Genomic DNA, 56,855 nt, shown 5'->3' with positions numbered 1-56,855 from the left:
GTAGCAGCCGTGTTAGTCTGTATTCGCAAAAAGAAAAGAAGTACTTGTGGCACCTTAGAGACTAACAAATTGAGTAGCTTACAAAAGCTTATGCTTAAATAAATTTGTTAGTCTCTAAGGTGCCACATGTACTCCTTTTCTTTATGATAGAGAGTGCACTACAGTACTTATATTAGGTGAATTGAAAATACTGTTGCTTTTGTTTTTTACAGTGCAAATATTTGTAATCAAAAATAAATATAAAGTGAGCACTGTACACTTTGTATTCTGTGTTGTAATTGAAATCAATATATTTGAAAATGTAAAAAACATTCAAAAATATTTAAATAAATGGTATTCTATTGTTTAACAGCACGATTAATCGTGATTAATTTTTGTAATTGTTTGACAGCCCTACAAATAATATTAATTAGAAAGCCAATTATAATTTTTTATTTTTACTTGAGTGAAGTTTATAGTAGTAAACTCTTGTCCTATGGGTTCCAAAAGTGGCCAGTGAGATATAATACTTAAAACTGAGTCCCTCTGGACATTTTCATCAGTCCAAGGAGCAACAGTTTATATCTCAAATAGAATTGTCCTTTTTAACAGCTAATATTTATGGTACCTTGAAATATAGAATCATAGAAATGTAGTGCTGGAAAGTGCCTAGATATGTTGCCAATATCTTTGGTTTTTAATGAGCTGTAGCTATTGTACTGTGGTTGATACTTAATCTGTTCTGTTTTACCACATGGCATTAATGTTGGCTAGAGTGAGATTGTGTTTTGTTTGTGAATAGTATTGAAAGGCAGGATGAAGAGGCTGTGTTTCAGTGAAATTTTTGATGAATTATTTTAATTTTGTTTTGATTAATCAGTTGTAACTTCTCCCCCATGGTATTTGGCCTTTTGGCCACATATTGGTATTATATTTTAAAGTTTTGAGACTCCTTTTGGCAAAATGTTGGCATAACTGATATAACCTAAAGAATATTAATTTATCCCCTTACTAATATTATCCCTTGCCAATAATAGTTATAGAACTCTTATATTTTTGGTATAAGTTTTTTGGCCACCCTTAGAACTTAAATATAATTAAACTTTTTACGGTCAGCAAAAATTTGCTTTAATACTTAAGAATTTTAAAAAGCATGTCAGGCACTGTGAAGCTTGGCAATCATAGACAATAATGTCTCTGAAAAATTTATTGTACATGTGGACAAATACACTTTGAATAACTCATGTAAAATTGTGACTCAACTGAAGTCATTGTCGAAGCTCCCATTGACTTCAATGAGGCCGGGATTTTACCTGGTTTCTCTAAGCCATATCACTGCTGGAGATGATGAGTGGGATAGAAAGGAGACTTGAATCTACTTCATTAAAAGTGTCTGGGTCACCTGATTTTATGGTCTAACTAAAAGATACCAGCCCTGTCACTGATGCTTTTGTCTCCCTTTGCACTTTCACACCCCATCTTGGTTTTCTTGTACTCTTTCCTCCCCCCAGCTCAAAATATTCAAGCAGTATTGTGCACAAAAATGAGATTACGTTACTTGTCAAAAGTGCAGAATAAATGGTGTATTTTCAGTCTTCAGTGTATTGGAGACCGCAGAACAGAGAGATGTTTACAATCCCACCAGTGAGTTAATTTATAAACAGTTAAAACTGCTGACTTTCTGGTTTGCCGTATTCCAAGAAACATGCAGAGGCAATGGTGCAAAGGAATGCTTTCATGTGATTATTCTACATGTTACGAACTGGTACATCCAATCTTCACTGCAAAGGGCACAGTCAGCTATAAAATTAAGGTTTGAAGAGCAATACATGTTTTTAGTAATTCTTTAGTTTAATGCTCACAACTAGAGCTGGTCAAAATTTTTCCAATGGAACAGTTTACCATCGGAAAATGCTGATTTGACTAAATCTGTGTTTTGAGGGGGATGTATCCATTTTGTCAGAATTTTTTAAACATTTTGTTTTTATAAGTTTGAAATGTTGCACTTCAATTTCATCATTTTGATTTATATATTATATTTATAATGTAAAAGCCAAAACATTTTGACCTTATCAAAATGAAGTAGTATATGTAAAAATCAGAGATTTGACTTTTCATCCCAATTCAGGATGAAACCAAATTTTGAAATCTCAGAATTTCCCTCAACTCTAACTTACCTTTTGCATTCCATTCAAGTGAGCTAATGACAATAGATTAGTCAGTTTAACTTTTTGTTGTGTACCATTAGCAGAGTGCTGGAACTTTTCGGTTGCAAACGCTGCAGAAGCATGATTTTAAATGTAAAAAAAATGTTTCGTTGACATTTTATTACTGTCAATATATCACTTAACCTGTTTTTTCCACTAAAACAGAAATTTGAGCCTATATCAGTTTGATAGCATCACATTAAAATTAGCTTTACAATTCAGTTAGATCATGACCAAGTGCCTAGAAAACTGAGACAGCAGTGCCTATCTAAGGCTGTAAAGATTTACTTGTGTGTGTAACTTGAAGCACAGGAGGCATCCCATTGCATTAACTGGGACTCTTCACATTCTTAAAGTTAAGTATATGCTTAAGCACTTTGCTGAATTGGGTTCGGTGGTTCACAAACTATCACTAGGTCACTAGTGGTCTGCAGAGAGCAGGCAGGCTAGATGTTTTGGGATTGTCATCTACAGATGTTAAACTGCATCAAAAATAGCTAAAGCAATATTCTTTATTAATATGGCTTTTCAGTCTAATTAATTGCTAGAGCTGCCACTGGGAGGTTATTCAGTGGGGAGGGAGGAGGTGGCCCTGCTATCATGTCTATGAGGGGAGATAGAGCATGAGACATTTATCACACAGAAGAAACTTAATAAAATTCCATTTCTCTGAATTCTATGTGATGCTTTAAGTAATCAAAAACCAAATATGTCTAGAAAGGAACGTGCTGGTAAATCTAAGAGTGCTATGTTAAACACACGCAACAGAATTTACATGCACACAAATCACAGATCAGGCAGTAATTGATGGTCCACTGTATCTGTGGAAAAATGTTGACTAATGAACAATGGCACACTTCAAGTTTTAAATATTAGAAATCCACCCATGGTTGTTCCAGGTGGGCTACGTTTCACTATAGAGCCCTGCAGCAGTTCAAACCACACTCTCTCCTCCTTCTTCAGCTCTGCCATAGCAAAAGTGGTCTCAGAGCTTCCAGTTGACTCCTGAGTACTTGACAGAGTCATTCTGTTCCCATGGCTAAAAACCAGCTGGCCTAGTGCAGGTCCTGCACTAAACTTCACATTGATGACAAACATGTAGACACCATTTTGAGGTGCTTTGAAGTAGCCCTGTTCGGGGAAATAGCTGTTACCATAATTAAGGTATGTTTCATTAAATCTCAATGCTTTTATTTCATCCCATTCTTCAGAGAATCCAACGTAGAATGCCACTGATGAATCTAGAACAACACAGGGAGAGGAACAGTTTTAACAATACAGCAACTCTTTCTGTGCTTGCTCCCCATAGGTAGGTAGTGGAATAAAGCTTGTAATTATGATTGCCACATATATATTTGTGTTAACTTACCTTATTAAATGTAAATATTTAAAATAAGATTGTGCTCACAATGGGAATCAAAATGGCTCAACAGTATTATATCTATATCTGCTTCCTTTGGGTCTTAGGAATCATCTCCGTTTGATTTAATGAGGCACCATGTTCTAGTGGGTAGGGCACTGGACTAGTGGGTCACAAGACCTAGGTTCTATTCTTGGGTCTGCTGTGAAACTTTTGGCAAGTCACTTTACCTCTCTGCATCTCTGCTTCCACTCCTACTCTTTGTCTCTGTTTCAACTGTGTGCTCATTGTGTGTTTATACAATGCCTGGCACAGTAAGGCCCCAATCTTGGTTGAGGCTTCTAGATGTTACTGTAAAACAAATAACTAGTTTTTTGCTACCATCAGCATTGCTGAGCCGATCTAGCTACAAGAGCAAGAGAAATGCTGGTCTCCCCCATGAAATCTGTTAATCTGTATGGTATAGAGTAGAAGTACATAAAAAGACCAGAGTTCATGGGGGAGACCAGGAACAGTCAGCATGGATTCACCAAGGGCAAGTCATGCCTGACTAACCTGATTGCCTTCTATAATGAGATAACTGACTCTGTGGACATGGGGAAAGCGGTGGACATAATATATCTTGACTTTAGCAAAGCTTTTGATACAGTCTCCCACAGTATTCTTGCCAGCAAGTTTAAAAAGTATGGATTGGATGAATGGACTATAAGGTGGATAGAAAGCTGGCTAGATCATCAGGTAGTGATCAACGGCTTGATGTCTAGTTGGCACCCAGCATCAAGCGGAGTGCCCCAGGGGTTGGTCCTGGGGCTGGTTTTGTTCAACATTTTCATTAATGATCTGGATGATGGGATGGATGTCATCCACGAACTTGCGGAGAGTGCAACTAAGCTTGGGTGAGAGGTAGATATGCTGGAGGGTAGGGATAGGGTCCAGAGTGACCTAGAGAAATTGGAGGATTGGGCTAAAAGAAATCTGATGAGGTTCAACAAGGACAAGTGCAGAGTCCTGCACTTAAGATGGAAGAATCCCATGTGTTGCTACAGGCTGGGGACCAACTGGCTAAGTGGCAGTTCTGAAGAAAAGGACCTGGGGATTACAGTGGACGAGAAGCTGGATATGTGCCCTTGTTGCCAAGAAAGCTAACAGCGTATTGGGTTGCATTAGTAGAGCATTGCCAGCAGATCGACGGAAGTGATTATTCCCCTCTATTTGGCACTGGTGAGGCCACATCTGGAGTATTGTGTCCAGTTTTGGACCCCCCCACTGCAGAAAGGATGTGGACAAATTGGAGAGTCCAGCAGAGGGCAATGAAAATGATTGGGGACTGGGGCACATGACTTATGAGGAGCGGCTGAGGGAACTCGACTTATTTAATCTGCAGAAGGGAAGAGTGGGGGGGATTTGATAGCAGCCTTCAACTACCTGAAGGGGGGTTCCAAAGAGGATGGAGCTAGGCTGTTCAGTGGTGGCAGATGACAAAACAAGAAGCAATGGTCTCAAGTCGCAGTGGGGGAGGCCTAGATTGGATATGAGGAAAAGCTATTTCACTAGGAGGGTGGTGAAGCACTGGAATGCGTTACCTAGGGAGGTGGTGGAATCTCCGTCCTTAGAGGTTTTTAAGGCCCGGCTTGACAAAGCCCTGGCTGAGATGATTTAGTTGGGATTGGCCCTGCTTTGAGCAGGGGGTTGGACTAGATGACTTCCTGAGGTCTCTTCCAACCCTAATCTTCTGTGATTCTATATACATGCAATAGGTGTTTCCATAATTCTAGATAAAATAATGCCAAACCATATATCTTAAAGCAGTGCCTTATTTTAAGTCTTTTCTTGTAAAAGATTATCAAATTAAAGCAGGGAGTTTGTATTACCTTTGTATATGGCAGTGGTGAGACCATTTCTGGAATACAGTCTCCAGTTCTGGTGTCCACACGTTAAAAAGGATGTTTTAAAAAATTGAAAAATATTCAGAAAAGACACAAGAATAATCTGAGGTCTGGAAAACGTGCTTTGCGGTAAAAGACTTCAGAAGCACAATCTCTGTAGTTTATCAAAAAGAAGTTTAAGAAATGACTTGAAGATGGTCTGACTACATAAACAGGGAAAAGATTTCTGATGGTGATCTTTAGTTTAGCAGATAAAGGAATAACAAGATTAAATAGATGGAAGCCGAATTCAGACTGGAAATAAGGTACACATTTTTAACAGTGAGGGTAATTAATCATTAGAATAATTTACCTAGGGATCTGACGGACTCTCCATCAAGATTTGGATGTCTTTTTAAAAGATATACTCTAGCTCAATCAAAAGTTTCTAGTCTTGATTCAGGCACTACTGGGCAAAATTCTATGGTCTATGCTATGCAAAAGGTTAGACTAAATTATCAGAAATGGTCCCTTCTGGGCTCAGTCTATGAATCTTTAAAGAAATTCTTCTTACCAGCAGAGGGCACTGCAGTGAGGCATGATAGAAAGGAACTTACAGAATCAGTGCCAAAAGCAGTCAGTAAACAACACATTTTAAGTGACAAGAATCTTAGGTCCCATTCAGAGCTTGTCTACATGGGGAGAAACAGGGAAGTTTTGGTGAATCAACTAGAGGTATGAAATTAAAACACATAAAGTACAGCATATTAAACATATGCTTCCTTTGGACCCAAGCTTTTCCACTTTGCTTACTCAAGTTACCCAATTAAGTTAATGTGCCTGTTCCTGTTAGCAAGATGAACAGGATTTGGCCCTTTCTGTTCCTCCCAAACTCAAATAATGATGGAGACTGAGCCAATGCTTGGAGACCCAGCAGCCTCATCCTGACTCAGAACAAAAAAAAAATTAAGTAATCATCAGCAATTGCAAGCAAAACATGGAGCTTTTAAAATGTTAAGGGCCAGTTACCCAGCTATTGTAAATCTGTAACTCCACTGACTTTATACCAGCCACTTCATACCAGCCACTGACTTTATACCAGCCAAGGAGCCAAATGCAATGTCAAATCTTGGATTGTACTGAGTCACTGACCAGCTCCCACACTATATATACCATGCACCTGAAGTGTGCTGTGAGGCTCAGAAACAAGCTACAGCATGGGGAGGGGGAGAACGTACCTTTTTCCAAAAGCTCAGCCACTAGTTTATTTCTTCCATTTATAGTTTGCATGTGTTCTCTGTTCTCAGCAGTCTGTTTCTTGTCTCTCCCTTTTTGCTTCTCATGACCTTTTTGCTGCCTCCTCATCTTTTTGGTCATCATTGACTGAATCTTTGTAATGTCCAGACTTATGTTTGAGGCAACTAATTCTTCACTCCTTCCAAATAGTTTTTGAAAAATCTGTAGATGGTCCTCAAAACTCTGTTTGGTGATTGCTAAATCTGCCCTCAGAATCTTCACTGAAATGCTGAGTGGTTCCACTAGATTTACTACAGTATGATTGCAGCAGTTATTGTTATCGTCCCTCCATGACTGATGCCTCTTAATGTCCATACTTAGATGTTTGATCTCTTTTTTTAGAGTCATGATATCATTATATGCTGGATTATTCACACTGTCATCCCTGGAAGCCTCATGGTTAGGCTCCATATGTTCTACATTGCTGTGTGGGCTCCTGACTTCCTCCAGAGTGTGTTTTGTTTGCTTTTTATGTTCGGGATGTTCAGGGACATTCTGAATATCATGGTTACTCTCACGACCCATCTCCAGGAAATTAAATCTTTTTGTAAGGTATTCTAAAGTCACATTTTGCTCTTTGAGTTTATCTGAGGTGTGTCTGAGAGCTTCTTGCAGTTGAGCTACTGATGATATTAAGGTGTTAGGGTTTTCTTCAGACAAGACCTCCATAATTTCTGCTCCCAACAAGGCCTCTAGTGCTGTTTCATGCCGCATTGCATCTTCCAAAAGAGAATTGAAAGAGCTATTGAGATACTTGATGTGGCCGTGAATTTCCTCATCTTTCTTCTTCAGGAAGCCAATATCTTCTGACAAAATCTTAATCTGTGATTTAAGATGAGACATGCTGTCCATCAGTTGTCTGCTTTGGTCTTGTTGATAACCAAGAGACTGATGGATAGAATGAATAGCCGTGGACAGCTCTTCAATTTCACTCCTCAAGAGATCCTTGGAAGACGTCTCAAGGTGTTGCACTTCCTTTAAGTTTAGCTGGATATTCTCTAGGGAATGGGTGATATTCTTTTGATCTTCTTCCAGTATGTCAATGTCAGAAGATATTTTCTCACAATTGCACTCTCTCATGTACTTCAATAGATCCCAGTGGCTTTCTTGAAGATTTGAGAGGGTATAGTTCAGCTCCAATATCTGTCTTTGCAGAGATTCTTTGTTCTCTTCAATAATAAGTGATTTCTCCATTAAGGCTACTCTAAACTCCTCTGATTCATGCTTTGACTTGGCTTTTAAATCCTTAACCCATTTATCTAAAACAGTAATATCCTCAAAGGCCACATCTGACTCCATGTACAGTTCTTTAAGCTGCTTTGCATGCCCTATCAAGGTCTCATTGAGTTGCCTGATGGATAGCCAGGTAGCTTCATCTTTGTTGCCACAATATAAAGAGAGTCCTGTTAAGTTTCTGTTCAAAGTCTCAAGTTCATCTTCAAGGTTTTCTTTTTCTTGTTTCATGTCTGTCATGCTACTATTCAAAGCTAATAAATGGGACTGCTGTATCTTATGATACCTCTTAAGCTTCATATCAGTATCTGCCTTGATCATGGTGAGATTATAGTGAATGATAGTCTGCTGCATGTGTAGATGATTGCCTATTTCGCTTTTCAGCTGGTCCACTCTCACTACATTTTCTTGAATTTTTGATTCAAACTTAGTTCCTAGCTCCTGGAATTCCTTCTTGGGCACGGTGCTTTCTTGGAATTTCTCTATGCTTTTTTGGTTGGCCTCCACATCCTTGGACAAGTTTCTTACCATGCTGGAGAGGTTCTGTAAGCTTTTATTGAAGCTTGCCCACATTGGGTTAAAATGTTCCCTCAGGAAACTCTCCACATGGGGAAACAACATTTGCTGAAGGAGCCTTTCAGGCAGTTCTGTAACACAGAATTAAATTGTACAACACACAATCTAAGAAAAATATTCCTATAAAACTAAAAGGGAATATTTAAATGACATTTTGGGAAAATAAACCTTTCCAGGCTGGGACCAGATTTGGACAAGTACCTCCAGGTCACTGGCTAAGTGTTTTTCTGTGGTGACTGCCACAATATCCCCCCAAAATCTAAACTTTCCTTTAAAAGAGAATTAAGCTTGTAATACTTATGTCTAAAGCTGTGAGTCTGTCACAGAGGTCAAGGATTCTGTGACTTTCTCAGACTTCCACGACTTTTGCAGTGGCTAGTGCAGCTGACTGGAAGCAGCTCAGGCAGCCCCATGGCCAGCTGCACTGACCACTGCAGGGGCAGTCTTGGGCCACTGTGTCCCCCCCTTCCCCCCGCAGCAGCAGGATTTTGGGAGTAGGATGGGGCTCAGGGCTGGGGCAGGAGCTTGGGGTGAGAGATGGGGTGAGGGTTATGCACGGCACTTATGTCGGGGGGCTCCCTGAAAGTGGCACCATGTCTGGTGGGGGCAGTGTGCGGATCCCCCTGGCTGTGCCTCCACCTAGGAGTCGAGGGACATGTCAGTGCTTCCGGGGAACCATGTGGACCTGGGTAGGGAGCTTGCTTGCCCTACCAATCCTGACCCTCAGTACCAAGTGAGAGTCCCTGACCACCCTCCCCCTCAGAGCATTCGCAGCACCCCTGGCTAACCCCTACCCGAGAGCACCCTAGTTTTAGTTAGGGGTATATAGTACAAGTCATGAACAGGTCACGGACTGTGAATTTTTGTTTACTGCCCATGACTTTTACTAAAAATACCCGTGACTAAAACATAGCCTTACTTATGGTTGGAAAAATAATCTTCTCATTTAAACTGAGCATAAGTCAATACAGTGTTGTCTTTCTGAGCCTGCAGCCACTTTGAAACAATAGCTCTGAGAAGTGTGAAGTGCCCCTGTTCATCTAAGAAGCATGTTAACTCTGAATTTATGATGATAATTTCTCAACTGGCCATTTTAGCAATGCCCCCACAAGTTACTATGTGTATCCCACAATTCCATAATGCCTTCCCCTCTGATACTTACCATGCAACTATATCAAATACAAAATTATACAACACACTGAAATCTGAAAATTTAGGGACAGAATAACCTAAAATGACTTTAATAACAAACACAAAGGGATACTCAAACTTAAATATTACACTGGGCCTAGGCAGCATCTGCAAAGTTACCTATAACGGTATGTGATATCTTCTCTGTACTTGATGGTAACCAACTCAAACACTGATCCTTTCTCATTAAGGAACCAGGTTCTCAGAACCCATGGTTCACTAGTAGGCCAAATTCAGCAGTGAAAAGTATGTATGGAGTACAGGCTGGTTTGGAGAATTCAGACACTCACTCTTATGTAACTTCCACCAATCTTGAATTCAGTATAATGTGTGTGCAATGGCTGTGCAAAAACTTACACAATAAAGGGAGGAAGGTGAAGGGCACAACGGGAAAAGAAATTAACAAGTAAATGTAAGGAGCCTGCTTTCTCTTACACAGTGAATTGCTTTTCCTGATACTCATTCTTCAGCCATTGTGGCATGTAAATTATATTAAGTTATGCCAAATAAATTCAATTTAAACTATGCTATGGTTTACACCCACTTTACACCCCAATTTGTCACAGGGTAATTTGACTCAGCGACTTCCAGGGGAATTGCTCTCATTTACCCCATATCTGGATTTGGCTCACTCTAAGCAAGTCCATTTTTTAATCAGAGGTGTGATTGCAGCATATGTAGATATACCTTTATATATAGATATATAGTATACCTTTTTAGTGACCTTTGATCTAACTAGCACAAGTACCATTAGCAATGAAACTGTGGACAAACCTGCCCGGGACATTGGGTCTGTACTCAAGCATCTAGTCTGTGCCGCCAAAACTTCACTGCTATAGTTTGAGATAGTTCAATCAAAGCTAACACAAGTATGTCTCCACATGCTGCAATCATATCTCTGGAGTGCAGATACATCCTAAAAATTGAAGTAAAGCCCTACAGAATACCAGGTTCTAGTTTCTAGATTTTCTTTCTGGTATATATGAATCTACAATGCCAGCTTGAACACTGATGTATCTGTGCCAATCCTCTCACCAGATTTACTCAGGTTCAGTTTTAACGTCATGGTGGTAATGTTGTTTTCAAGTAGATTCTGTAAATCTCCGGCTGACTGATGAATATCATTCTGAAGATCTTCCAGAAGTCCCTTATGATGCTGAATAGTTTTCATAATTTCTTTTGCCTGCAGTGATGTCAACACTAATTGCAAAATGAAAGAAAGTGATCAGCCACACAATATCCAGCAATCAACAGTGTGAAAAGTGCACCCCAACCGGGTGCAGGCTCTGTACCAACTCCTGTATTCCTTACTCACCGAGTAAAGATTTAATTCATCCTTGAGTCTTCCAGTGACTCTATAAACAAAAGGCTTTTGGGGACATGACATATAAGCTCACGTAAACGTGTAGTCCCAGTTATTTCAATGGGTGTATTATAATGACAGCCCTCTGCCACACCATAAGCATCTCTTGCAGAATAAGAGCTTTCAAGTCAGTTGCCTAAGGTTACAGCTACACTGCAACTGGACGATGTGATTCCCAGCTCAGGAAGATGTATATGGTCAAGCTAGCACACTAAAATAACAGTATGGCCACAGCTTCACAGGCAGCAGCTCAATCTAGGTGCCCATGCTATCACAGCCATGCTGCTATTTTAACATACTAGTTCAAGCAGGGATAGTGTATGTATGTCTATCCAAGCTGGGAATCACACCACCTAACTGCAGTGCCAGATGTACCCTAAAAGGAAAGCAAAGTTGGTCTACCTACAAATCACACATAATTGGAGAGCTGGTTGGGAATTTTTTGACAAAAAACAGTTTTTAATTGGGAATGTTTCTCAGGTCCAAGATAGAATTTCTGGTCAAAACTGGAGGGCGGGGGGAAGAGAATAGAAGAGCTGCTTGGCCAGGATTTGAACCTGGGTCTTCCACATCCTAGCTTAGAACCCTAACCATCAGGCTACTGGCTATTCAAGGATGGGGGTGGGGAGGTTTTTTCCCAAAAAATATCAAAAGGTCTTTGTTTCATCCCACTGCAGAACAGGAACTTTTTTTAAATCGTGAAAATTTTCATGGGAGAGGAGAAAATATTTTCAATCCAGCTCTATTTGACTTCACCTTCATTAAAAATATTTTATACTCTCAACTCTCCTTGCAGCAGCTATTTATGCAAGCTGAGCTCAGTGTCGGAGAGAGGACAGTGCCTTCCAAGGCTGTAACATTGCCCTAAAGCTAGCTGTTAGGAGATATTTAATAGCACTTAAAAACTGCACCATTTCCCAGAGGCACAAGGAACCAGTACATGTGGTCAGACTGACAGGACAGAGTACTGAGGTAGGGCTCTACAGCACTAAGTCCATAGTAATGCCAACAGAGCCTTGGGCAGGTCTATTTTATTAATGACTAAAATACCATTTTGATGGGTTGTTTTTCTGATAAGTATTCTGAGCGATAGGTTTCCACTTCTTGACAATGGTAGAATTCACCTTGGAGGATGAGCAATTTCATGTTAAAATCCCCAAAACAGTGAAAGAATTAACTGTTTGTATTAGTTGGTAATCTCATCTCATTTGATACAAAGTTGTAGCATGGTTACTTTAATTTCCCTGGGTATTCTTGTATTACAAGTCAGTCTAGGGCAGCCAGAGACCAAAAAGACAGTTAGCACTTCAGGACAGGTATGTAGGAGGGATAGCTCAGTGGTTTGAGCATTGGCCTGCTAAACCCAGGGTTGTGAGTTCAATCCTTGAGGGGGCCATTTGGGATCTGGGGCAAAAATTGGGGATTGGTCCTGCTTTGAGCAGGGGTTGGACTAGATGACCTCCTGAGGTCCCTTCCAACCCTGATATTCTATGATTTGTACAGCGCCAAAGTCTATGGGAGCTGCCTGGTGTTCAGTACATTTTAAAAAAGCAGGCTACTTATTTAGGTGCCTACCTATTGGCAAAGGAGTCTAACGGGGTACCCAATTTTGAAAATCTGGGTCACTTTGTCTCAAGCTTGGCAGGATCCTGTGTCAAACTTACAGGCTCACAAAAGGGGATTCCCTTACACTGAAGGGTCGGGGAGCATCTTATACTGAACAAACGATCTCTTCTTCCATGATCATTTGTAGAAATGTTATACAGGGTTAACACAAACAAGATGTATACACTTAAAGAATTCTCACCAACTGAAGGGGAAAGGCTTTCCCAAAGCAAGCAAATTCACTATATAGACAGCTATTGTCCACACAGAGCATGTATACAGCTGCTGAAAAGTCCTTCCTCTCATTGTATACATCTGTTTTTATGAGATTAAAGAGATGAAGTGAAGCAGTGAGTTAAGTTCAGGAACATACTTTTGCTTGAGAATGCTTCTCCATCTTCCAGTCCTTCTGTATGATTAGCTGGCAGTGGAACAAAATTGGGATCTGCAATTGAGATTTGATAAATTGCATATTAATGGCACAGCCTGTTTTCCCCCTTCTGTAAGTTGTTTCACACAAGTCAACTACTCAAAACAGAAAGGATCTCTTTTCATTTTATACATATAGAAGCTGACCTTCAGCTGGTGTAATTATGACAGCACTGTTAAAGGCAATGAAGCTATGTCAATTTACATGTTAAGGATCTGCCCCTTGTTTTCTGTGTTAATTAAATTCCACCTCTACCATGAAGCATTCCAGATATTAAACTATTCTGTCTACCCACTTGCCCAGTTACTGCACTCATCTTTGTAATATCACACGTCAGTCTGTATTGCTTTTTAATTGCTTGTACATTTAAATCCCATCCCAACCACACCCATATGAATAAAGACTCCAAGGTCAGACCTTTGGATTACAAGTTCCTCAGGGCAGTGAATCTTTTCCTGGACTGGAACAGTTACCTATTTTACAGTGCCACAAGCTTATAGCATTGCTTAAATAATAATAAAACCTCAGTGGATCTATTCTATTCATGATTTATTGACCTTTAAGAAATGAGCTAGGAAGGACTGTACACGGTTAACATTTAGTTCAAAAGCTTAGGTTGAAAATTGGACCTGCCTTATACATTTTAACAGTTTTGGAGGGAATGTCTGTGTGTTCTACATATATTTAAAATTTTTAAATCCCTACAAATTACTAGTATTTTTGTGGCTTCCACCAAATCTCTGCAAATTCCTTTTTATGACTACAGTTAACTAAAAATCCCTGCACAGTGTTGCTATCAGCTGTGACAGACCCAGACCAGTGGGGTACAGGAGTCTGGTAAAAGGCAAATATACTGGCTACTGATGAAAAGTTTTCTGTTGCCTGAGTGACCAGAGCAGGGGTTCCCCTAGAGGAACCAGGAACCTGCTAGAACCAATTAAGACAGGCAAGCTAATTAAGACACCTGAAGCCAATTAAGAACTTACTAGAATCAATTATGCCAGGCAGGCTAATCAGGAAACCTGGTTTAAAAAGGACCTCCTATCAGTTAGTTGGGGAAGGGGACATGCAAGGAGCAGGGAGTGAGAAGGCATGCTGCTGGAGGACTGAGGAGTACAAGTGTGATCAGGCTTCAAGAGGAAGATCCTGCAGTGAGGATAAAGAAGGTGCTGGGGGGAAGGCAATGGGGAAGTAGCCCAGGGAGTTGTAGCTGTCATGCAGCTGATACAGGAGACATTGTAGACAGCTGCTATCCACAGGGCCCTGAGCTGGAACCCGGTGTAGAGGGCGGACCCGGGTTCCCCCCACCCTCGCAACTCCTGATCAGACACAGGAGGAGTTGACCTGGTCTGTGAGAAACACCAGAAGGGAAGGTCTAATTTGGAAAGGGATCTGGCCTGTCCCCAACCCACTAGGTGGGACACAGAGACTGCAGGGATTGTTTTCCGTTTCCCCCATGCTGGCCAGTGATGAGGTTAGCTGAGTGAACGGCAGGTTTGAGCCTCTAGCAGAAATGGCCAAACTGAGAGCTGCCGTGAATCTCTGAGGCAAGCAAATCTGCCAAAAAAAAAAAAGCAGGATCCACCAAGGCAGAGGAGGAACTTTGTCACACTGGTGCCAGGAGTGGGATCTGGTGCACCACGTGGCGGAAGAAGGAGGGTGTTTAGGAAAAAAAAAAAAAAAAAAAGGCATCTGCAGCTGTCTGAAAAGACCTACCCCAAGAAAAGAAACCCTTCAAACAGGTGAGGGCGTCTCCCGCTTTAACGCCAGACCAGACGAATGAGGTGTCTGAGATGATCTTCTGGAACCAAGATGTGTTCTCGACAAAACTGGGTCGAACAACTGAGACATATCACCACATCGTCACGAACCCTGGGGCCAGAATAACAATAAGGCCCTACCAGGTGCCAGCAGCCAAAAGAGAGGAAATAAAAGCAGAAGTAAAAAAAATGCTGGAGTTGGGGATCAGTGAAGAATCCCACAGTCAGTGGTCCAGCCCAATCATGTTAGTGCCCAAACCTGATGGCACCACAAGGTTTTGCAATGACTTCCAGCAACTAAACGAAGTATCCCAGTTCAATGCGTACCCCATACCTTGCATAGATAAACTAGTAGACTGTATGGGCAATGCCCGGTACTTGACTACCCTAGACTTGACAAAGGGGTACTGGCAGATTCCCCTTGCTGAAGAAGCAAAAGAAAAGACTGCGTTCTCTACACCAGAAAGTCTTTTCCAATATACTGTCCTTCCTTTTTGGACTACATGGGGCCCCAGCTACCTTCCAGCACCTCGAGGACAAGCTATTACGCCCCCAGAATCATTATGCTGCTGCCTACCTGGATGATGTGTTTCAGAGTAACAGCCGTGTTAGTCTGTATTCACAAAAAGAAAAGGAGTACTTGTGGAACCTTAGAGACTAACCAATTTATTTGAGCATAAGCTTTCGTGAGCTACAGCTCACTTCATCGGATGCATACTGTGGAAATATGCATCCGATGAAGTGAGCTGTAGCTCACAAAAGCTTATGCTCAAATAAATTGGTTAGTCTCTAAGGTGCCACTGGATGATGTGGTCATTCATACCCCAGACTGGGAAACCCACCTAGAGAAGGTGGAAGCAGTCCTCGATACCTTCAGGAGAGCTGGCCTTACAGCAAACCCTGCCAAGCGTGCCGTAGGGTTTACAGGGGCCAAATATTTTGGCTACATTGTGGGAAAAGGTCTGGTAAAACCCAGCTGAATAAGTTAGAGGCCATCCAAAATTGGTCCCGACCAAGTCGCAAGAAACAAGTCCGGGCATTCCTAGGTGTGGTGGAGTATTACCGACTATTTATCCCACACTTTCCCACAAGGGCAAGCCCTCTGACAGACCTAGTGAAGGCCTGTGGACCTGATCTGGTGAGATGGTCTGACGCAGCAGAGAGAGCATTCACAGACCTACAGACTGCCCTCTGCAGTAACCCCATACTGATAGCCCCAGATTTCACCAAGGAATTTATCCTGCAGATGGATGCATCAGAAGTAGGGTTGCGGGCTGTCCTACCACAGATGGTCAGGGAGGAGGAACACTCAATTCTCTACCTCAGTAGGAAACTCCTTCCAAGGGAACAAAAATATGCAGTGGTGGAGAGAGTGTGCCTTGCTGTAAAATGGGCCATGGAAACGTTGCGCTACTACCTACTTGGGGGCAGATTTGTCCTCGTGACCGACCATGCCCCTCTTCAATGGATGCAGCGGAATAAGGAGAAGCACGCAAGGGTGACCAGGTGGTTCTTATCCCTCCAACCTTTCCAGTTCCATGTGCAACACGGAGCAGGGAGCCATCACAGCAACGCTGATGGCTTGTCACATGTGCACTGTCTGGCATCCCAAGCTTCCCAACCCCTTGGTGTTGAGCAGTGGGGAGGGATATCTGACAGACCCAGACCAGTGGGATACAGGAGTCTGGTAGAAGGCAAATATACTGGCCACTGGATGAATAGTTTTCTGTTCCCTGAGTGACTAGAGCAGGGGCTGCCCTAGAGGAGTCAAGAACCTGCTAGAACCAATTAAGACAGACAAGCTAATTAAGACACCTGGAGCCAATTAAGAACTTACTAGAATCAATTATGCCAGGCAGGCTAATCAGGACACCTGGTTTAAAAAGGACCTCCCATCAGTTAGTGGTAGGGGTGCGCAAGGAGCAGGGAGTGAGAAGGCGTGCTGCTGGAGGAGTGAAGAGTTCAAGCGTGACCAGGCTTCAGGAGGAAGATCCTGCAGTGAGGGTAAAGAAGGTGCTGGGGGAAGGCCATGGGGAAGTAGCCCAGGGAGTTGTAGCTGTCATGCAGCTGATACAGGAGACATTGTAGACAGCTGCTATCCACAGGGCCCTGGGCTGGAACCCGGTGTAGAGGGTGGGCCCGGGTTCCCCCCACCCCCACAACTCCTGATCGGACACAGGAGGAGTTGACCTGGTCTGTGAGAAGCACCAGAAGGGAAGGTCTAATTTGGAAAGGGATCTGGCCTGTCCCCAACCCACTAGGTGGGACACAGAGACTGCAGGGATTGTTCTCTGTTTCCCCCATGCTGGCCAGTGATGCGGTTAGCTGAGTAAATGGCAGGTTTGAGCCTCTAGCAGAAGTGGCCAGACTGAGGGCTGCCATGAACCTCTGAGGCAAGCATATCCGCCAAAAAAAAAAACAAAAAATGCAGGACCCACCAAGGCAGAGGAGGAACTTTGTCACATAGCCATAATACTGTTGTGCAAATGGGAAATTAAAGAGAGGGTAGCCGTGTTTAATCTCTTCTCTGTAATGCTCATTTACCAAACAAAATGCACTACATTTGATGGTATTTCTTCTAACAGTATAAATGAAAGAATGGCCAGTAGTATTATATGTTTCAAAATCTGCAGTGCTTTACAGAGGGCTAGATCTGCCCTCCAAAAAAAAAAAAAAAAAAAATGCCAACTCCACAAAGGGAAAAAGAAACTCCATTTTAAATTACAAAATAGATGGACAAGTGAGTGAGATAAGGATTCACCTTCCTTGACTTGTTCTTACTGTGGCCTCCTTAATTACAAAGAGAAGTTGTCTAATAATAATAATAATTAATAATATTGTAGTTTGGGCTTCTTGCTCCTTTTCTGAGCATGATCAACAAGCATTTTTGTATGCAGTGTTGTTGTAGCCATCTTGGTCCCAGGATATTAGCGACTAGGTGGGTGAGGTAATATTACCTAATCCACCATGCATTACTGTGTCAACCAGGCAGCTGTCAGTTTCCCCTATTCTGTGGAGGGCAGCGAGTATAGGATCCACTAATTTTGTTTGGAATTGAATACATCATGATCTCTCTAGTAACTGATCTGCTGCTGTAAACTGACCTAGTCACCAGCCTTCACTTGGAATTTAGTCCTGGCAGGGTAGACTGCTGTAGGCTCAACTGAGGTAGAAATGTGGCAAACAGACCTTTCATCATGTGTGATGAGCATGACAGCAGGCTTCTAGATGACTGTTTGCAGCCATTTGGCTACTAATAATGTCAAACTAGCAGCAGATTAGGGGAATAGAAGTCCTGAGAAGATGAGCCATGTTAGTGGCCTCACATCTTAGATGTGTAACAGTCTTTTAAAAAAAAATATAGAAATCTAAAACGGAATGAAAGCCTTAACAGAAGGTCTAATGCAGAAAATAAAGTCCTGTTGCTCAGCTTAGATCTCTTGTTCCTAAGGGTATGTCTACACTATGATATTAGGTCGATTTTATAGAAGTCGATTTTTAGAAACCAATTTTATACAGTCGATTGTGTATGTCCACACTAAGCGCATAAGGTCTGCAGAGTGCGTCCTCACTACCGTGGCTAGCATCGACTTACAGAGGGGTGCACTGTGGGTAGCTATCCCACAGTTCCCGCAGTCTCCGCTGCCCATTGGAATTCTGGGTTAAGTTCCCAATGCCTGGTGGGGCAAAAACATTGTCGCAGGTGGTTTTGGGTAAATGTCGTCAGGCCCCCCTCCCTCCCTCCGTGAAAGCAATGGCAGACAATCGTTTCACACCTTTTTTCCTTGGTTACCTATGCAGACGCCATACCACAGCAAGCACGGAGCCCGCTCAGCTCACCGTCACCGTACATCTCCTGGGTGCTGCTGGCAGACGTGGTACTGCATTGCTTCACAGCAGCAGCTCTTTCCCTTCGCAGCAGACAGTGCAGTAGGACTGATAGCCGTCGTATGTCTCCTGGGTGCTCCTGGCAGACCTCGATGAGGTTGATCAGGGGTGCCTGGACAAACATCGCTATTCTATGTGCACCAAATGGGAGTCAGAGACTCCAGGTCATTCTCTTCTTTAAGTTTCATCTCATGGAGATTCAGTCCTGCCTGCAATATCATGCACACTGGAGGCTTCTGCCTCAGGCTGCTCTCGCAGCCAGCAGCACTGCGTGGTCGCACCTACCCCAGCCTACCCTTGCTCCCATGGCTCATGAAGCCTGGACAGTAGTAAGCGGGAGACATTTATGGCGGGGTGGGAGGTTAAGGCAAATAGCCTGGCATCCGATTTTGAGCACCCAGACACCAGGGCGATTAGAAGAGCACAGCAAGGTGCATTGCATATCAGAGAGGCTTTGAAAACCAGTTTCATGACTGGCCAGGCTTCGGTGTGACAGTTGTGTGTGTTTCTCCTTGATGCAAACCCGCCCCCTTTGTTGATTTTAATTCCCTGTAAGCCAACCACCCTCCCCCCTTTGAAATAAAGTAACTATTGTTTTGAAACCATGCATTCTTTCTTTATTAATTTAAAAAAGAGAGATAATGGACAAAGTAGCCCGGGTGGGGTGGGAGAGGAGGGAAGGACAAGGCCACATTGCTTATTGTAGCCACACTAAAAATCAAACTGTTTGAATGACAGCCTTCTATTGCTTGGGCCATCCTCTGTAGTAGAGTAGCTGGGTGCTCGGAGCCTCCCCTCCGCATTCTTGGGCGTCTGGGTGAGGAGGCTATGGAACATGGGGAGGAGGGTAGGCAGTTATACAGTCGATGCAGCGGGGGTCTGTGCTCTTGTTGGCTTTCCTGAAGCTCCAACAGATGCTTCATGTCCGTTTGCTCCCCCATTAGCCTCAGCATCGCGTCCTGCCTCCACTCTTTGCGCTCACTTAATTCTTTCCTGGCCTCTGCCACTGAATGCCTCCATGCATCAAGCTGTGCCCTGTCAGTGTGGGAGGACTGCATGAGCTCGGAAAACATGTCATCGCAAGTGCGTTTTTTTCACTTTCTAATCTGTGATAACCTGAGGAACAGAGATGATACGGGGAGCATAGAAACATTCTACGCTCTACCATTCTGAGGGGACTGCATGGTCATCTGTGCTGCTGAGTGCTGGTGAGTTCGCCACGCTGACCAAACAGGAAATGAAATTCAAAAGTTTCTGGGGTTTTCCTGCGTACCTGGCTAGTGCATCAGAGTTCAAAGTGCTGTCCAGAGCTGTCACAATGGAGCACTCTGGGATAACTCCTGGAGGCCAATACCATCAATTTGTGTCTGAACTACCCCAAATTCGACCCAGCAAGGTCGATTTTAGCGCTACTCCCCTTGTTGGGGAGCACAGAAGTCGATTTTAAGAGCCCTTCAGGTCGGCAGAACAGGGTTGGTTGCGTGGACACAGTCATTTTTAAATCGGCCTAACATGGCTAAATTCGACCTAACCTCATAGTGTAGACCAGGTCTTATTATTTAAAAAAGAGAAGTTCTCCCTGCCTCTCCAAAACCCACCATGATTGGTGTCTAGTCTTAATTCTCACATTCACTTTTGAACTTTCCTTACCACGGTGTTCACAGTTCTCGCCAATATAACCAGGGCAGCATTTCCAGTGCAAAGAGTTTAAAACCTTCTGCTTCACACGATATACTGGCTTCAAAGTTGCCCTATACCTGGAAAATGAAAAACATGACACTAGGGACCTGATCCTCAACTGGTATAAATCTCCACCAGCTGAGAATATGGTCCTATATTGTACTAGATGGCTAGTACAAAAAATTAAGAAATCAAATAACAACAACATGCATCCATGCTGCTCAACAGAGCATTCTGACAGTAGTGAGAGTGCTCTTTTCCACCTCCATGAACTGTGATTTGATTTTCATATTTTTTTTTAAGTAAACCCCTCGCCACAGGCCTCTTGCAAAAAAGAAGTATCATTGTGATAGTTATAAAGGAGTCCAGTGTTAGCAACTGAATGTTAGTTTCCGTAGTGTCTTGCAAATGTAAAGCCAGTCACACTCAGAGGTGGAGATTACCATTTGTTAATTCGCAGAGCTCCAACAACTTGTTCCACTCTGTACAGTAGAACCTCAGAGTTAGGAATAGGGTGACCAGACAGCAAGTGTGAAAAATCGGGACAGGAGGTGGGGGAGAATAGGAGCCTATATAAGAAAAAGACCCAAAAATTGGGACTGTCCCATAAAATAGGGACATCTGGTCACCCTAGTTAGGAACACCTCAGGAATGAAGGTTGTTCATAACTCTCAAATGTTCGTAACTGTGAACAAAACATTATGGCTGTTCTTTCAAAAGTTTACAACTGAACATTGATTTAATACAGCTTTGAAACTTTACTATGCAGAAGAAAAATGCTGCTTTCCCTTAATTTTTTTTAGTAGTTTACATTTAACACAATACTATATTTGCCTTTCTTCCTCCCCCCCCCCCCCCCCCATCTCTGCTACTGCCTGATTGTGTACTACAAATGAGGTGTGTGGTTGACTGGTCAGTTTGTAACTCTGGTGTTTGTAACTCTGAAGTTCTACTGTAATTGCTTCCACAAGTGTTGGAGTTAGACTAAATTCCAGAAGTGTTGTGGTCTCCTATATGGTGGCCTTAACGGGACCCACAATTGCAGTTTTTGTTGTTGGTGTATCGATCAGAAACACCACTGAAGGGTTATACGTTCAGGTCCAAATTTCACTCAAAATCAAAATGCCAACTGGAATAGCTTGTGACTTTTAAAAACAAATTATAATAGAAACTAATTTAAACAGACATTCTACTGCCGTTTGCAGCACAACGCTAGTACCAGAGAAAATTTAAAACTGGCTTGAAACAGGCTATAAACAAACACAAAATTGGACAGTCTACTTTCATTGTTCAGAGCAATGGACAAATTAATGCATGAATAACTTATAAATAAGATTTTTTTTAAAATGTAATAAATTAATAACATGGGTGAGAATGTGTGGGTGGATATTAAGTGTATTATTTTTAACCAGAAAGTCTCTCTTTCAGCCAGTGTTTCCCCAAACACTGTCAAATGTACCAGTATTGGTACCTCAAGCTCTTGCCACTGTTCCTTGCACAGACATCATCTTCTCAGGAAATAGTACCCAATGCAATCTTAGGATCTAAACCTGCAGACACTTACACTGTGCTTAATTTTATGCATTGTGAGTAGTCTTATTGAAGGCAATGGAGACATATTGCATAGAAATACGCATGTGTAAGAGTTTGCCATTAAGGATCAGGGTCTTAATGATCTCTGACTTCAGCCTTTCTTATCTGTGACTTCAGCCTTTCTTTGAATGTGTTTAAGCACAGATCAGTTCAGAATGCCTCAGTTCAGTTAGTGACTCCCTTAGTAGAGGACTCTTCCCTCAATTAATGATGCCTAAGCTATATTCAGATTACACACAAGCACATATGATTTAGGAGTACAAGTCCCAATTGGGTTTGAATGGGACTTGTGCTTCTACGGGTATGTCTTCTCTGCAAAACAAAGTACATTCTTAACCTGTGTTAGCTAACACAAGTTGAAATAGTAGTGAACACAAGGCAACTTGGCTTTTAATTTCAGTTAACAGCTTGTGTGAAAGCCTATAGAGGAGCCTGCGGTTGAATTTGAGCTGCTAGCCTGAGTTAAATGCTGAGTTGCCAAGTCTTCACTGTTACTTTAACACACATTGGCAAACCCAAGTTAAGAACACACTTTCTTTTGCAGTGAATACGTACGCTAAGTCACTTAAGAACTTTTGAAAATCTCACCCTGAATACGTAAAAGAAGAAGGTTTAGCTGCCTCCACTGGTCTTACTGAAGCCAACAAAGAAGCAGATAATGGGAACATTAAAAAAATATTCCTTGGGTTCTCTAATTTTGAGGTATATAAAAAGGCAGGATGTTGGGGCTGCTTGTTTTATTTTACTGTAACACATTCTCCTAACCCATCACGTTGACCCTTTCACCCTTCTCTTTGATCCTTCCACTGGCTTCCAACCCTTTGCTATCACATCAAACAAACTGCTTTTTTCATTTTCAAGACCCTTCATGGTCAAACCCCACCCTACCTATCAACTGTTGATGCTCACTGCCAGTTGGCCTATGATGCAAGCCCCCACTGCCAACTTTTTCAATTTTCAAACAAACACCTTCATGCTTTCTCCTGTGCAGCCCCTCATGCTTGGGAGGCACTCTCTGTAAACACTGGCAAAGCTACCTCATTGCCCTCCATTCAAACCCCTCCTCAAAAATCTCATTTCTGTGACTAGTACAAAAAACTTGACAATGAGGAGGCTTCTGGTGTGCAGAGACTGGCCAATATTGCGTCACTGTTTACTTGAGCTCTGCCATCTGTCTATACCCAACTGTTGCCTCTTGGCTGATACTTGTAAGTTCCTTGGGACAGGCCCATCTCTTTGTTTTGTGTTTGTACAGTGCCTAACGCAGCATGGTCCTGGGCACTACCATAATACAAATAATAATACCACTAAGGATACTTACATGATTTTCTGGCAGTCTGGGGCTCCATTTGAACAAGGCTGCTGTGATTTAATCACATATTTCTCTTTCTTGCAGGCAGCTGTGTATGTCACCAGCTGGGACTTCATGAAGGAACACCAATGCCTGGGAGAGGAAAGCACAGGGAAGGAACTTGAAAGGAAAGATTTAAAAAATCCCTGTTGATAACAGCAATGCAAAGGAAGTGTGCCATTCAGAGGGGCCTCCTTTTCAAGCTGAAAGATGACAAGGGCCGGCTCTAGGCATCAGCAGAACAAGCAGGTGCTTGGGGCGGCACATTTCTAGGGGTGACATTCCGGCGCCGGCCCTGCCGCCCCTAGAAATGTGTCCCCGCCGCCCCAGCTCTGCCTCTGCCTGCTCGCCTGAGCGCCCCGCAGCCGCCCCTCTGCTTCTCCCCCCTCCCTCCCAGGCTTGCTGCGCACGAAACAGCTGTTTGGCGCGGCAAGCCTGAGGCTGGAGGGAGGAGAAGCCGGGCGGTGGCGCACGCCGGGGAGGGAGCGGAGGTGAGCTGGGGTGGGGAGCGGTTCCTCTACCCCCTCCCCTCCGCTTGCTCCCCTGAACGCGCTGCCTCTCCCTCGCCTGAGAGAGAGGGAGGGGGAAGAAGCGGAGCAGGCGGAGCGGAGGTGAGCTACTGCGAGGGGGAGCCGCAGGAAGCAGTGGGGGAAATGCTGCACGCCTGGGGGAGGGACAAAAAAAAAAAAGCTGCTTGGCCAAAATTTTTTTTGCTTGGGGCTGCAAAAATCCTAGAGCCGGCCCTGCCAGGGAAAATGGAAATTTCTGCCAAAGCTTTTCTTTGTACTTAATTTGCTTTGGTCTGGGATGGTAATGTGTATTAGTGTTCAATACAAAGAAGGAGTCTCTGAATTTTGGGACATTATCATGACCTTGAGCCATGTTTCCAACCCTCTCAATTTTGGTTTCAGTTTGCAGGCTCAAAGCTTTACCTGCAAGTATTTTATTGGCTGACTGAGGTCATTTAGACCTCAAATAACTTGACTGGCATGTTGAATCAGGTCGTTAGGCATCTAAATGGTATCAATTTTGGATATACAAGGGGAGACTGCTTCTGAAAATCTAAGGCCCTAGATAACTATAAACTCCACTAATAGACTGTTCCTAGACCATTATTTTGTTTAATGTTTGTCTTGTTTGATATTAATTACAGCAGCCTTGAAAAAATCCTCTCCCCAAGGGAAAATCATCTTAGAAAAGTGAGTACAGTATCATTTATTTTTTCAGTCTCATGGTCATTCTAAGGGTGGGCAAGTAGATTATGTTTCTGGACATCTACATTCTTATGATAATTTTACACAGCATGTCTCTATTTCCAAGGCTTTATAATCCACCCTGGACAGTTGCTCTGAACTGAAAATTTCATAGGTGAGGCCAATAACTAAATGTAACAACAAAAATGGAGAGGGCAGGGAAAAGGTCAAAGTGGGAAGGAAGAGGAATCAGTTTACACATGAACTTGAATAAGAAATTGAACTAACAACATCATCCTGGGAAAATCAGCTTGTAATTAGTGTTAAAATGGAAGCATGTTCAACATCCTAGTTCAGATAGCATTTATGCAAGAAGGTTCAGCAATTATTCAAACGGTAAGGGAACCAAGCAACAACACCACCAATTCAGTAATGAACAGAAATGGCACCATGTCAGTTTAGCGCTTGTAAAAAGGAGCAAGAGAGATAAGTGGGTCCCAAATGGCAAGGAAACTGGGCTCCCTGCCTAGCATTCTAGCTGTAATAATTTCCAGAGGAAGAGTCTATTGAACCAGCCGTAACATTTTACAGACCATATTTCTATAGACAGTCTAGTGCCTTTTGTTTAATTAACACAGGTCTCCATCAATGTGGCTATTTCACATATCCAATGCCAGTTTTTCACCAAAAATAACACAAGAATATTACATGCAGTGTTAACTCCACAAGAACTGACTCACAAAGGCTAGGCTCTCTAAGCGTCCATTAACCAAACAGGCTGGAAAGTTGACGAACTAAGAGGCTACTGTCTCAACAACCTAATGAACAGTGTCCCCCTAGGGAAGTATTTAAATCTGACTTTTCAATCTAAGATACAGTGTTTTGCAGATGCATTGTGGTACTCTGTCTCATGAAACTCGGCATTTATGACACAGGAATCACTTGGCGAAATTCTATGGGCCTGTGTTACCCAGGAGTTCTACATGATCCCAATGGTCCCATCTGGTCTTAAGATCTATGAAGTAACCTGTCTCCCAGTGGGCAGGTTACTTGAATTCTGCCTTTTGAACCATAAGAGTTGCAAATGAAACTTGACATGCTCAGGGGCAGAACTGTAACAATTCCTTTGAAACAGAGCCTCATCCATTGTTATTCACAGCATCACCTTCTGGAGATTAAGGTTGTTAGAAGATCAGTTTCAAACAGATTTGTGGTTTTCATCATTTCCTAGTGGATGAGTATTCCCATTAGAAAAAAACACCTCTACAAGTGACATTAATTAGCAATCTTGGGCCAAGTACCAAATGAGCCATGGAGCCTGAATTACCCTGTATTTTTAGAAGTGACTACTGTCATGCTGTCTGGAGTGACTCATAAGCAAGAATACCAACCTCAGGACAGACTGTTAAGAAGCAGGGCACAAACTCTAAACTGATTGTGAGTTGTATACTTAGATTTCACCAATCAAGTAACAAGTGTAAACTGCTAAGCCACTATACAGCCTCAACATGGATTCACGGACAGTCTCCTGGGCATTCCAATCTTCCTTGCCACCTAGGCAAGCTTGACTCTGTGAAAGATGGTCACTTTACACCAAAGATCACAAAATATTCAGGTTACTTTCAGTCCCAAAGGACCAATAACTTACCCAGGTCAATTTGCACTCTAGAACTCACACCAAAGAGAACACTTGTAGCTAATCCTATAGTAAACTAAGGATTAGCTCTGAAAAAGAAATAAGAGTATTTACCAGGTTAAAGCAGGTAACATACATACAAATGAGTTACAATATTCGGTTCCAAAAAATAACAGAAACTTCTATAATAAGCAAACTTTGTGTCCTTTAGGGCTAACCCAAGCTAAACTGTTAGAGACTCCTCACCCCTCAGAGTCCAGGCAGCAAAGGAATCATAATTTCTCTTTTAACAAGCCTTTTTATTCCCTTCCCCCAGAATTCAAACCGATGGGATAAGTGCCTCTGCACTTAACCTCTTCATGGGTGGATGGAGGGGAGCAATCAACAAAGTCTTTGTTCTACAATGGCCCATTTGGATTCAATAGTCTTTCCTGATGAGCAGGAGATAACACCTTCTGTAGGAATTCCCCATTTTGCATTAGGTGAAGTTTGGTTTTTTTTCCTTTTTGGTGAGTTACATAGGCCATGTCTGCACTACAGAGTTTGTTGACAAAAGTTATGCCACTTTAATTAAAGCACTTTAATTAACATGCTGTTGCATGTCCACACTATGCTCCTTGTGTCGGCAGCGCACATGCACACTAGCAGCTCTTGCATTGACAAAGAGAGCAGTGCACTGTGGGTAGATACCTCACTGTGCAACTGGCTGCAGGGTGCTTTGGGAAGGGTTTTCTATGCCTCAGGGGGCAGGTACAGCATCACATGATGCAGGTTTCTCAATCCCATTGTTCCATGGGCATCCTACTAGATTGCCAGCTGCTTTTCTATTGAAGTATGGGGGAGGGGAGAGGTGGAGAGTGTGTGTGTGGAGAGTGAGAAACAAAGTGTGTGTTGGGAAGTGTGTGAGAGACTGTGTGGGGAGAGTGTGTATATGTGAGAGAGACAGTGTGTGTTGGGGAAGTGTGTGGTGTGTGTTGGGGGACAGTGTGTTGGCATGCTGTCTCTCTAAGTTCAGACAGCAGCCTGAGCATCCAATCCTGCAGGGGGGGGGCAACAACCCCCCCAACCCCTGGCTCTGCACAGCAGAGCAGTCTCTCCCCTCCCTGCCCCTGCAGCAGCAGCTTGCTCTGCCTGCCTGCCAATTCCATATTAATGGTTCTATGATTCCGAGTTCTCCCATAGCTGCTCAGCTGCCAGGAGCAGCATCCTCAGCAGCTCTGTGAGCATTCCAGGCTGAGGAATGTCAAATCTTCCTGGAGCTTTGAAAGGGGAGGGGTGCATGGCTGCAGGGCAATTGAGTTCAAAACAGTGAGCAGAGTGGTCACGGTGGGTACTGTGGAATATTGAAGGAGGCCAGTTATGGTGACATAGCAAACAGCAACGTCTCCACTGACGCTTTGTCACTTTAACTTTGCTGCAAAAAGCTTTATGCCTCTCATCGAGGCAGTTTTATTTTTTCAGCAAAATACCAGAGTTTTGCCACCAAAAGTAGCTTTGTAGTGTGTGCACCTCCACTATTTTGTCAGCAAAAAATGCCTTTTGCCGACAAAACCGTGTAGTGTAGACAAGACCATAGTTTCAGAACAAACATTTTACAGCTATAGAGCAATTTTTTAAAAGGGCTCCAGAGGTGATCCCAGCAATTACAGGCCAGTAAGCCTGACTTCAGTACCAGGCAAACTGGTTGAAACTATAGTAAAGAACAAAATTGTCAAGACACATAGATGAACGTAATTTGTTGGGGAAGAGTCAACACGGTTTTTTTAAAGGGAAATCATGCCTCACCAATCTACTAGAATTCTTTGAGGGGGTCAACAAGCATGTGGACAAGGGGGATCCAGTGGATACAGTGCACTTAGATTTTCGAAAGCCTTTGACAAGGTCCCTCACCAAAGGCTCTTAAGCAAAGTAAGCTGTCATGGGATAAGAGGGAAAGTCCTCTCATGGATCAGTAACTGATTAAAAGATAGGAAACAAAGGGTAGAAATAAATGGTCAGTTTTCAGAATGGAGAGAGGTAAATAATGGTGTCCCCCAGGGGTCTGTACTGGGACCAGTCCTATTCAATATATTCATAAATGATCTGGAAAAGAGTGAGGTGGCAAAATTTGCAGATGATACAAAACTACTCAAGAAGTTAAGTCCCAAGCAGACTGCAAAGAGCTACAACAGGATCTCACAAAACTGGGTGGGCAACAAAATGGCAGATGAAATTCAATGCTGATAAATGCAAAGGTAATGCACATTGGAAAACATAATCCCAACTATACATTTAAAATGATGGGGTCTAAATTAGCTGTTACCACTCAAGAAAGAGATCGTGGAATCATTATAGGTAGTTCGCTGAAAACATCCACACAATGTGCAACAGCAGTCAAAAAAGCGAACAGAATGTTGGGAATCATTAAGAAGGGGACAGATAATAAGACAGAAAATATCATATTTTGTCTATATAAATCCATGGTACACCCACATCTTGAATACTGTATGCAGATGTGGTCGCCCCATCTCAAAAAAGATATATTGGTATTGGAAAAGGTTTAGAAAAGGGCAACAAAAATTATTAGGGGTGTGGAATGGCTTCCATATGAGGAGCAATTAATAAGAGTGGGACTTTTCAGCTTGTAAAAGAAACAACTAAGGGGGGATAGGATGAGGACTATAAAATCATGACTGGTGAGAAGAAAGTAAATAAGGAAGTGTTATGTACTCCTCATAACACAAGAACTAGGGATCACCAAATGAAATTAGTAGGCAGCAGGTTTAAAACAAACAACAGGAAGTATTTTTTCACACAGCGCACAGTGAACCTGCAGAAATCCTTGCCAGAGGATGTTGTGAAGGCCAAGACTATAACAGGGTTCAAAAAAGAACTAGATAAATTCATGGAGGATAGGTCCATCAATGGCTATTATCCAGGATGGGCAGGGATGATGTCTCTAGCCTCTGTTTGCCAGAAGCTGGGAATGGGCGACGGGATGGATCACTCAATGATTACCTGTTCTGTTCATTCCCTCTGGGGCAGCTGGCATTGGCCACTGTTGGAAGACAGGATACTGGGCTAGATGAACCTTTGGTCTGACCCAGTATGGCTGAACAGACAAAGGGAGCAGGTCTGCCCTTTTTATAGAGTCACATTTTTTATCTTAATCTGCAGTTTAACCCTGTTTTACAATCTTCTGGGATTTGGTGTTTAATTTATTATCTTGCGGCATCTGATATGCCACAAAGTAGCACTGTTCACTGCCATATTATATGCCTGTCAAGGTTCCTTCCCCACTCTGAACTCTAGGGTACAGATGTGGGGACCTGCATGAAAACCCCCAAGCTTACTTTTACCAGCTTAGATTAAAACTTCCCCAAGGTACAAACTATTTTACCTTTTGCCCTTGGACTTTATTGCTGCCACCACCAAGTGTCTAACAAATATATAACAGGGAAAGAGCCCACTTGGAAATGTCTTTCCCCCCAAAATCCTCCCCAAACCCTACACCCCCTTTCCTGGGGAAGGCTTGATAAAAATCCTCACCAATTTGCATTGGTGAATACAGACCCAAACCCTTGGATCTTAAGAACAATGAAAAAAGCAATCGGGTTCTTAAAAGAAGAATTTTAATTGAAGAAAAAGTAAAAGAATCACCTCTGTAAAATCAGGATGGTAAATACCTTACAGGGTAATCAGACTCAAAACATAGAGAATCCCTCTAGGCAAAACCTTAAGTTACAAAAAGACACAAAAACAGGAATATACATTCCATTCAGCACAGCTTATTTTATCAGCCATTTCAACAAAACAGAATCTAACGCATATCTAACTAGATTACTTACTAAGTTCTAAGACTCCATTCCTTTTCTGTTCCCGGCAAAAGCATCACACAGACAAAGAACCTTTTTTTCTCCCCCCCTCCAGCTTTGAAAGTATCTTGTCTCCTCATTGGTCATTTTGGTCAGGTGCCAGCAAGGTTATCCTAGCTTCTTAACCCTTTACAGGTGAAAGGGTTTTTCCTCTGGCCAGGAGGGATTTTAAAGGTGTTTACCTTTCCCTTTATATTTATGACAATGCCTGATCCTGCAAACAGTTTTAATAGAGTAATAGAATCCAAGGCCTGAAGGGGCCATTGTGATCATGTAGTCTGACCTCCAGTATAACACAGGTCATAGAACTTCCCCAAAATAATTCCTAGAACAGATATTTAAGAAGAATATCCAATCTTGATTTAAAAATTGTCCATGATGGAGAATCCACCATGACCCTAGTAAATTGTTCCAATGGTTAATTACTCTCTCAGTTAAAAATATATGCCTTATTTCCAGTCTGAATTTGTCTAGCTTCAACTTCCAGCCATTGGATCATGTTATACCTTTGTCTGAAGAACCCATTACAAATATTTGTTCTCCATATAGGTACTTAGGCTGTAATCAAGTCATTCCTTACCATTGTCTCTGTTAAGCTAAATAGATTGAGCTCTTTGAGTGTATCTCTATAAGGCATTTTTTCTAATCCTTTAATCAATGTTGTGGCTCTTTTCTGAGCTCTATCCAATTTATCAACATTATTCTTGAACTGTGGACACTAGAAATGGACACTGTATTCCAGCAGCAGTCGCAACAGTACCAAATACAGAGAACAGAAGTAATACAGCCTCTCTACTCCTACTTGAGGTTCCACTGTTCATGCATCCAAGGCTCACATTAGCCTTTTTGGCCACAGCATTGCAGTGGGAGCTCATGTTCTGCTGACTATCCACTAGGACCCCCAAATCTTTTTCAGAGTCATTGCTTTCCAGGATAGAGTCCCCTACTGTGTAAGTATGATCAACCTTTTTGTTCCTAGGCATATACATTTATGTTTAGCCGTATTAAAACATATTGTTTGCTTGCACCCAACTAACCAAGCTATCCAGATCACTCTGTAGCAGTGATTTGTCCCCTTCATTATTTACCACTCCCCCAATTTTTTGTGTCGTCTGCAAACGTTATCGGTGATGATTTTGTTCTCTTCAGATCATTAATAATTTGTTTTAAATTAGTAAAAATTAGCATAGGGCAGGAACTGATCCCTTCGGGACCCATCTAGAAACATACCTGTTTGATAATGATTCCTCATTTACAATTACTTTTTGAGACCAGGTTTTAATCCATTTAATGTGTGCCATGTTAATTTTATATCATTCTAGTTTGTTAATCAAAATGTCATGCAATACCAAGTCAAATGCCTTACAGAAGTCTAACTGTATTACATCAACACTATTACTTTTATCAACCAAACTTTTAATGTAATAAAAAAATCAAGTTAGTTTGAGAGGATCTATTTTCCATAAACCCATGTTGATTAGCTTTAATTACATTAGCCTCCTTTAATTCTTTGTTAATCGAGTCCCATATTAGGTGCTCCATTATCTTGCCCAGGATTGATGTCAGACTGATAGGTCTATAATTACTCACATCAGTCCGTTGACCTTTTTCAAATATTGGCACAACATTAGCTTTCTTCCCATCTTCTGGAACTTCCCTGGTGTTCCAGTACTTATTGAAAGTCAACATTAATGGTTCAGCAAGCTCCTCACCCAGCTTTTTAAAAACTTTTGGATGCAAGTTATCCAGACCCGCTGATTTTAAAATGTCTGACTTTAGGAGCTGCTGTTTAACATCCTCCTGAGATACTAGTGGAATGATATGACTACATTATCTGTCTTTTTCCCATATACAGAACAGAAAAATTTATTGAATATTTCTGCATTAGGTACTGATAATTCTACCATTACCAATGCCATTGTTAGGATTCTTTTTGTTCCTAATATACTTTTAAAAAGTTGTTCTTGTTGTCCTTAACTCTGCTGGCTGGAGTTTTCTCCTTGTGTCCCTTTGCTTCCCTTATCAATTTTCTATAATTCTAAGCTTCTGATTTATATTTATTACTATCAACTTCCCCTTTGTTCCATCTGTTATATATTTTGTTCCATCTGTTATATATTAATTTTTTATTTTTTATAGCTGCCTTTACTTCCCCTCTAAACTTGGTCAGTTTTTTAACCAATATGGCCTTTCTTGATGATGGGATTGCAGCTTTTAAGGCATCTAGTAAATAGTTCTTAAACAATTCTCAGTTATCATTCACATTTTTCAAATTAAATTCTTCCTCCTAGCTGATCTTGCTCATAATTGTTTTCAGCTTTGTGAAATTGGCCCTTTTAATGCACCAAGTATATATATCACTGGTCCTGACTTTATTCTGTTCAAACTTTATAAATGTGATCAAGTCATGATCACTTGTATCTAAGTTACCATTATTTTTTAGTTTTGTGATGAGTTCTTCTTTATATGTTAAGACAAGGACTAACAGAGAATTCCCGTGTTGGATGCAACATTTCGCTCATGTGAGTAAGTGTGTATAGGATAGAGCCATGTAACTATGGCACTATAGCTTATCTTAAGCCCGGAAAGGTGCTACTGTTCCCTTCATACAATGTGGTGTTTTGATATAAAACTACTTTCCCATAAGAAACCAGCTAGTTACTAAAAACAAAAATAAAATAAAGCCCTGTACAATGCGGTAAATGTCAGATGTGTTGTTTGGAAAGGTCAGGAGACTCTTACACTCCATTATTTCAATGGGGCTTGCATTAAATGAGTACATTGTTTGTCTAGGGAATACGGCTGTGTCTGATAAAGAACAGCAGAACTAAAAAGAAGTATATTTTTTAATGGGAACACAGGAACTAAAGCTTTGATTAGTGTCATACATGGGAAAAGTTTGCCTCAGAGACTCAACTGCAGAAACAATGGGGAACCATGTCAAGCACTAAAGCAAAGACTGACGTCACCTGCCAGGAGAGCAGCTTAGCAATTAGTAGGAGGGAAGGAAGCCAGCACAGGAGTGGAAATGGTATGGGGAACACAGCTGAATGAAAAAGATTTAGACTTCACTGTTAGGAAGGTTCACCAAACCACACTCTTTGGGTTTGTCAGGGTATGCAGAGTATTTTTTGTTCCCTGAGTTTGACACTCTTAGAAAGAAATGTGATTGCTTTTGAGACTTCCGCTATCCCTGACGCTAAACAAAATTATTTTCTTGGAAATCAACATATTCCAGTGGCCCCTGGAATTTGAGGAATCCGGCAGTACTCTGAAAGCTGAGTGGAGATTCAGGGTATGTCTACATAGCAAAAAAAAAAAAACCCACGGCTGGCCCATGCCAGCTGACTTGGGCTCGCGGGGATTGGGTTGCGGGGCTGTTTCACAGTATTGCCAACCTCAACCGTTCAAAAATCATGAGACTCAAAAAAAAAAAAAAAAAAAAAAAATCATGATTGGTCTAACAATCACGAGGTTCTTATAAAAGAAATCATGATTTTTGTATTCGACCTTCTGATTTTTGATCTCCCCCTGTCTATTCCCTGTGTATGTGCGATTAACACAGTACTGTTTACTCTTGCGTATTTATGGAAAGGAAGAGGATTTTGGCTCCTGCAGGAGCTCTCTCAATAATGCAAAGAGCTCTTATTTTTATGCAATTGTGGAGCAGGGCCTGCAGGTATCGCCAGTATCTCTTGCCCTCCCAGACCATGGCAGTCACTTGTTTCCATCGCTGCCAAAGTTTGTGCAGCTCCATGCAGGACATTTTTCACCAATGTGAAAAAGTCACTAGTCTCCCCTAAATGGTCCCCTGCCACTGTTTGGGGCAGAGGGGGAGACAACCACATGAGGAACATTAAAGATTTGCTCGCTGATGAGGAACGTCACGCATAGAGCTGCACAAAACTTTACTTCCCCCCAAAAGTCAATGAATGCCCCATATTTTTTGTGGCCCAGCTATTGCCTCATATCCTGCTGCCCTCCTGCAGGAAGCCCTCACTCAGGATTGGGGGATGCACAGGAAGATGATGGAATCTTAACTCTACCTTACTCCTGGTCAGAAGCAGCAGCAGTGGGAAATGAGAAGGAGGTGCTAGTGGAAGCTGAGCCATTTGGGCAGCACTGCTCCAAGCAGCTGATGAGAGAGGCAATACACAATCATGGCAGAGGAGGTGTATTGAAGTGGCTCCCCAAAACAATGTGCATCCCGTGGCAGTGGGAAGAGGTGGGTCCTGGGGCTGACAAAGATTTTTAACTAAAATTAAGCCTCACTCATCTTGGTAAAAAATCCTGACATTTGAGTGTTCTATCGCAAGATCATGAGTGAGGCTTAATTTTAGTTAAAAATTTCATCTCTCATGATCAATTCATGAGAGTTGGCATGTCTGGTTTCATTGCTGTGTAGATTCAGCTGGAGCCCATGCTCTAGGGCCCTGTGTGGTGGGAGGGAGACTTAGAGGACCTAGGACTTGTCTACAGCTTCACCTCTGTAGCACTTCAGAGAAGATACTACGTTTTCCAACAAGAGGGCTTCTCTTGTCAGCCCTGAGAGACAGTAGCTAGGTCAATGGGAGAATTCTCCTGTCAACCTAGCGCTCTCAGTCAGTTTAACTGCATCACTCAGGGTGTGGACTTTCAGATCCCTAAGTGACACAAGCTATACTGATACAATTTGAAAGTGTAGACCATGCCATAGAAATGTCTGCTTTTCACTGGACTACACCGTAGGCCAAATCCTGAAGTCTTTATCCTGTCCTTACTCACTGAAGGCCAGATTCTCAGCTGGCATCAATCAGGGTAGTTCAGCTGAAGTCAACAGAGCGACGCCAATTTACTCCAGCTGAGGATCATCATTTGGCTCAAATAGCTTTGACTGATAAAGGATGATATAAAAACTGAAAGAGGCTTGAAATCAGTGGGAACTGGGCACCTAAATACCTTTGAGGATTTGGACCTTACTGCTGAAATCAGAGCTGAAAGCCTGGGCTGGGTCCTGTGTGCTTTGCAAGTCAGAATTGGGAGAGGCTTTCCCGCTCAGAGACTCACTACATTCTTCTGAGCTAACAATGCAACTTTGCTCAACTGCCAACTCTAACTAGTATTGGATCCATTCTGTGTGAAGTCTGCCAGGTTCAGGCAGGGATGTGCAATCATGTGGAAACCTGCATTTAAAATAGGACTCTTTTGCTCTAGTGCTTTTGTTCTTTCCCAGTGAAAACAATCCACACCCCATGAGTCATCATCATCTGTGCTGATTTGTTTACCCCTCCCAGATACTGCTCCAAAACAACAAGTTCCTTATGAGTTGTTAATCTAAAACAATGCATGCACGGGGTGGCGTGAGGGGAGTAACTGACTGCACATATATTTATTCAAAAGTGTCCAGATTCAGTAGGTATTCCAGTTATCAGCCTGAAACCCTCATAAACAGATCACAAAACAGACCTGGTGAGCAGACAGTTCCAAATCACCTGCGCTGCAGACTCTGCAGTGGTCCTCTATGAGCTATTAGACCAGCACAGAAGAGCCAGAGCTCAGTGCACTACTGCCTTGACTCCTGCTGGTTGCTCCCCTCCTTCAGCAAGGCCAAAACCACCCCCTTTACCAGGGGCTGGGAGAAGGCCTATATGGGTAGATATGTAGCAGCAGTGAACACCCCACTATACCAGAGGTATGTTTAAACCCACTTTAAACTGTTCAAGTGAAGTAAAGGAGAATTGGGGTCAGTAATAGGTAAGGCCTGCTGCTTATTTTGAACAGTTACCAGCATTAAAGCTGGATGAATAGGGATTAAAATACTTGCAAATAGTTTGACAGCTGCTAAATAGAATTTCTCTTTGACGGCATTCACACCCTTCTGTTCACTTCTCCATTCTTTGGAGTTAACCTTGATTTAGGCATTTCCTGACTTTCGAGCGCTTACCAGTGGAACCTGAAGGTTGCATGAGTGTCACATTTTGTATTTAATCACCATATCTTTTCTTGTTGTCCTGTTCCATAAAGTTTACAACTCATCTTTCAACAGAGGGTCATTTTTCAAGTTGGTATTGAAGTGCAGTATAGGCAGATGAGCAAGCAGTTTAGCCTTTTATTGCAATTATTTTGCCTAGCTCTTTTCAACAGTTTCCTTTCAGGGTATGGTTTGTATTAAGAAAAATCCCCAGGTTTCATTAGGATCAAGGATAAAAGTTTATTTCTGATATTAAAGGAGCAACTTAGAGGTCTATAAGGGCCTGAGCCAAAACTCACAGAAGACGATGGGAGTCTTTCCATTGACTTCACTGGCTATGGATTAGGCCCTAAATGTTCCCAGAATAGCTCTCAAAGTGAGCCAAATTGTTTCCTTATTCAGCTTGTTTATGGGATCACAAAAACTTTGTGTTCTACGTCTACATTTTTTTTTCTGGGCTTCCTGTGAAACTGTGTCTAGGTTTATTCATTGGATAGACTAATTTTATGGCTGGTCTAACGCCATCTGCTTTTCATTCCCTCCTGAACAGTTTCACTTTGATTCAAGTCACTGCCTGACAAATGGGCAGGAATAAGACAGACTTTCTGTTGATGGAATAAGTGGGAAAGGCTTCTCTGCAGCGTGGTGGAAAGCAATGTTTGGTTCACATCTGCAGGCGAAGGCATTGCCTTCTGCACTCACCAGCAACCCAGTGCCACAAATAGTTGGATATTTTAGTTGTTTTTCATGTTTTGCAGTCTGTGCTGAACCCAAGCATTGGGCCAAATTAATGCCTGGTGTAACTTTACTGACAGAGTTACACCACGAATAAATGTGACCCATTATCTGTTATTACTCCATTAGATACCGCTTCTCAGTTACTTTCTCAGTTCTGCTTGTTGAATGTATTCTCAAAACATATGTGCCCATCTTTTAGTTTACTTTAATCCAAGTGTCCTGCCTTTTCCACATAACCATTAGTCTCTTACTTCAGCAGCAAATCTAGGTGTCTCTCGGGCTCCGCATCCTGCAAACATTTAGGTTTGTCTTTATTAGGAAAAAAAGTGTATTCTTCACTCATGTGAACTCACTTGAGCTAAAACTCTAGTGAAGACAAGGTGGTTTGTAGTTTTGACACAAGTTAACAGATCAAGGTAAACACTTGGTTCCCCTGTAGTCTTTAATTTGACCTGCTAACACATGTGAAAAATGGAGGTTACTTATCTGTGACTGGAATTTCTTTGAGATGCGGTCTCCATCCGTGGGAATGCATGTGAGCCATGCGCCCAAGATTAGAAATTCTAACAAGCATTGTCTGTTGGCCTACACGTGCTCAGTAGTTCTTCTTGTTCTAGGCTGAGGGCTTAAGAAGCAGCATGGGCCGACACTTCTCCAGTTCCTCTTCTTACCGCGAATCCAGTAAGATGCAAACTGAGGGGAAGGAGGGCAGGTAGTGGGTTACAAATAGGGACCACACATCTCAAAGGACTTCCAGTTATAGGTAAATAACCTCCATTTCTTCTTCACACGCCGATTCCTACGTGTATTCCACATGTGGGTAACTGACGAGCAGTATTCAGAGTGGAGAGGGGTGTGAGGATGCTGGCAGCAAAGATTCGTCTGCAGCAGAGGCCTGAATGGACGGATATGCACTAATTGGCAGAATGTGATGATGCACCCAGAAATCCGTTTAGAGATTCTCTCACAGGATAATGCTTGTCTTCGCTACTCTTCTGCTATGGCAAGAAATAGCCCTGGTGATGTTCTGATAGGTGTGGTCCTTTACAGGTAGAACAAGGTGTGACTCAGGGTGCAAGGGGTAGTCCTCACTGGACATGCCAAGGTCTGGCTGCAAAAGGGAAAGCAGATACTCCCAAGACTGGTGGGTAACACTGAAGTTAAACTTTCCAACCAGTCATAAACTGTGCTTCTGATCCCCCCCCCACACTAGTTATCAAGAAACAACAACAACAAAAAAAAAAAGAAAGAAATCACACAGCTCCCTTTATTGCATTCCAGTTCTCTGACTCCCAGTCAGCACATAGGTCCAGTACAGTGAAAAGTTATTTTAAAACTCTGCTCACATATGTTCTTCTGATCCCAAAGGGCCACCCACATTACCAGGTCGATATAAGTTTGAATCTTACCCAAAATACCACATTGCCAGCCAATCCTTTAGTATCTAAAACTAAAGGTTTATTATAAAGAATGAAGAAAGAACAAGAAGAGAGTTGTTAAATGATAAAGCAATCACATACATATAAAGATTCAAAGTCTATGTATCAGGTTCTTAGCAGTATTGGTGAGTTTGCTAACTTGAAAGTCCCTCTGGAATACATCCACAGCTTGGATGGGTCATTCAGTCCTTTTTTCAGAGTTTCAGTTTGTAGCAAAGTTCCCCCAGAGGTAAGAGGCAGGACTGAAGACAAAATGAAGATGATGCAGTTGCCTTTTATATTCCTTTTGCCATGTGGCTTGTACTTCCTTTGTTCCAAACACAAGCTGTCCAGCACATGGCATGGAAAAACCTTACAGTTCTGTCCATAGGCATGCCCCTACATGGCTTGCTGGCTCAAAAGTATCCTTGTTCCTTTTATTGGGTTCATTGTACAGTTGATGTCCCTTGATGGGCCATCAGGCAGGCCTAATGCTGATGCCAATCTGTCTGGGACTGTCACCCAGAAACACAGCACAAGTTTGGAAATAGTTATACCCTACATATATGTAACTCATAATACAAAGGTGATACAAACATATGAATAAGATTATCATACTTGCCAAATTATAACATTTTTTGCAGCTATCTTACACGGCATATTAGGCACAGCTCATTTCAATTTTACAATATTCATAATATCCTAAAGTGTCCCCCAGATTCCATACAGCATCACACAAGGCATATCTGACATTGAGGGAATGAATGCTTTTCTTTTTGGCAGAAACATGGGGTTTTGTGAAGAAAGCTTATGTGGATCATTTGGTTGATATGTAATTAATTCAGAAATAACCTTGGGGAGGGACTGAGGATGGAGTCAAAGAGAGAACTTTTCCTTGTGAAATATAGTATATGGTGGGTCTGCTATGAGGGCGGCCATCTTGCTTACTCTTGTGGAGGAAGTAATAGCTATTAATAATACAACTTTAATGGATACGTGGGACATGGAACATGTTGCTAATGATGCAAATGATGGTCTGGTGAGTACTGATAGGACAAGATTGAGATCCCTTTGAGGTATAGATTTGTCCACTGCAGAAAAGTCCTAAGTCTTTCATGAATCTCACTGTTGTGGGGTGAGTGAAAATGGAATGTCTGTCTACCTGGAGGAAGGAAGGCATTGATGGCTGCGAGATGGACCTGCAGTGAGCTAATGGAAAGACCCAAGTTTTTTAATGACGACAGGAAATAATCTAAAACACTGGGATATCTGGAGAAGGCTGATTATGCTGAGCGCAGGAACAGGAATGTCGCCACTAAGCTAAGTAGCAGGTCCTATTTGAGTCTTTCCTACTTTAAGTAACAATAGTTTGAACAGGGGGCCAAACAAGCATTCTGGTTCTGATGCCCATCCAAACACCAGGCCATGAGGTGGAATGAGTGTGGGTTGGGATGTCTGATTTTGCCCCCTTCCTACGTTAGGAGATCGGGGAATGGGGAGATCCTGACAGGAAGATGGACTGACATTCTCAGAAGCTCCGGGAACAAAAACTGGGCCGGTTAGGTGCTAAGAGAATGACTTAGATCTGCCACGACAGGGCCATTCTCAAGACTTGTAGTACTAGAGGAATGGGAGGAAAGGCATAACTGAATTGGTTTGTCCATGACAACAGGAGAGCATCATCCCGAGAGATGGGACCCATAGCTCATCCGGACCAATACAGAGGAAGTTTTCTGTTGTTTGGAACACAGAGATCCCATTGAGGAGTTCCCCACTGAGCAAATATATTGCTCAGGACAGAGCTTTGCACCACCCACTACTACAGTCTGTAGACTGGTGTCTGATGACTAAACATTTAGTTGCGTGCTAAAGAGTTTTGAGCACCTGAAAGGTATGCAGCTTGGATAGTGATGCAGTTTCTGATGCACCAGTTCCAAAGCCTGACTGTTTCCAGAGAAGGGAGAAGAGATCTTGCTCCACCCTGATTGTTTATGTAAATCAATATGTACGGTGATAGTGTCTGACATTACTTGCATATGGAGTGAGTGTATAAGTGGAAGAAAAGCCCTGCATGCCATCAGGACTGCACTCAGTTTCAATAGATTGATGTGCAGTGTGGCTTCCTATGGGTACCTTCTATGGCATGGTAGTTCAGGTCAGCACCCCAACCCAAAAGGAGTCTATTATGATGGTGGCACTGGGTGTGGGAATGTTGAAGGGGATGCCCACTCTCACTTGTTCCAGATTCCATCAGCAGATTAGAGAGGTAATGACTCTGGTGGGAATGGTCGCTCTCGTGTTGATATGATCCTTGTCTGCTGAGTAGACCAACCGGAGCCAGACCTGTAGGCGTCCTAGATCAAGGCTGGCAAATGTTGTCACATAAGTGCACGTGATCTAGAAAAGAAAGGCACATCTTCATTGTAGTCTTTGGTCTGTGAGTAATCTGTAATATCAGATTGCTCATTACCTGAATTCTTTACTTGGGGAGGAAAGCTCTTGCTGAAATGGAGTCCAGTGTCACTCCAATAAAGGTTATAGTCTGTGTGCGTGTTAAAACTAACTGACTTTGTTAACACAGACACCCAGCACTGCTAGAAGATGGAACAGGAACAAAATCACTGACCTGACTTCTTGGCTGGAGCGACCTACTAGGAGCCAGTCGTCGACAGACAGGGAAACGGTAGAATCCTGACATCTCATTTAGGCTGCCACAACACAGGAAACGTTTGTGAATACTTTGAGAGCTGCTGCTACTCCACAGGAAAGGACTGTGAACTGGAAGTGTTCTTGATCCACTAGAAACAGAAGGAACTTTCTGTGGGAAAGATATTCTGAGCATCCTTCGTGTCATGAAACACATCCCCTCCTGTGTGAAGGGGATTATCTGTGCTAATGTAACCATCCTGAATTTTGATTTTCAAATAAAGTTGTGAAAAAGTCCAGAACAGGTCTCCACCCTCTGTTTTTTGGGAGGACTAAGAAATAAGGGGAATAGAACCCTCTCCCTTGATGCTGAGGTGACACTTATTCTGTTGCCTCTCACTGGAGGAGGGAGCCTCCCTTCTGTTAAAAATCACCTCGTGAGAGTGGTCCCTGAAGGGGCACCGGGAAGGGGATTTGTTGGACAGAGGGAGAGAAACTCTATGGAGTATCCTTGATGGATAATTTCTAAGACCTAACTGTCTGTTGTGACAGAGTCTCAATTGTGGGTGAAAAATGAGAGACTGGCCACAAAGAAAATGGGGGTTGAGATGGGTGGCATCAATAGCAGTGGGTGTATCCTGACCAAGACATCAAAAGTGGCCCTTAGTGGCTGGCTGGAAATGGTTAGAAGTTGTGGTAGCAGAAGGTGCTGAAAATTGAAGCCTCTGAACCATCTGATGTTTACATGGAGGCGTGACTGGATACTGGTGGTAGAACATCTGTGTAGGGGGTGGACTTGGCTTATACTCCTGCCTTTAGTGCTTCCTCCTCAGGGTCAGAGTATACAGTCCCAGGGTGTGTACAGTCAACCTCAGGTCTTTCAACGAGTGTAGGGTTTCATCTGTTTTCTTGTTATATAAATTCAACTTGTTGAAAGGTAGGTCCTGTATGGTGTTCTGAACCAACTTGGTTCAGAGTGAAGTCCAGACACCCCTCATAACTATGTCAGTGACCAAGACTTGGGATGCCATGTCTGCTGCAACTCTTGCAGCTGGAAGGGATGTCTTTGACATTAACTATGAAAGACTGAAATTGGTCTCTGTCCTCAGAGGGAAGCTTGTCTTTAAAGTCAGCCAGCCTGGAATAATTGTTAAAATCATATTTCACTAACAAGGCCTGATAGTTAGCAATAAAGAATTGCAGGCTTGTAAAGGAAAAGACCTTTCTTCCCAAGAGGTCCAACCTCTTCGAGCTTCTGTCAGCCAGGGCGGTCTTGGGATGTTGTGATCTTGCTCTCTCCGTGGCTGTCTGTACCACCAGCAAATCAGGCAGTGGGTGGGAGAAAAGAAATTCAGTCCTTTTGGCGGGGATGAAATAGCATCCCTCCGTCCTCTTAGGTGTGGGGGTGAGTAAGGCTGGGGTGTGCCAGTCCACTCTGACTGGCTCCATGATGGCCTGATTAAGCAGGAGTGCCACCTTGCTTGGACCTCTAAGCTGCAGAATATCCAAGTGCCAATATTGAGTCCTGGACCTTCTCCATTGGTATGTAGAGATCACTGGCCATTTTCTGCAGTAGCTTCTGGTACTGCCTATGGTCATCCAGCAGAGGTGGTGAGGATGGAGTGATGGCTTTTTCCAGAGATGAGGACGAGGTTCCCATTGGTACCTATGGATCCAGAACAATATCCTCTTCTTCATACTCTGATGGATCCAGTGGCTGCCAAGTAAGAGAGTGTGGTATGACTCAGGGATGGATTTGGGGGGGTCTATCATGGGGCTTCCACAGGCTCCATTAAGGCCATAAGAAGGGATCAACCAGTTGGGAGGGGGAAATCTACTGGTTGGGGGTGGCAGGGCATCAGGTATCAGTAGTCACCGGGGAAGTCATATCTGGGTGGATGGCATCCGGATCTCCTCTGTCTGTCAGGGCTCAGCTCCCTACCAGGAGATAACTGAACAGCTGGTGTGCCTAACTCCTTCAAGCCCAAGAACTGCTCTGTTTCTATTGGGGGCCAACAGTACTAGAGGGTGGAGAGGGGACGGTTCCTGTATCACCTAAGCAGTTTCATACTCCAGCATGGCAATGTCCTTTAGGAAGACTGGCTTGGAAAGGAGAAGAGACTGAGGGTAAGGGAAGAAGATATGTGTGTGTGTCTGTATGTCTCAGTATTCGGGGCATTTTGACGGTTGGGAACATTGGTTCCCATGTGTCCTGAGAGGCTGTAGTTGGGTGGTCCTCTGAAAGATGGGCCAGCCCCAGCAAAGAATCAGGTCCAGCACTCCAGGATGTAGTCGGCGGTTGTCAATCCTTGTGCTTCAGAGCCGGTACCACTGACTGAAGCAATGTATCCTATTTTTTTGCAAAAAGAAAAGGAATACTTGTGGCACCTTAGAGACTAACCAATTTATTTGAGCATGAGCTTTCGTGAGCTACAGCTCACTTCATCGGATGCATACCGTGGAAACTGCAGCAGACTTTATATACACACAGAGAATATGAAACAATACCTCCTCCCACCCCACTGTCCTGCTGGTAATAGCTTATCTAAAGTGATCATCAAGTTGGGCCATTTCCAGCACAAATCCAGGTTTTCTCACCCTCCACTCCCCCACACACAAATTCACTCTCCTGCTGGTAATAGCCCATCCAAAGTGACAACTCTCTACACAATGTGCATGATAATCAAGTTGGGCCATTTCCTGCACAAATCCAGGTTCTCTCACCCCCTCAGCCCCCTCCAAAAAACACACACACAAACTCACTATCCTGCTGGTAATAGCTCATCCAAAGTGACCACTCTCCCTACAATGTGCATGATAATCAAAGTGGGCCATTTCCAGCACAAAAAACCTGAATTTGTGCTGGAAATGGCCCACTTCACCCTCCAGCTTAGAGGTTTTCAGCAATCCTGATCTCTTAGGATCTGTACGTGAAGGCTCACCTGACATGGGGGAGCAATTGCATCTTTTATGGACAGATTTGGACAGGGATCAGTCCTTGTGACCATGAGAGTGCACCTTACTTTAATAGAAGCCCTGGAAGAAGAGTCCTTGAGCTTAGCAGCTAAAGACTTTGTAAGTTCATACTTGCAGGGGTGCTGTTTGTCTGTTGGGGCCAATGTACAGGGAGGTCTCCCTGGCACACATAAGAGTGAGGTCTCATAGCCTTGTTCATAAGGTGTTTCCTTAATCAAAGCTCACAAGCTTTGCATGTTTGCAATGGAAATGAGCGACAGATGCCTCACTTTGCAGAAATATGCAACTCACCCAAACAGTAGAGACAACATTGGTGATCATTGCTCTCGGAGAAGGAGCAAGGGCAGAAGACACAGTTCTTGAACCCTGGGACTCTGGGCATAGGCCTAGACTGTGGGGAGAGAGTTCCAGTAGGGGGAAAAAAACAAGCTATATGGACTATACTATAAAACTCTAACTATATTAATATACATCTATAAAATTATTTACAATACTACTTACAGGCTACCAAAAGAGAAAAGCTGGAGAAATCTGTTGACTCAGTGATTTCAATTGAAGCCATGCAGTGGTAAGAAGGAACTGGTGGGGCGTTGGCCTGCACTGCCTCTGATGCCCTTGGTCTGGAGCACGAGGAGAACTACTGCCCATGTGTGACCAGCGAATGCTGCCTGTTCGAATTTTCGGACTCAGACACATGGCTCACACCCACGTGTGGAATATACCTAGGGAAGACCAGCACTGGAAGAACTACAAACTACATGAGGATTTTATCTCTGATTAGTTACTATGAGTTAGCTAACATGAGTTCAGACCATTTTTTTTTCTACTGGAGAGACACAATTTGGTTATGTCTTCATGACCAAAAAAGGTAGGTTTTTTTATAGCATTAGCAATCCTGCAGTGCAATCCTAGTGCAGACAGCACAGGCCGTTTTTACTGCAGTATAGCTAGGCAAAGACACCACTCTATACCACGCCCCTGTTTGACCTTGTCCAGCTACACTGCAGTAAAAACTATAGACTTCTCTCCACCAGAACTTTACTGTACAGCAGTGAATGTACATTTGTTATGACACTGTAAAAACACATTTTCTTATGGCAGTGGAAACATAGCCTTACACACCCAGGCAACATGTAGGCCCCAATCCTGCAATGCTGCTGAGTTCAGTGAGATTACTCGCATGTGTAAAATTACCAAAGCATAAGTGATTGCAGGATTGGGGGGTCTTAGACTCATTACCACAGAGTCTGATATCCTTTCTCAAGAAAAATTCCCATTTAAGTCAGTGAGAGTTTTGCCTGAACAAAGCCTGCAGAACTGAACTCTGAATTGCCTTTTCCATTCATTTTATTACCCCTCTGTGTGCACAGGTTTTAGCTGAGTTGCCCATTCACACCTGTTTCTTAATGAATATAGTCTCACCAGAGTCCATTTCTTTAATTATTTTGCAAATTCCAGTGTTCTCTACCTGAGCAGAATAGGGAATTTGTCAGACTCTTAACATTTTTCTTTTCCCACAAGAGCACAAAAGAAGGCAGCCGCATAATTGTTGCCGCTATCGGTGTTCATGTGAAAAATAGGGGTTTGCTTCCTGCCTGGATCTCCACCGACTTAAATGGAGTTACTCCTGGTTTACACCAGTGTGAAAGGGGAATCAAACCTAATACCAAAAAAAAAAAAAAAAATTCATGTAGTATTCTGTCTTTGGTCTCCGTGCAAAACCACATTGACATGAATTAGATATCTGTGAGCAGAATACAGGTAGAATATTGCATTAAATTAATCCAAGCAAGGAGAAATCATGTCAGTTTATGTAACCCATATTTTTTTCATCTCCCAGCGTTGCAGAAAGTAGAGTGCTGTGAATGTCTAAAGATGATGCACAGTGTCTTAGTGGGAACAGGGCTTGCCATGATAAACACTGATTTTTCTTATAAGCAGTAATTAGCATGCAAATACCGTGTGCTCTTTTACCATATTAATTAATCTTCCTGCCCTTTGGGCATGTAACTGAAAGGTTAGCAGAAGGACAGAATGCTCATTGAAGGAGGTAAGTAATGATGTATGAATCATGATGTTAGTGACTATGTCCTATGGAATGTCTTAACCACTAATCTGTAGTTAGAGCTGTTTGTGAACCAGCCCCATTTGAAAGGTTTGGCCAATTGAATAATTGAATTTAGAAGCTTTACTGTAAACAGGGTTCAGGAGAGAAGGCAAATTAGGCTACATTTTATTTTGAGAAGAACCCGTCTTTTATTGCAACAGTGTTCTACATGAGATTTTTCTCTTTTCACAAAGTGTCCACAATCATCATTTCCCAATTCACATTATCCTCACTGCGAAGCAAGTGATCCAGCCACTTCAAAGGCTAAATAATTTGGATTTTATCTTTAGAAGTAATGGTACAAATTCATCTCTGGAGTAACGCCACTGCTTGAGTCTCAGGGCTTGTCTGTATTTCACAACAGCAATCGGTGGCTGGCAATCAGCGTAGCTGCACGGATGCTGAAGTGCAGATGAGGGCAAGCTGGGGTTTGCATTGATCGAGCAATCAAGGCTCTCTAGCACACCTCATGCACACTGAAGCTTGCCTGTGTCTGCATTTTGGAGTGAGCACCAGTGCAGCTACACTGATTGTTAGAGCCCTACCAAATTCATGGTCCATTCTGGTCAATTTCACAGTCGTAGGATTTTAAAAGTTGTAAATTTCATGATTTCAGCTATTTAAATCTGAAATTTCAGTGTGGTGTTATTGTAGGAGTCCTACCCTGAAAAGGAGTTGGTGGGGCTTGCAAGGTTATTGGAGGGGGGGCTGCGGTATTGCTACCCTTACTTCTGTGCTGCTGCTGGCAGCGGCGCTGCCTTCAGAGCTGGGCACCTGGAGAGCAGCAACTGCTGGCCAGGATCCCAGCTCTGAAGGCAGAGCCGCTGCCAGCAGCAGTGCAGGAGTAAGGATGGCATAGTATAGTATTACCACCCTTACTTCTGTGCTGCTACCTGCAGAGCTGAGCCCTCAGCCAGCAGCCACCACTCTCCGACCACCCAGCTCTGAAGGCAGCAGTACAGAAGTAAGGATGACATGGTATGGTGTTTAGAGTAGCAGCCGTGTTAGTCTGTATTGGCAAAAAGAAAAGGAGGACTTGTGGCACCTTAGAGACTAACCAATTTATTTGAGCATAAGCTTTCGTGAGCTACAGCTCACTTCATCGGATGGTTTGCCTCCCATGCCTTGTGGTAGGCATTCCGCAGCTCCTTCACATTAACCCTGCACTGCAGTGTGTCCCGGTCGTGGCCCCTTTCTGTCGTGCATCGTGAAATCTGTCCATAGGTATCATAACTCCTACGGCTGGAGCACAGCTGGGACTGGACAGCTTCCTCTCCCCAAATGCTGATGAGGTCCAGCAGCTCGGCATTGCTCCAAGCAGGGGATCGCCAGGTGCATGGGCCACCTGGAAAGATGCGCTGAGACCACTGCACACGTCACTGAGCAAACAGGAAGGGGACTTTCAAAATTCCAAAGGAATCTACGGGGTGGGGATACTGTTGGTCACCTGAGGGCAGGGCAGTGGAGATCAAACCGATGACCAGAGAGGCGAGAACAGGCATTGTGGGACACCTCCCGGAGGCCAATCGCAGCGCTGTAATCAATCACTGTCTACTCTGACACCACAGCGCTGTATGCCTCTTGTCGGGGTGGTTTTTTTTTACAGTGCTACAACTGCACAGTTTCTGCTCACTCAGTGGCTTGGCACTGTGTACACCTCGGGAGTTACAGCCACAGAAAGCTGCTTTACTGTGCAGAAACTTGCCAGTGTAGACAGGGCCTAAGCTATTGCTAAGCAGACGTGGCTGCTCCATTTGTTTGCGCAATCACTGCACTGCCGGCATCTGAGCACTTGAGCATCATATAATACCTAATTGTATTTCATCCAAGCTAATTTTATTTCAAGCAGATGTTGTCTATGTTCAATGTGAACTCTCCACATATGAGAAGCTGGGAGTTTTCAATGATCAGCCAATTCCTTAAAAAGTCCCTGTTTTACTTTTATAGCAATAAACTAGTCAACATGAAACAGGGCTTGATTAAATTGATGGGTGTTTTCCTGTAAAAGAAGACAAGGCAAATAAACTATTGAGCTAGAGCATTGTTCTGACTTCCCCTTGAAAAAGAATGATGGGGATTTTGTTTTGTTTTTATCTCCATCTCCTTCCAACACTTTGGAGAGTCGCTGCACCCTTATTTTGTCACTCAAACAGAATTATCAGAATGTGGAGCTGCTGGCTTTTGACCTTCCCACAGCAGACTTAGGAGCAGTGTTAAAGGAAGGATAGGGTGTGTGCTATTGTGAGATAATGACACACCTGGAGTGATTTTGGGAAGGCTTCATATAATCAAGAAAAACTTATATCTAGGCCCTGATGTGTGTTACTGTAATTATCAAATAATGGGGGGGGGAGAGGTTTTTTTTCCAAGTTTTTGCTTTTGCTATATTTTAAGAATTGCTGTTTTTATTTTAGTGAACCCATTTTCACAATATAGAAAACTGCAACAGATTAAGATTCTCTGTGTGTGAGCTATAAGGCCAAACCATTCTCCTGTGCCTGGCTGAAGATTCGATAATTCCAGCACAGCAGCCAGATCCTACCTCTAATCACACCATTTATAACTTCTATAGCTGGCTCATAGAACATTAACTTAAATGCTTGGTTTGTTTTTGAATCAAAATGAGAACAGATCACTCACTAAGACTAAATGGAATCTGAGTGGGCAGGTTTACTTCTCTGAGTTTTAGCCCCATGAAGACCAATGGAACTTAAGCTATAATTCTGCTCAATCGTTTGAACATTCAGGCATTGGATGTATAGGCTAGCGATTTTAAACCATGACTGATTTGAGGAATAATCTCTTAGTAAGCATTGCATGGTAGCTCTACCCAGTGAAAATATGCTGAAGCTACATGCTATGTGGATGTTCATTATAAAGGCACAGCATTTGCTCTTCAGCTGGATCTTTGAAAGTAAGAGAAGTTCTCGGCAAGGATCTAGAAATCCTACTGGGGCAAAGAAATCCACTTTTCTTTTCAAATGCTGCATCACAGTGTCCCTGGCCTTGTATAGATGTGGGGTGAAGAGCATAATAATAATGTTTTCCCTGCCTGTTTGGATGGTCCCACTTAAAGGACAGTGCAAGCACCCCTATTCCTCCTGCACTCCACTGCTCATCACACAGCACAATCCTTTCCTGAGCTCTCCAAGGAATGATGCAACTCGGCACCATGCCCTGTATAGGGCTGTGACTATACGCTGCAATCTAGCTCTTTATTGGACACTGCTCCAAATTAGGCAAAGACTCTTCCAAGGTGGCTTGTTTGTTTAAGCTGAACTTTAATAGTCCAGTCCTGTAGTGGTTAATAATGTGAAAGCACTGCTATCCTATTTGCTAGATGTGTTGGCCTTTTCATTAGGCACTAATCTGAGACTGCCAATTGGCTACAAACAAGAGTAGTTAACACCTGGGTGCTGACATACCGCAACTTTAAAAGCCCCTCTTTGACTTTGGCTCCAATGCTGGGCTACTTCTGGAGCTTCCTTGTACCTCGTCACACCCTCAGGCTGCCCTCTAAGAGACCATCTCCAGAAGCAAGAAGGCTGATTAAAATAGCAGACTCTTCCTCATCAGCCCTATATTAGGCCATCTGCTGTACAGTTAGAGTGAGTAGTACAAACATTCCTATGATCTATTATGGGAAAATAACCAATGATGGGGTTTTTTGTTGTTAGATATATGTGCAATCTACAATGTGTTTTTTCTATCCTCCTCTCAAAGTCACATCTAACTTGGTGAAGGCTGGGGAGGAGAGACTCAATAGACTGCTCAATTTAACTCTCTTACGCCCCTGACCTCTCCCTTTATCCTGCTGGGAAAATGGGCAAGTATGATCCACTGAAGTCAGCTATCTAGGAGATATTGGGTCTCACGACCAAGAAGGGCTCTCTGTGGTTGACCAGTTCATAGAGAGCAGAGCTGCTCAAAATATTTCAATATAAATGATTTTCTTGAAAAAATGGCCTTTTTTTTTTTTGGCTTGTTCAAATGTTTTTGTGGAAACACTGCTTACCTTGAATTTTTTTTTAAATATTTTATACAATATTTTTCATGTTTTCCTTTTCATTTTTTCCTGACCTCTTTTTTTTCTCCTGTTTCCTTGTTTTCCTCTTCCCCTTCCCAGTAATTTTGGAAAACTAATTTACTTTTTCACAATGACTGGGAGGAGAGAAGGAAAGAAAAAAATTTAAATATATATATATATATATATAGTTTTTAAAATAAAAAAAAGGAAAACAATTAAAATCTATTAAAATGGGTTCAAAATGAAAATAACTTTAGAATATTGACATTTTTCATAAAATAGTTGACCATCTCACAGAGATAGCATTCCTGGCCATAGGCAACACCTACAGCAGGGGGTTCTCAAACTGGGGGTCATGACGTTTCAGGGGGTCAAATGTTATTACTTGGGGGTTGCAAGCTGTCAGCCTCCACCTCAAATCCTGCTTCACCTCCAGCATTTATAAGAGGGTGAAATATAAAAAAAGATGTGTTTTTAATTTATAAGTGGGGGGGTCACACTCAGAAGCTTGTTGTGTGAAAGGGGCACCAATACAAAAGTCTGAGAATCACAGATGTACAGAATTGTTCAATCATTTTTTTGTGTTCATAAGGTCACTAATCCTACATCACAAGTTACTTGCACATAGAAAATGACTTATAGGCCAAGAGGATAAAAACTGCAGGCTTTCCAAAGTGCATTGATGAATTATATGTGCACCCATTGAAATGATAACCTATTACCATCCACTTCTTACTATTCTGCAGCTTTGTTTACCCATTGGTTATCCACAAAAGAGTCTGGTCACAAGCACCTGATCTAAATGCTGAGCACTAACTTTTATGACTTCTATTCTTCTTGAACTCTTTCTGTTAGAATAGTCTTGTTATTTTGAGGGCATTTCAATGCTGAGGTGACACATCCATGCATCTGATGAGCTGTAATGAAACACCTCATCTTAGGTGTGGAGCCATCACCAGGCATCTGTTCTCTCTGTCTGGTTATCTTAGGCTTTTTTAACATACCAGTCACTGTGATATCTCGTTAAATTCAAACAGATGCTGTGAACAAAATAATGCTCTATTTGTTTTAAGGGGACTTCTGGCTTATTTTACAATGCTTGCTGCCTGTTAAACATGCATGGAAAATAGCAGGGTGTGGGAAATAATCATCATTTTTTGTAGGATTGAGAGGATATAATAGGTAGAGATACTACAGAGTTATCTTCTGTTTCTTTAGCAGGATTCTGAAATGGCGGTGTGCTCTCATTTCAAGGGTAAACCTAAGTCTGATGGACAAGAGCTTGGTAGTGAGCCATGTTTTACCTCACTCACTGTAGCTACTTGTGTGGTGTTTTATCTCCATCTTACCACTTATTCACCTCCAATGCTTCATCCTATTCATATTCTGGTGGATGTAGAAGCCCAACTTTTCAAAGTCAAATATGGTCAACGGGTCACAGACATTTACAAATGCTTAACTTGTTGCCTGCAATTTGTGAGCAAGCTTAACTGGATACCTGAGCAAAATTTCTATGAGCACTTCGGCTATCTGCACGTGTATGGTACATGTATGCCTGTGCAGAGTCCTTACTTTGATAATCTGGACCAGAATCTACAACTTGGAGTGTGAACCTCATGAACGGAGAACAGCATAAACAACTACTGTCTCCCTCCACTGCCTGCTTTGGAAATGGTCTTCTCCAAGCAAAGCATAAATCTCTTCATGTATCTGAGGTGTCTCCTTCCCCGGAGTCCATGTATTAGAGATGCCATCAGCCTATAAACATCACTGCACTCCCTGTATTCTGTTGGAGAGCAGGACTGGCAATATGACTCAACTCACCCTAAAACCTCATTCTTCAAGGTCCCCTGAGAAGGAAGTGTTGTACTTCCCAAAATGAAGCTGGAAATGAGGAATGGATGGTGCTACACAAGTGGTTACACAGGTAGAAAAGGAAGAATCCCATTATGCCAATAATTTTATAGTGGCAGATCTTTCTGGCTGTAAAGCTCCTGTTAAACGTCAGTCCTTATCAAGAAGCCTGAAGTGTTTTTGAAATACGATTTCACTACTGTCCAGCTTTATGGTCCAGTGAGTAGTGCCTTGCAGTATCACATGAAAAAAAAAGGGTAACCTTTTTGGCTTGCTTCCCTATGCTAGAATGGGTCTGTGAGTGTTTTAAAGGCATTATGCTTAATATTTAGGATAGGGTGTCTCATTATTCAACAGTACCTCTTCTGGACAATAAAGGACTGACACCAACAGGCTCAAAAGAAAGACTGAAAAATAATGACTGTGACAGACAGTGGAGAGGACTTAACTATGCATCTAGGTAAGGCTTTGAAACAAGTCAATCTCCGATTTTGTTTGTTTGTGTCAGAGGGAAGCATAGTATTAACAAGGTTTTATTTTTGTTTGCTTGGTGTGTAGATTGATTTTTGCTATTTTCCTTTCCACAAAGGCATTCAAAGAAATTAATAAAAAAACTTGTCAGTACATCCTAAAGCATGAAGCTGTGAATAGCACTCACTGTGCTGCTGACCCAGATTGGGCTCTGCAGTATCAGTCAGTGATTCAAAAACAGAAGTCTAGGTAGGAGATTGAATGAATCTTTTATCGCAGAGACCTACTTACATGTCCTCGAAAATTTTGAAAAATATTCTGCTTGAACACAGTTCTGCCAGAACACACACTTCTCACACACAGATTGGCTTTCTTTCCCCTGTATATGATCACAAACAATATTTACCTATGGATCGTTGTTGTTTTTGGTTCATGTCCTCTTGATACTTATTTATTATCCAATGTCCTAATTCTCTCTTTCTGGTGACATCCCAATCATTCTGCTCCCCTCTGTCCATTCTCAAGGCCATAAATTATAGCCCCTCATTGATAACTTGGGACGGGATCATACCTGATCATATACTGCAGAACCGTTCATTCAGATTCTGAAACAGTACTTGGTTTCATCACATTCACAGCGCTTATTATTCAGCCTGGCCCTGATTCAGCAAGATACTTACATACATTCTTAAAGCTGAGGCATGTGCTTATGTACCTTACTAAATGGGGGCCTATCCACAAACATTTATGTGGACATATTTTTGTTCACACCAATGCCTGGAGAATGGCTGTTTGTACCAATACATGTATCCACATGTGAACAGAAATAGACATTGTTCATTATTCTCTATTCATTCATTATTATTTGCTGTCCTCTTCTTAAAATGTGTTGCCCAGTCAGGGAGTAGAAACAATACCATGTGATTCTTGTGACCAATCACATGCCACAGACAATGAACAGTGCATAATCAAAATGAACATTTTTCACCCACATTCTAGACTGAAATCTGTCTGTACACACTATTCAGTCAGTACTTCCATACAACAAGTAAATGCACATGCATAAATCAGGATTGGATTGAGAAGAGAAAAAATGGATACATTAATGAGTTTATTTAATTCAGTCAACTCTACCTCACTACTATTGCTTGTCTGTATTACAGTAGCAGCTTGAGGCCCAAACCAATATTGGGACATCATTGTGCTAAGTGCTCTATATGCACATGATAAGCACACTCAGCCTTCCTATTCTGGAATGAGGAACAGAGCCTAAGTCTTCCATGGTTTCATCCTCTACAGACTACTTATTTTGCTTTTCATTTGGCAGCTGTAACATCTAAACCCCACCTGTTCAGACATGGTATAAACCTGAGATTCTGATCCATCCTTTATAGGAGACTCTCTCTTTCAAGCAGGAGCCCAGGGCCATTATAGGCAGGAGAAAATATCCTACTTACCCATTTCTGGACTGTGGGGTTCCAGCTTCTGAATCATCTCTCTCTTCTTGATGTGATGGTATGGTGCTTGAAAGATGGTCTGGGGTCTCCTCCTTGAGCTTCTCCATCTCCCAATCCTCCTGTGACCGTTGAAGATATGTAGATTTCCCATAAACTGATGGCTTTGAGCTGTGGAAAGAGCCATCTTCGTATCCATTTCTTGAATGTGTGACCAGCTCCACCAGTTCTACTGAGACACAGAGGAGCAAAAGCTTCACTATCATTATGGCTTTTCCTAACCAGCCACACCTGCCTCTCATTCTCCTCCCTGAAGCTCAGACTGAATTCCTTCTGGAATGCCCTTGTAATATTTTTAAGTTAAAACTTGGAAGAGGGAAAAAAAGGTCTTGTAACAAAGAGCGGAAAAAGCTTTCAACCCTCCCAGTGACTGTGGAAATGTCAGAGGCCATCAAACAATGTGAGGCTGGGTTCCTGTGTGGAACTCAAAAGACTGAGAGAGGGGAGAAAAGAAGTGGGGGAAGGGTCATAGTTTATTCAAGGAACTTCTGATTTTGGCTGCCTTCTAATCTTGTCTGTGAACAGGAATTTAGTCTTTATCAGCTGCCTTCTCTCTGGGGCACAGGAAAAGGATGTTAGCTTTAAAGGAAAGGAAAAGAAAGAAATGAAAATATTGAGCGATGTAGCAGATTTCCAGTGTGGTGTTCCCAAGCCCAAGAATATGTCACAAACCAACCTGCTATAGCATCTGCTCACATATTACGGCTATGATTTAAAGGATGGAAGGCACTGGTTATAATTTTTAGCATAGTTATAGTACATATTACAAGCTATTACTGTGCCCACCTCTGGGTTGGATGGTATTCTCAGAATGCAATGATAGGAGAGCCTGGGTAAATAGATATTAAGGGATTTGTAGAGATTTCTTTCCATAGTTTGGATGGGATTTTCAAAAATATTCACTGTTAGTCTATCCCTCCCCCCCCCCCTTGAAGTCCACAGGCATTTTACATCAGAGTTATGCCAATGTTAAACACTTCTGAAAATCCCAGTTTGGGTACCCTCTCTTTCTACTTCCTTTGTGTGTGGAACCTATATGATGAGTTGCCATTAGTAAAGTATCAGTATTTGCCAACAGCTACCACACAGTAGAAACTGAGATCCTGACACATTTCACCCTACTTAGAAAAGGAAACATCTGTGGCATCTTGAATATCACTGTATCGTAACTATTGGCAAATGTTGATTTTAATGGTAATCACTGTGCGGTTTCTATTGTTACTCTATAGGATGCCTCTCTTGCCTCACTGTCTTGCAGTATGTAACACTCTCATGTGTTTGAGGATAGCGTTTTTAGGAAAGACTCTTCATAAATTAAGAGACTGGTGCTCTGGTGTATATTTGGATGCATAATTGTTAGGTCATGCACTGAATTCATACGCAGTGTGAATGGAGGATACACATGCAAGAATGCTGCATGTCCTTCAGACTGTGGAATGTGAACGTGTTCAAACTATTCCAAAGCACCTTAAAGGTAGGGAGCGTAGAGTCCTAATTCTACCCCCAGCCTTTCTGATGGCATTAGAAGGTTTCACCATTGAAATTAGTGGAGCTGCACACCCTTAGGGCTGAATTTGGGCCTCTCTCTCTTTTTGACTTCCTGCCTTTCTATTTGACAACAGTAACCAGATGAAGGAGGAAATACCAGTTTCTGCCTAATGTCAGAGTCTACAGTAGACCTGAGCGCTGTCCAGCCAACAGCAACTGAGCAACCAAGAGGTAAGGGGTGCAAAACAGACTTGAGAAAATATATCTCCAGGGAGAGAATGTGTGCCCGTTATAGTCACCTCTCCAGAGACATGAAACCACAAGATAAGGCTCTGGCTCTGCAAATCTAAAAGTAATGAGCATCTTCCTTCTGTTTCCTTCCTGTCTTTCTGTTGTATTTCATGTTTGAGTGCATCCCATTATGATACACCTTACTCTCAATGTGTGACTATTTAATGAGAGATGATCCAGATACAAATGTACTTGTATTACAAGTAACTGTCAGTGTTCAAATTACTTTGTACACCTTTAACCTGTTCAATATGTTTGTGTGTCAGCTGAATCCTTTCACTGACAAAAAACTGAACCAAACATGAAGAGTCTTAAAAACAAAGCTGCTATAATAACATGGGTTCTAAAGGAGAAATTTTGGGCTACAGATAATAATTACTGTTCCAATCAATACCTACTTCCAAACCCCATTAAGCTCATCTTTCATCACATATCTTTCCATTCAGTCTTGTCTCATCTATTCAGTCCTTATCCTCAATCAGATTAGACATATCACATGTAGAGTATATGGCAGTATTTCTGTGTCCTATGACTGTTTTTGGAGTGTCTAGGCCTCACCTCTCTTTTGGGTATTAGAATTTATTTTATGCAGCTTTTAAGATATGCTGCTTAGAAATGAAGCAGCCAAAATATACAGATTACACATCCATTTGCACATTAATAATGAAACACATTTTTTTAATATGACTGAAAAGTGCTAAAATATTGACTATCCTGGAGACTGCATCTTCTATCTATGGGCCTAGTACAGCAAGAACAGCTGCAATGTATAAAGGGTATGTATAAATTATTAAAAGGTGCACCCTTACTAAACAAAACTTAATACTAACCCTGTCTTAGTACTGACTGTCCTGATTTTTGGGCCTCTAGATAACATACTCACCTGCTACTCTCTATTTCCAGCAACTAACCCATTGGTTAACTGGGCTGTCAATTCTATTTTCTCCCTACTCTAGAGGAGCAGGTAAGAGCCCCCATTTTGGAACATCATACTTGCAAACTTTGCCTACACTGACATTTCAGAAGCAGCCCAGTGGAACCATGTATAGGGGCTGAAGAGTAGTTCAGTCTCCATACCTATTCATTCCTTGGGTTTGCTGATCAGTCTGCCACAAGGACAGCCATTGTGAAGGTGGCTTTTATGATAAGAACACCTGTCCACCAAGGGCTGGACTGATACCAACTAATTTCACAAAGGCCATCTAACATCCATTGAATGGCTCTTGGTCACTACCCAACTGAGCCAGACTGAACTGTCATCCTACCTGAAATGTTAGCTTTAACCACATTTATAGAATGTGTGTATCACTGGTGG

General features: G+C 42.4%; 1 protein-coding gene across 1 annotated transcript; it reads right to left on the bottom strand.

The window, feature by feature from the left end:
* Positions 1 to 3,044: 3,044 nt before the first annotated feature.
* Positions 3,045 to 54,003, bottom strand: MMRN2 (multimerin 2). The gene is made up of 7 exons (XM_077823292.1): positions 53,705 to 54,003; positions 23,348 to 23,470; positions 20,404 to 20,510; positions 13,049 to 13,120; positions 10,743 to 10,907; positions 6,650 to 8,587; positions 3,045 to 3,427 (listed from the first exon to the last, which is right to left on the bottom strand). Exons 1-7 carry the CDS (start codon positions 54,001 to 54,003, stop codon positions 3,045 to 3,047), a joined length of 3,087 nt encoding a protein of 1,028 aa, XP_077679418.1.
* Positions 54,004 to 56,855: the final 2,852 nt, after the last annotated feature.

Source organism: Eretmochelys imbricata, chromosome 7, assembly GCF_965152235.1.
Source record: "Eretmochelys imbricata isolate rEreImb1 chromosome 7, rEreImb1.hap1, whole genome shotgun sequence".
Taxonomy (NCBI): domain Eukaryota; kingdom Metazoa; phylum Chordata; order Testudines; family Cheloniidae; genus Eretmochelys; species Eretmochelys imbricata.
The sequence above is the reverse complement of the archived record's forward strand: the minus strand, read 5'-3'. Positions and strand labels throughout refer to the sequence as shown.

Bases quoted from the DNA above. Each gene is read 5' to 3' on its own strand.
- MMRN2 (XM_077823292.1), bottom strand. From the start codon at position 54,003: ATGAGAGGCAGGTGTGGCTGGTTAGGAAAAGCCATAATGATAGTGAAG. The intron at 20,511-23,347 runs GTAAGTATCCTT...TTCATTTTCCAG, and splicing joins CCAGACTGCCAGAAAATCAT to GTATAGGGCAACTTTGAAGC. The intron at 8,588-10,742 runs GTGAGAGGATTG...TCTGTGTTACAG, and splicing joins ACTGAACCTGAGTAAATCTG to AACTGCCTGAAAGGCTCCTT.